Below are 67,019 nucleotides of genomic sequence, written 5' to 3' on the forward strand. Positions count from 1 at the left end.
TCCCAGAGGAAAACTGAGGCCCCCAAATTAGTAGATGTTAGCAGAACAACTAGCATGTACAAAAGATTGGCAGCAAGAGACGGCCAGAGTGAAGCAAGTTTGGGTCCTGGCTCTGCCACTTTCTAGTCACATTGCTGGGGTCCCTGGGAGGTATTTAATCACAACCATCTGCCCTTGGGAGTTCTGAGCTTTGGAATGGATCTGGACAACAGAGAAAGATCCAAATATTAGTTTTCTTGCTGCTATAGATAAACTGGAGTCCTAGTGATGCAGTGGTTAAGAGTTATACCTGCTAACCAAAAGGTCGGCAGTTCGAATCCACCAGTCTCTCCTTGGAAACCCTATAAGACAGTTCTACTGTCCTGTAGCGTTGCTACAAGGCGGAATCAACTTGACAGCAAAGGGCTTTGTTTTGGCTTTATAGATACACTGGGAGGCTCAGCTCAGAACTATGAGGCTTTGTCATGTCAGAGGTGCTTGGAAGTGCTTCTCCCCACCTGTGGGCAGACACCGAAGTCACAGAAATGGCTCCTTCTGCCCCCAATCACCATCACCATCAAGTCCCTCAAGTGGGGGCAGAGGAGCAGGTCTCATTTTAGAGAAGGAGAAAAGAGTTCCTCCCACACATGACTCTTAAACGACTAACTTCACATCGAGAAGTCAGGGGTAACTGCCCTGCTTTGTGCAGATGAAGTAGGTCACACATGCTCTGTAAACTGTGAAGGGGTTTGTAAACACTGCTTTCACTTGTTATTTCTACAGGGGAGGAAGTTGAAGCACAGGAAGGCTGGGTGACGTACACAAGGTCCATGAACTAATTTGGGGCAGAACTGGGACTAAAACCTAGGTCTCCAAACCCTTGATTATTTGTCCCATAACACTGATCGGGGATGGAGATGGAAGTGCAGGTCAGATACTACGTGCACAACCTTTGTAAGGGAACCTGTGACAGAAGCTAAAAGAGAGACATGAGCTGTTGGCTGGGGAAGTGGAGGAGGGAGAGATTTATTCTGGTTGGAGGGATCAGATGTTTGCATTGGGTCTTGTAGGGTATATGGGAGATTACAAGAAAGAACATTCCAAGTGGAGCGAACAGCATGAGAAAAAGCCTGGAGAAAGAAGCCTAAATCATAGAGGGTACATGGAGTGGGAGATAAGGCTGGAAGGTCTTGAATGTCATCTTAGAGAGTTTGAAGTTTCTTCCATAAGCAATCCAAAAAAAGGAAAACCCAAACCTATTGCCTTCAAATCAATTCCGACTCATAGTGACCCTATAGGACAGAGCAGAACAGCCCCCATAGGGTTTCCAAGGAGTGGCTGGTGGATTCAAACTGCCAACCTTTCAGTTAGCAGCTGTGGCTCTTAAGCACTGCGCCACCAGGTTGTTAAAGTTTTGTAATAAAGAGAGAGACATGGATGTGTTCTGTACTAAAAGGAAATAGCTGGTAAATCTATTGTTGAGAACTGGACCCTGTGAGAGGAGACAGAATATGCATGACCAGCTATGCGCAGGGTAGGGCATCAGGCTGCTCTGGACCCTGTGAGAGGAGACAGAATATGCATGACCAGCTATGCGCAGGGTAGGGCATCAGGCTGCTCTGGAAGAGCTAGAGACATATTTTTCCCAAATTTCTCAGGGCTGAAGAGCTCTCAGTCTTGGGGGGGATATGCAAAGCAGCTAAAATCCAGAGATAGGAGATGTATGATGAAAATACGCTCTTGTGAGTGAGGCAGGCAGGCAGGCAGGGCACCAACAGTGCTAGAAAGAGCAAGTCAGAAACAACACTCAATCCAGGCCCTGCAGTCTGTCCAAGCTTCTGTCCAGACTTCCTCCAACTGTCCTTCTGTATTTATAAACAGGTCAAAAGTCAGAGGTAGGAGGGTCCTGGGGGGGTGGTCATCGAACCACCTCCTGATAAGCAGCTGGGTCCTTGATACCCAGAAAAGCTCTAGCCACTCACACATAGCGTGCTTTGTCCCAGCACTTCTCTTGGTTTTTCTTGAATGCCGAGATATGATCATGACTTGGCAAAGGCAGGGATTATCTTTGACGGGAGGAAGCAGAATCCTTAAAACTCAGGAAAGCAAATTACCCGACTGCACATGTGCCTAAATCTTTTGTTCTTATGGGATCAGCGTAGTTTTGTCCCATTTGGTGCATCTTCCAGTTAACGAGCTGGGCTCTGAGTTTTCATTGGCTTGGACCCTGGCTGACTGAGGAAATTTCTGGTTCCAGATGGAGGGGTAAATCCTCTACCTCTCCACTTAAGGGCCCCTTTAATCTTGGGCTTTCAACACTTTACGGATGTCATTCCATGAATAAAGGGAGAGTCATGGCATGTTGGGAGGAAGAGCTTATAACCTGTTACCCGCTGATTTACCACATTCTTAATGGTGGATGAATTTTCAAAGGTCATGCAAAAAAAAAAAAAAAAAAAAACAAAGCAAAACATTAGCTCTGCCTCCTTCTTTAGGGACGTTCTGGAGGCAGTTAGGTGGGACGTTCTGGAGGAAGTTAAGTGGTACAGCCTAGGGCAGCCTGGGCTCTTACATTCTTGACTGCACTTTGCTAAGTGGTACCTCCATGTGCACTGTACCAGGAGCAATCTTTCAATCCAAGGGGTCTAGTTAAACACTCCAGTTATGATGGGCTTCCAGAGACCAACCTGTTATCAGGGACGGACGAGCCAGATGATGGTTCTTAACCCGAGCTGTACATTATAACCACTAGAGAGCTTTTAAAAGCACCTATCACACACAATCAGAATCTGGGGAGGGATGGTCCCGGTATTTTTTAACCTCCCAAATGACTCCAGCGTGAAATCTGAGCTAAGAACCACTGATCTAGAAAAAATAGGACCCCAGAGCCTGGCTTCCACAGTCCTGGAGATGAAAGTTTCTCTTGTGCTGGTCCCTCTTAATGCCTCCCTCCTCTGGTTCTTAGTGATGCCATCAGCACCATACTGGGTCCTGGCCACGGACTATGAGAACTATGCCCTCGTGTACTCCTGTACCACATTCATCTGGCTTTTTCACATGGATCATGTTTGGATCTTGGGACGAAACCCTTTTCTCCCTCCAGAAACAGTGACCTATCTAAAAGATATCCTGACTTCTAACGACATCGCCATCGATAAAATGACCATCACAGACCAGGTGAACTGCCCCGAGTTTCTGTAATGAGGCTCTGAAGGAAGGCTGGGTCCACTCCATGTTACTTCTTTTGCTTTGCTTTTCCCCACCCCACCCAGCCCCCCATGAAAGCCAACCAACCATCCATGACCCATTTCAAATACCAGAAGAGAAGGTGGACAGAAGCCATTGGAGGGGAACTCAAAAAAAGTTGGCCCAAACACTTAGCTGTGTATCACCTTGTTACCTTAGTAGCCTAACAATAAACTTGCTGACATGCTGTGCTCACAGCAGATTCTGAATTGATTATTGTGGGTTTTTAATTATAAGCTTATGCTTGGGAATCCTGAAGCAGTTGTGCTGAAAAAAATGAAGCACTGTACTGTCCTCGTTTAAAGGTAACAGTCTTGTTCCTGTTGAAGCCAAAGGCATATTCTGGGCGACCTGAATCCAGGTACCCCTATCCTGCAGTAGACGCTTTTGTGGGGGAAGCATTGGTTTGGGGTTTTTAAGCCTCCCACAGGCAGTTTCCTTGAAGCTTTCCCTTTCTCACCAGAGGGTCATCGGAGTAAGACTGGAGACTGGGACCATCTCGGGGTCTGTGTTAGGAAGAAGAGCATCTATGAGAGGGAAATATGGGGATTTTTTTTTTTTTAAAGAAAATCATTTTTGTGTGTGTATCTTTCTTTCAAATGATATTTACTAAAGTTGAACTGCAATTCCAGGCATTAAAAAAGAATCTCTGTCCTCTCAGAAGCTGAAAGTCTGGTTAGGGAGACAGACAAGTAAAATATGCAACTACAATCCAAAATTATGAGTGCAAAGGTAGGGGAACATGGAGGGTGCCACCGGATCCCCAGCTAATCTCAGCCCTCCAGACACAGGTGACCACAGTGTTGTACTGCCATACCTGTGGGGGCTCCAACTTCAGGGAGCCAGGAGCCACCTTGGGTGACTATTAAAATCACAAAGACCTCAGAATTCTCACCCGCAGTTCCACTTAGCCCACACAGCATTGACAATATATGAATGTTTTAGGAGATGAACACAAAATTAAGCCTCTTGATTAGCTTTCTGCCTTTTTTTTTTTTTAACATGAAGGCAAAATATTAGTGTCCTTGTGTACTCGAGGCTCTTTAATGCTTTATGTTAAAAGTTATAAAAATTTCAAGGATCTTAATTTGTACAATTTTCATTTAACTAAATAAATATGACCTCAAAATGTAGCTTGCAATTCAAAATTCCAAAAGACTTAAAACCTTTGGGCAAAAAGGCAGTAATAAGGAAGTAGGTTATGAAGAAGACCCTCACTTGTTCTACCCCCAACTCTGGCCACCACACCAGACACACAGGGCACTTTTCTGAAGTCCTGTGGTAGGAAATAAGTTAATATTGTTGTTTGTTGTTAGCTGCCACTGAGTTGGCTCCAACTCATGGCGACCTCATGTATAACCAACGGAAACATCGCCTGGTCCTGCACCATCTTCAGGGCCGCTGGTATGTTTGAGTCCATTGTTGTGGCTATTGCATCAATCCATCTCATTGAGGGTTTCCCTCCTTTTCACTGGCCCTCTGGTTTATCGACCACAATGTCGTTTGCTAGCGATTAGTCTTTACTGATGACGTGTCTGTATCAGACAATATTCTGCTGTGACCCATAAGGTTTTCATTGGCTGATTTTTTGGAAGTAGATCACCAGACCTTTCTTCCCAGTCTGTTTTAGTCTAAAAGCCCCGCTGAAACCTGTCTCCCGTGGGTGACGCTACTGGTATTTGCAATACCAGTGACACAGCTCCTAGCATCGTAGCAACACACAAGCCAACACAGGACAGAAAGTAATATAATCACTTTCCTCTAACAGCTATCTGATAACATGTCAAACAAGGGAAGTGCAGCACCTGTACAGAGACTCAGTTTTTTAATGTGAATTAACTACTGAGTGGGCAGCGAGATGGATGGAAGGAAAAGGAACCTATGAAGCTGGCAGCCTTTCGGGAGTGACCAAACCTGAGAGAAATGTTTAGAAACCCAGATAGCAGCACGGGGGTGCCACATATCTGGAGGAAAAACCAGCAAAGAAGCCAGAAGGGGAAAAAGAGGAAGGGAAGCTGGCAGTAAATATCTAAATAGAGACGACAGTATAATAAATCCCCACCTACCCATCATCAGCCCCAATGGTCACCAACATTTCACTGATCTTGCTTCAACTATCACCTCACCCCCAACTTTGTTCTTCAAGTATTTTAAAGCAAATTCCAGATATGCCATCCTATTACTCACCCATAGCCACCTAATTATAAACCATCCTATTACTCACCCATAGCCACCTAATTATAAATCTCCAGTAAATACACACTTTAAACAAAGAAATGCCAATTAAGTTTTATATCCTGAACATGCTTAAAAACTGTAATCTCTATATAAAGATTATATAATCCAGATGAAAGGGAAGATGTATACACAAAAATGTTCATTGAAGGCTTATTTGTAGCCCCCAAACTGGGAAGAGCTAAACTATCTAACAACAGAAAAATGGGATCATGCACTATGGAGCAGCCACTTGATGTAATGTTGTGCATGTGAAGTCATGAAGATTACACAGCCACACAGGAGCTGGTGCCTGCCCAGCCATACTCACTGCTGCCCACGGCCTTGCTGTTTTGAAGAGCTAGAGTTGAGCACATGACTCCATCTCCACAGCAACACTTGACTGGACCAGGCTGTGTCCACCTGAGCCAGGACAGCCAATCCACAGGCTGAAAAAAACCTTGGATTTTTGTGGCTTGGCTGAAAAAGATAAATTGGGCCCATCTAATCAAGATTTGACTTTGAAAGACAGAGAGAAAGGATAATGGAAAACTCTGGAACTATAAGGTCAGGTACTTTGGGGTGGTGGTACAACTGAAGTTATGAGAGCACAGAGCAGAAATGCAGAGTTAAGCAGAGATCCCGTCAAGGCTCCTGAGAGAGCAGCTTCAGTAGCAATGGCTTTCCATGTCCTAGCTCCAATTCCTTCAGAGCCCAGTTATCTTAGGTTCCCTGTCCTTGGATTTCTGTAAAATTCCTAAGTTATACACACACACACAAACTTTTTTCTGAGGTAATTTAACTTCACTGAATGAAAGTTCCTTGGAACCAGAATAGCCCTTGAAAAAAAAAAAGCATTTGCAATATTATGTTGAATGAAAAAAAGCAAACTACAGCGTTGTAACAATGCTGTCTGTATAGATACACAAAACGATAGCGTAAAATCAAGGACTAAAAGTGAACAGAGAAGATGAAATCAATTAATGTGTTAGTGTGGTAGAACTGTGATTTTTTTCTTTCTTTCTTTCTTTTTGCTATTGCTGTTTGTAGTGTAGACCCTAAAACTTCAGACCCCGAAGTTCACCTTGAATCTCTGGCAAGTTTAGCACCAAGCTCCAAAGAAATGTGCCTTTTCTTCCAACAACTACCTCAGATTTGAGAAGTTTCTGGACTATTCTCCCATCCCACCACATCCTCAATACATCTGAGATGATGGCAAGATTTGTGGATATCGGACATGTTGCAGTTTTAAAAAAAAAAAACTTCTTTATTAAAACAATCTATCTACTACCAACAAAGTCCTCTGTATACTTCTAGGATACATAAAAGGAAGATAACATAAAGGGAGTAATTCAGAAAGTTTTTAGTTTCACAGTTGTCCAAGCACTCTTTTATAACAGACTTCCCCTCACCAAAAAAGCAATCATTTTTACCTTGATATAAAAAACCCATTGCCGTTGAGTCAATTCCGACTCATAGCGACCCTATAAAACAGAGTAGAACCGCCCCATAGAGTTTCCAAGGAGCACCTGGCAGATTGGAACTACTGACCTCTTGGTTAGCAGCTGTAGCACTTAACCACTACGCCACGCCACCAGGGTTTCCCACCTTGGTAGAGTTATGAAAAACTACTAAAAACTTTGATATTTATTAAATATGGTCAACCTTTATGCTGAAATCAATATTTTGGCTAAATGCCAAGTATGAAATCAAAATCGACTCATCAAGAGTTACCCAATGTTTTCCAGCAGAATAAGGCAGTCTGAACTCACTGGTAATGCGAAGGAGTGGTGTGGCAGAAAGAGCACTGGAGTGGGGGCCAGCACTTGTCCCAGCCCACCACTATTAAGCCACTTAGTCCAGCAGACCTCTTCCCTGTATAGGCGTGTCTCTTCCCTGCACACTGAAAGAGGTGAACTAGAAAAAGGTATGTCTAAGGATTCTTCCAGGTCAAACATTTATCATTTTATTTGTAATTAATTGTGGCTGAAACCATGGACTCAAACAGACCAATGATCATGAAGATGGCAACAGGACCAGGCAATGTTTCATTCTGTTATACATAAGGTCGACATGAGCTGGAGCCAACTAACAACGATAACAATGTAATTAATAAAGCAAAACTGCAAAAAAGAAGAGGGTTCACCGGTACTTTTATAGGGGAAAAAAGCCATAACTTAAAAGAGCAACCCTTTACATTATTTTGTATCTTCTTCTAAACCTTATCAATGTACATAAACACTTGGCACCATTTTAAAATAACAATACCTGTATTTTGTAGTACACATTATTTTGATGTATGTGTTTTTCCACGAGGAATCATACATTTTACTTGTATAAACATTGTGTTCTGTAAATACACTGGAAATGCTACATTTTTCTCTCCAGAGTTTTCTGAGGCTGCTAATTATAATTAAAATATAAAATGTCACCCCTGAGCCAACTCCCCATTATCTCCAGTACATCTAGAGACCCATGTGGGGCAAGAGCTTGTTGAATTATATAGTAACTCTCTCAATGAGCAGGGTTAGGAGACTTGAGTCCAGGGCCATTGGAGGCCAAGGCTTCATACCCATGGTTAAACAGGCAAACCTTTATCCCAAGTCTCTTAGCGTAAGAGTGCTGAAACCCCAACGATGGCTCTGGACACCTGGAGAGGGGCAGGTGCTCAGGTGCTCAGCGCCTGATTCCCACACATTCTCCTAGCCTGGCATTCCAGTCCCCCAGTGTTCTTCCCAGCCTAGCCTTCTTGCCTCTTCTCCCTCTGCTCCTCAGGCACCCAGTCTGCTGGTTCTCAATCATATCAGTTCCTTGGGAAGACATGCCAGAATGAGGAGAGAGTAGGCAAAGAAGAGCAAAGACCGCAAAAAATTCCCCTGAAGCGATTCAGATTTCCTCCCATGCCTCCACTGAGAAGCACTGCTTTGTCAAAGAGAACTGACTACTTATCACCCTGTGTTGCCCACTTCTATACCTTGGCACATACCCTTCCTCTTGCCAAAATGTCCCCTGTCAAATCCAAATCACCAAGTGTAAAGCAGTACTTCTAGCAGCAATTTGGTAACATCTAGTAAAGTCACAGATGCACACAACCTTTGCCCTAGCAATTCTCTTCTCAGCTAAATATCCCAGAAAACCTCCTGTGCATGAACACAGGGAGACGTGTACCAAAATGTTCACTGCAGTGCTGTTCCAAAGACTAAAGAACTAGAAACAACCTAAATGTCCATTAGTAGAATTAATTTAAAAATTGCTATATATATACATACACACATGTACATGCATACATATACATGCACATATAAAGACAGATAGGAAAAAAGAAAAACCAAGCCTGTTGCCATCAAGTCAATTCTGACTCAGAGCGACCTTATAGGACCGAGCAGAACTGTCCCATAGGGTTTCCAAAGAGCAGCTGGTAGACTGGAACTTCCAACTTTTTGATTAGCAGCCATATGCTTAACCGCTGCACCACCAGGGGCCCATATACATACATACACGCACATAGATGGATATGTATGTATATAGTGCGATACTGCACACCCGTGAAAATGAATTAGGCCTACAAATACCAACATACATAATCTATAAAATATGTTGAGCGAAAAAAGCAATATGCAAAAGGATACCTACAGTATGGTACTATATATAATGACAAGCTATTTCAGGATACATACATATGTAATGAAAGTATAATGAAATCTAGGAAATGATAAACACAAAATTCAAGGTACTTGTTCCCTCCAGAGGGTGGAGGGAGGGAGCTGCAAACGGGCAGGGGTACCTAACTGACTTTCGTTGCATTGGTAATTGTATTAGCTTCTTGTTGCTGCTGTAATAAACTACCACAAAATTGTTGCCTTAAAATGACAGAAATGTATTCTCTCACAGTTCTCAATGCCAGAAATGTGAAAGCAGCATCCATGGGTCAAAATAAAGGTGTAAACACAAAAAAGACCAGACTTACTGGTCTGACAGACTGGAGAAACTCCCAGAGTATGGTCCCCGATACCCTTTCTTTTAACCCAGTACTGAGGTCACTCCTGAGGTTCACCCTTCAGCCAAAGATTAGATAGGCCCATAAAACAAACAATAATACACGTAGCTCAACCATGTATACGAGACTAAATGGGCACACCAGCCCAGGGGCAAGGACGAGACGGCAGGAAGGGACAGGAAAGCTGGACGAGTGGAAATGGGGAACCCGAAGTCAAGAAGCGGAGAGCGTTGACATGTCAGAGGGCTGGCGATCAATGTCACAAAACAATGTGTATTGTTCAACGAGAAACTAATTGGCTTTGTAAACCTTCATCTAAAACACAATAAAATAAATAAATAAAAGAAAATAAAATCCTTAGAAACAAACAAAATGAAGGTGTCAACAAGCCCATGCTCCCTCTGGAGGCTCGAGGGGAGAATCTGTTCCTTGCCTCTTCCAGCTGCTAGTGGCTGCCAGCATTCCTTGCTTTGTGGTTACATCACTCCGACCTTCAAAGCCAGCACCTTCAAATCTCTCTCTGCTTTGTCTCCATATGGGCCTTTGTGTGTGTGTGTGTGTGTGTGTGTGTGTGTGTAATCTCTCTCTACTTCCCTCTTATACAGAGACACGTAATTGCATTTAGGGCCCACCCAGATAATCCAGGATGATCTCCCCACCTCAAGATCTTTAACTCAAACACATCTGCAAAGACCTTGTTTCCAAATCTACCACTTACCGGCTTCAGGGAATGGGATTTAATATCTTTGACGGGCCAGTTTTCAGCCTACCACAGTAACGTTTTATTCTTAGACTGAATGGTGAGTAATGGCAGACAGAATGATGTCCTTTACACTGAGTCACAATTACCTGTGCGTACACTTTACATCAGACACAGACCATGAACTTCTTATGGAAAGAGAGATCTCCAGGAGCCTGGAGAGCAGTGTAATAAGAGTAACTCAGAGAGAAGGCTAGAATACTAGGAGGCAAGCTCTAAGAGTAGGTATGAATTTGTCACTTCAGAGGTGGGGCAATTCTAGATAAAACAAGATCCAGGGCATGACCCTTATAACCTGACTTGTCATTTTTAGGACTTTTTTGTGAGTCCCTTTTCAGATGTTAAATTATGGTATTTAAAGAGTGGCCTCTCCTCCAAAAATTCATATTAAATAAGAGACCTTTAGAACAAAAAACCAAAGTTCAAAACCCACTGGAACAGTGATGGCTGAACAACATGATGAACGTAATTAATGCCATTGAACTGCACATGTGAAAACTGTAGAAATGACAAATGTTTTGTTGTCTATATATTTATAACATACACGCATACGTGTACACACACACACACACACACACACACACACACACACACACAGCGGACTGAATGCTAAGTTTGGGCATTGTGGAGAAGTCAGTGGAAAAAAATCCCAGTCATGTCACAGAGGCAGCCTCCAGTTCTACCTGCTTTTAATCCAAGCCTTCATCTCCCACCCTTCCCCAGTAACAGCTGCTGCTAGGGCTCTCTGTGAGTAAGCTCTGTCCCAGGAGTGACAAATGGGTTTGGTTAGCTTCCTGGCTGGCATGGGCAGGGCTGGAGGAAGTGGGTGTTTGTTCTTTGCCTGTAGCCTGGTCCCAAGCAGGACTGGTGAGACCCACTGCATGCACCAGAGTCAGAGGACTCCTGCGTCCTCCCTCACCAAATGAGGGAGTGGCTGGTAATGACCAGGACCAACCCTACTGGAAGATGCGATGGAAAGCTACAAAATCTACAGGCTGACAGCAGTGGCATTTTGCGTAAGTGCATTTTGTCAACAAAGTGTTCTATGCATGGGAAACAATCTAGATGGGCCATTTTTATACCTACAGATTACTACTAAGAATAATTCTTTACTTTGGCAGGCTTAGATGCTGAGGCTGGTGACATTTCATTCATCAAGTCTCAGCTCAAGCATCTCTACAGGCATTTACCTAAAAGTGACTGCCCCGTTTACCTTCTATTCTATCACCCTTTTAACTTTTTCTTTTTTTAAAACCGTTTTTCACAGTCTACAATTATCTTGTTAACTCATTAGCCTATGTATTTATTGTCCATTTCTCTCCTGGAAATGTAGGCTCTCTGAGAACAGGAACCCTGTTTTTTGGGTACACTCATATCTTCAGAGCCTATGACAATGTCTGGCACATAGTAAACACTCAAATATTTATTGAATGAAGGAGTAAATGAATGAACAAGTAAATAAATTAATGCAGAAGCTGAAAAAATGTCTCAAGACCCAGACACAATCACGTATATAAGTGAAAATAGAACCCAAGTATGTCTTATATTCACATGCTTCAACACACTCAGCTAAGATCGATTCCCAATTCGCTTTTTCTGACATGTCCCCACAACTTGCCACTAAAATATCATTCCCCTCATACGCACATTCATTTTCCAAATGGGAAAACTGAAGCCCAGTGAAGTGAAGTGACTTGAACAAAACTATGTGGCTCGTTAGAAATATAGTTAAGACTTGAAGTTGTACCGTAACTTCTATGAGAGAAGTAATTTACTCAGAGGATGATTTCGGGGTTTTGCCTCATTTTGTTCCTTTCCCCCCACAGATACAACAACACACCTCCTATGAGAAGTGTCTTTTGCCTTCATGAGCAAAAACTATGGTTCAAAGACAGTGTTCGGTTTGGCAGATCAATAACCACTAGTTAGGGGGTTATAACCAAAAAGTAATTATTCAGGAGGCAGACCTGGCTAGGCTTGATGACACACCCTGTCATTAGTTAGAGATGAGTGAGAGGAGAGCAGCCTGCTCACCAGGTTTCCAAGTACATGAGATGGTCAACATCTGAGTCCTGGACTCAGACTCGGGTTATTCTTAGCACAAGGGAGATTGTTTTATATGGTTAAGGGGCAACTCTACCAAGAAGCAGAGGGACTGGATGACCTCATGTGACCTTTCCAGTTCTTGAGGTACCTGGATAAGGACAACACAGGAAGCATGAAGAATAAACCAAAAACAAAACGCAAACATGTTGCTGTCAAGTCGATTCCGACTCATAGTGACCCTATAGGACAGAGTAGAACTGCCCCATAGGGCTTCCAAGGAGCACCTGGTGGATTTGAACTGCCAACATTTTGCTTAGCAGCTGTAGCTCTTAACCACTACGCCACCAGAGTTTCCACATGAAAAATAGGAGCTTCTAATACCTACTTCCTCCCTTCCCCACCCCACGAGGCTATGCTGCCTCCTTGTGATTTGAGGGGCAAACGTTGACTGCACCGACTTAATACACCCATTGAGACTCATTACTATTTTCTTAATAAGTGCAAATATTTTATCTGTGTCTGGTTCTCTCTGTCCCTTTATAAGTTATAGAAAGTGTAACCTAGTTCACTGATTCATCTTTTCTTCCCCTTGAAAAATGTCACCTTTTGGAAGCACTGTATTAAATTATCCCTTTCGTGAACAAATGAATTTTTCTTTTTTAATTTTTTTTTATACCATATGTTTTCATTAATGGAAGGCATGCTGAATCAAGAAGCATTTCTGAAAATTTGTTATGAAATATGGATTCTGTCCCTTTGGACTTGGGGTGTAGGATTATATGGGGCATATACGTCACTCTGGACTTTAGGGGTAAAATTGTGTGGGACACATATGTTCCTCTGGAATCGGGCATAGGGTTAGTGGGACACATATGTCCCTCTGGACTCTACACCACCTTCTAGATCCCTTGACAGGTACATATAACGCATGGCGCCAAAAAATGCAGTACTTGCACGAACATGGGATCATCACAAGAAACGCAACTTCCAAATAATACACAGGAACCCGGAAATATACAAGGCTTATCTCGCTGTACAAAAGCCAGAAGAGACAAATGTTTTGCACAATCACATCTCACGGTGCAACAACTCATACAATATGCTGTAAAATCAGTAATTTGCGGCACATGCCTGCTGCTTCTGTTTCAGTTATACAGGTCCCGCCTGTGGCAGCACATACTGTCAATGTAACAGGAAACAACAACAAAAAAATCAAACCCATTACCATCAAGTCAATTCCAACTCATAGTGGCCCTATAGGACAGAGCTGAACTGCCCCATAGGGTTTCCAAGGAGCAGCTGGTGGATTCAAACTGCTCTTACCCACAGAGCCAATGTAATAGTAGCTTTCCAATAAACCTGAGAGGTGGAAAATATAGGTGCGAGAGCGTATATTCCATTACTAATGAAAGGGTTAAACTAGAAAAGTACCTTATCTGTCATTGAAAAGAGAAATTTTTTCATTTCAAACAAAAGCCCTGAGGTGCCATACCCTCTCCTAAGTAAATCTGCTGCCCACTGACAGCAAAATAATTACCCACAGCAAGGGCAGACTCTATGAGGAAACCCTGTGGCACCATGGTTAAGAGCTATGGCTGCTAACCAAAAGGTCGGCAGTTCAGATTTACCCAGCGCTCCTTGGAAACTATGGCGCAGTTCTACTCTGTCCCATAGGGTCACTATGAGTCGGAATCGACTTGACGGCAATGGGTTTGGTTTTTCTGGTCCTATGAGGATGAGTGACTTACCAAAGAATAGCCTACCTCAGAGAATCTTTTCCTAGCTCTCAAAACGAACCTCTTCTTTAAGTGGTATCATGTATTAATTTATGTTTATGAATTCCTGTGTGGCGCAGATGGTTAAGTGCTGGACTATTATCCAAAAGGTTGGTGGTTCAAACCCACCCAGAGGCACCTTGGAAGTAAGGCCTGGCGATCTGCTTCTGAAAGGTCGCAGGCTTGAAAACCCTATGGAGTGCAGTTCTACTCTGCACACTTGGCGTCGCCATGAGTTAGAATCAACTCAATGGCAACTAACAACAACATTAATTTATGCTTAGTACTGTAACAAGCACTACCAGCACCATCCTAAAGAAAAGCACCTCCCTTTAAAGTCACAAAGAGCAACCAGTGGATGGCTTCCTAAGAGACAATTTTTCAGCATAAAATTATGGTACCTTAAGTGTTAAGCACAAAACTGAAAGAAAACAAAAAGGCAATTTAAGACAAAGAATTATTTCAGAACAATACAAGAGCAACTTTCTAAATATAGAATCCAAAGAACATCCCAGAAAACACCGGGTTAAGCAAACACTGCATCCACCAAACTCAATACGATCAAGAAACACTATGGCAGTTCTCTGCCTGAGGGACCAAGACTGGTAACCTATGTGATGCTTTCAGTTACCTGCTCTGAGGACCAGTTTGACTCATTGTTTGAATTATGCCTAAGGACTCCACAGTTCACATATTCCCTTTGGCAGGAAGGTAGCTAGTTCTCATTCTTAGAATTACTGCCTCCAAAGATACACCCACTGTGTCAACTCTAGACTACGGAACTAAGTTACCTCGTTGACTCTTAGCTATTGGTTTACCAGCCCGGCTCTCCCATTAGATAGTGAGTATCTTAAGGGCAGGAACCTGTCTTATTCATATTGTCTCCTCAGCTTTTAGTCCTCAGGAATAAAGTTAACATACTGTTGGGTGTGGAACGTTGTTTAAAATTCAATCCCCTTTTGAAAACTTTTTCAATCTGTTCTATTATTTTGTTCCCATCTTTTTAGAATTTTAAGAGCTTCTAGTAACATTTTAAGGAGCCCTGGTGGTGCGGTGGTAGAGTCTGGCTGCTAACCAAAAGATCAGCAGCTCAAATCGACCAGGTGCTCCTTCGAAACCCTATGGGGCAGTTCTCTGTCCTATAGGGTTGTTATGAGTCAGAATCGACTCGGCAATGGATTAGTAACATTTTGGCCACAGGTACCTAAGACTTTGTAATTCAAATAAGCTCATAATAGATTTGTAACAGTTATGAATAATGGTACTGTTTTGTTCCCTTGTGGCTGTCATTTTTCTTTTATTTTTTATTAATCAAGATCTCAAGTTCCTAGAATAACATACTGGTCTCTGAAATACTTATTGTAAATACTGTAAATTTTAAATTCTAATCTGTACCAAACATTTTGGATGACTGAAAGCAAGTTATTTCAAGCATTTCCAATTGGGATCCACTCACTGATAACAGTCTTCCGAGTCTCCCTATAATCTCAACACTTCACCCACGGCAGTGTGGCATCAGCTGCCTGCTAACCGCTCCATCCCCACCTCAGTCAGACCTTGCTGCTCAGCAACCGTCCTGGGGGGCTGCAAACACTACCTCTTGGAAGCAGGGTGCCTTAGAGTCCACACCTAATATCTGTGAAAATCTAGCAACTGCATCGAAAAAAAAGCAAAATTAAAATGTCAAAAATTAGGCCAAAAAAGAAAAAACACAGGATACACAAATGCCATAAGGCAATCGATTTTAGGTACACTGATATTAGCGGAATTGACCTGGAGCTGCCTCAAGTTGCTCACAGCCTAAAGAGAAAGACAAACAAGGCAACCAACCACTACAATGTAGGATTCAGAGACCACATAGAATTAGGACGCTGCAATGTTTTTAATAATGGTTAGCACAGGGCATCATGGGAGCAGAGAGTAGGGTCACCTGATCCTGCCATGGAAGAGTCAGGGAGGGCTTCATTCAGGAGTAAATCCCAAGCTGCATTTGGAACGAGATGGAGTAAGCCAGGAATGGAAAGGGGAAAGGAGGCAGCCCAGGCAGAAGAAAGACTGTCACGCAAGAGGAACTCAATTCAACAGCATATGGGGTCCAGGGTCCTGTGGAAGAGTGGTGGTAGCCAAGGCTCAGATCACTGACAGCCTTGTAAACCATAAAAAGTTCTGATTTTAATCTGAAGGTAAGGAAGGTTATTGAAGGATTTAAGTCTAGGAAGTCATTTAATCTGCATTTAAAAATAAAATCAGAATACCAATTTATTAATTCACAGTCAAAAAATGTTCCTGCAGAGAAGGTCAAGGTTGGAGTCCTCTGGGAAGCAAATGTTCTGCCTTCAGGCTGGCTACAGGGGATACCAGAATTTGGTGAGGAAGGAGATGGTTAAGCTCAGGCAGCAGGCTAAGGCAACCTCATTCATTTCACAATGGGGATACACCTACCATCTGCCCAGACTCCTTCCCCCTGGGAAGGGCACTGTCCTGAGCTGAAAACATTGCATGACCACTCTGTCAGCAGAGGAGGATGGAGAGGGGGTGGGTGAGTCTGGAGGTGAGAGACCAGAGAGGTGGCCATTGTAGTAACACCATACTGAGCAATGAGGCATGAACTAAGGAAGTGGCAATGGGGACGGAATGGAGATTTTTAGGAGACAGAATCACATGGACTTAATTCCTCAACAAAATAAAGGGCATTTATATAAAGCCAACAGCCAACACCATCCTAAATGGAGAGAGCCTGAAAGCATTCCCCTCAAGAAGAGGAACCAGACAAGAATGCCCTTTATCACTACTCTTATTCAACATCGTGCTGGAGGTTCAAGCCAGAGCAATTAGGCTAGAAAAAGAAATAAAGGGCATCTAAATTCATAAGGAAGAAGTAAAAGTATCTCTATTTGCAGATAATATGATCTTATACACATAAAGCCCTAAAGAATCCATAAGAAAACTATTGGAACTAATAGAATTCAGCAAAGTCTCAGGATACAAGATAAACATACAAAAATCAGTTGGATGACATTCTTTAATGAGATGGAGAAACAAATCACCAACTTCATATGGAAGGGAAAGAGGCCCTGGATAAATAAGGCATTACTGAAAAAGAAGAACAAAGTGGGAGACCTTACTTTACCTGATTTTAGAACCTATTATACCGCCACAGTAGTCTAAACAGGCTGGTACTGGTACAAAAACAGACACGTGGACCAATGGAACAGAATTGAGAATCCAGACATAAATCCATCCACATATGAGCAGTTGATATTTGACAAAGGCCCCAAAACAGTTAAATGGGGAAAAGACAGTCTTCTTAACAAATGGTGCTGGCATAACTGGACATCCATCTGCAAAAAAATGAAACAAGACCCATACCTCACTCCATGCACAAAAACTAACTCAAAATGGATCAAAGACCTAAATATGAAAACTAAAACGATAAAGATCATGGAATCTGCATTTCTCTAATGGGACAATGTTAGGAGCCCTAATACATGGCATAAACAGTATACAAAACATTATAAAGAATGTAGAAGAAAAACTAGATAACCGGGAGCTCCTAAAAATCAAACACCTATGCTCATCCAAAGACTTCACCAAAAGAGTAAAAAGACTACCTACAGACTGGGAAAAAGTTTTTAGCTATGACATCTCTGATCAGCGCCTGATCTCTAAAATCTACATGATTTGCAAAAACTCAACTGCAAAAAGACGAATAACCCAATTAAAAACTAGCCAAAAGATATGAATAGACACTTCACTAAAGAAGATATTCAGGTAGCTAACAGATACATGAGGAAATGTTCACGATCATTAGCCATTAGAGAAATGCAGATCAAAACTACAATGAGATTTCATCTCACTCCAACAAGGCTGGCATTAATCCAAAAAACACAAAAGAATAAATATTGGAGAGGCTGTGTAGAGACTGGAACACTTCTACACTGCTGGGGAATGTCAAATGGTACAACCACTAACTTTTTTTTTTTTTTTTTAAAAGTTAGAAATAGAACTACCATACGATCCAGCAATCCCACTCCTTGGAATAAATCCTAGAGAAATAAGAGCCTTTACACAAACAGATATATGCACACCCATGTTTATTGCAGCACTGTGTACAATAGCAAAAAGATGGAAGCAACCAAGGTGCCCATCAACGGATGAATGGATAAATAAATTATGTATATTCATACAATGGAATACTACGCATCGATAAAGAACAGTGAGGAATCTGTGAAACATTTCATAACATGGAGGAACCTGGAAGGCATTACGCTGAGTGAAATTAGTCAGTTGCAAAAGGACAAATATTATATAAGACCACTATTATAAGAACTTGAGAAATAGTTTAAACTGAGAAGAAAACATTCTTTTGTGGTTACGAGAGGGGGGAGGGAGAGAGTGTGGGTGGGAGAGGGGCATTCACTAGTTAGATAGTAGATAAGAACTAATTTAGGTGAAGGGAAAGACAGCACACAATACAGGGGAGGTCAGCACAATTGGAGTAAACCAAAAGCAAAGAAGTTTCCTGAATAAACTGAATGCTTCGAAGGCTAGCGTAGCAGGGGCAGGGGTGTGGGGACATCTAAGTCAATTGGCATAATAAAATCTATTAAGAAAACATTCTGCATCCCACTTTGAAGAGTGGCGTCTGGGGTCTTAAACGCTAGCAAGCAGCCATCTAAGATGCATCAATTGGTCTCAGCCCACCTGGTTCAAAGGAGAATGAAGAACACCAAGAACACAAGGCGATTACGAGCCCAAGAGGACTGCCCTGACAGGGAACACAACAGAGAACCCCTGAGGGAGCAGGAGAGCAGTGGGATGCAGACCCCAAATTCTCATAAGACCAGACTTAATGGTCTGACTGAGACTGGAAGGACCCCGATGGTCATGGCCCCCAGACCTTCTGTTGGCCCAGGACAGGAACCATTCCTGAAGCCAACTCTTCAGACATGGATTGGACTGGACAATGGGTTGGAGATGGATGCTGGTGAGGAGTGAGCTCCTTGGATCAGGTGGACACTTGAGACTATGTTGGCATCTCCTGCCTGGAGGGGAGATGAGAGGGTGGAGGGGGTTAGAAGCTGGCAAAACAGACATGAAGAAAGAGAGTGGAGGGAGAGAGCAGGCTGTCTCATTAGGGGGAGAGTAATTGGGAGTGTGTAGCAAGGTGTATACGGGTTTTTGTGTGACAGACTGACTTGATTTGTAAACTTTCACTTAAAGCACAATAAAAATTATGTTAAAAAAAAATCAGTTGGATTCCTCCTCTACACCAACAGAAAGAACATTGAAGAGGAAATCATCAAATCAACACCATTTACAAAAGCCCCCAAGAAGATAAAATGCTTAGGAATAAATCTAACCAGAGACGTAAAAGACCTATACGAAGAAAATTACGAGACACTACTGCAAGAAACCAAAAGAGACCTATATAAGTCGAAAGACATACCTTGCTCATGGATAGGAAGACGCAACATTGCGAAAATGCCTATTCTACCCAAAGTGATCTATAAATACAATGTAATCCGAATCCATATTTCAAAGGCATTTTTTAATGAGATGGAGCAAATTACCAACTTCATATGGAAATGGAAGAGGCCCCGGATAAGTAAAGCATTACTGAAAAAGAAGAACAAAGTGGGAGGCCTCACACTACCTGATTTTAGAACCTTTTATACTGCCACAGTCGTCAAAATAGCCTGGTACTGGTATGACAGATACATAGACCAATGGAACAGAATTGAGAATCCAGATGTAAATTCATCCACCTATGAGGAGCTGTTATTTGACAAAGGCCCAAAGTCCATTAAATGGGGAAAAGACAGTCTCTTTAACAAATTGTGCTGGCATAACTGGATATCCATCTGCAAAAAAATGAAACAAGACCCATACCTCACACCATGCACAAAAACTAATTCAAAATGGATCAAAGACCTAAATATGAAATCTAAAATGATAAAGATCATGGAAGAAAAAATAGAGACAATGCTAGGAGCCCTAATACATAGCATAAACAGTATACAAAACATTACTAACAATACACAAACACCAGAAGAGAAACTAAATAACTGGGAACTTCTAAAAATCAAACACTTATGCTTATCCAAAGACTTCAGCAAAAGATTAAAAAGACAACCTAGAGACTGGGAAAAAATTTTTGGCTACAACAAATCCGATCACTCTATTCTCTAAAATCTACAAGATGCTGCAAAACCTCAACAACAAAAAGACAAATAACCCAACTAAAAAATGGGCAAAGGATATGAACAGGCACTTCAAAGAAGACATTTAGGCAGCTAATGGGTACATGAGGAAATGTTCACAATCATTAGCCATTAGAGAAATGCAAATCAAAACTACAGTGAGATAACATCTCACCCCAACAAGGCTGGCATTAATCAAAAATAATAATAATTGCTGGAGAGGTTGTGGAGAGACTGGAACACTTATACAGGGCTGGTGGGAATGTGAAATGGTACAACCACCTTGGAAATAGATTTGGTGCTTCCTTAAAAAGCTAGAAATAGAACTACCATATGATCTAGCAATCCCAGTCTTTGGAATATTTCCTAGAGCTCTCACACAAATAGATATATGCACACCCATCCATGTTCACTGCAGCACTGTTTACAATAGCAAAAAGATGGAAACAACCAAGGTGCCCATCAATTGATGAATGGATAAACAAATTATGGTACACTCACACAACGGAACACTGAAACAATAAAGAACAACTATGCATTGGTGAAACATCTCATAACATGGAGGAATCTGGAAGGCATTACGCTGAGTGAAATTCGTCGCAAAAGGATAACTATTGTGTGAGACCACTATTTTAAGAACTCAAGAAAAGGTTTAAATACTGAAGAAACTTTCTTTGATGGTTATGAGGGTGGAGAGGAAGGGAGAGGGGTATTCACTAATTAGATAGTAGACAAGAATTGTTTTATGTGAAGGGAAGGACAACACACAATATAGAGAAAGTCAGCACAACCAGACTAAACCAAAAGCCAAGAAGTTTCCTGAACACAACCAAACACTTCAGTGGACATAGTAGCAGGGGCGGTAGTCTGGGGACCATGTTTTCAGAGGATAGCTGGGTGAATTGGCATAACAAAGTGTATTAAGAAAACATTCTGCATCCCACTTTGGTGAGCCGCGTCTTGGGTCTTAAAAGCTAGCAAGCGGTCATCTAAGATGCCGCAACTGGTCTCAACCCACCTGGAGCAAAGGAGAATGAAGATCACCAAAGACACTTGGAAAGTATGAGCCCAAGAGACAGAAAGGGCCACATAAACTAGAGACTCCAGCAGCCTGAGACCAGAAGAGCTAGATGGTGCCTGGCTACCACCAATGACTGCCCTGACAGGGAACACAACAGAGAATCCCTGATGGAACAGGAGAAAAGTGGGATGCAGACCTCAAATTCTAGTAAAAAGACCAGACCTAATGGTCTGACTGAAACTGGAGGGACCCCAGAGGTCATGACCCCCTGTTAGCCCAAAACTAAAACCATTCTTGAAGCCAACTCTTCAGACACAGATTAGACTGGTCTATAAGACATAAATGATACTGGTGAGGAGTGTGCTTCTTAGCTCAAGTAGACACATGAGATTATGTGGGCAGCTCCTGTCTGGAGGTGAGATAAGAAGGCGGAGGGGGACAGGAGCTGGCTGAACGGACAAGGGAAATACATCTGAGAAAAGGAATGTGCTGTCACATTGTAGGGAGAGCAACTGAGGTCATATAACAATGTGTGTGTAAGTTTTTGTATGAGAAACTGACTTGAATTGCTAACTTTCACTTAAAGCACAATTGAAAAAAAAAAAAAAAGAATCATGCAGACTTGCAGACTTAGAGATGTGGGAATTGATGGGGAAGTAGGACTCCGGGCTGGCTGGCTGCCCCCAGCCAAAAAAGGGGAGAAGAGGAGTGAAGGCATTACTTGTGCGGGGAGACGGTAAGTTTTATGATCTGGCTCCTACTACATTTTGAGAATTTTACCCTTGCCACTCCCTAACATAAACCCGTTACACCAAAGGTGCCATTCCCTCTCAGGCCTCAGCCCATTTGTACATACCACTCCCGGTGATATGAAAGAAGCCCTTCCCCCTGCCCTGCTCTACCAGAATGACTCCAACTTACTGGCTCACCAATCCTGTCCAGCCTTCTCTGACCCTTCCCTTCCCACCCACCCATTTCCCTGTGTCTATGTTTCCAACTTATAAATACTGTATGCCCATTAAGGCATTTACCATCTAGCCTGGTAATTGTTTTATTTTTCTTGATTAAACTACAAGCTTACCTTGAGGACAAGGATCATGTTTTACTCATCTTTGTACATACAGCAAACTGCTTGGCACAGTGAATGCTTAATAAACACATCTTAAATGAGAAAAAATGAGTCAAAGTCCCTGATGAAGATTAGGGATTGCCAGGAGCTTACTAGATGGCAGCAACCAAAAGGAGCAGACAGGGATACATAGCTAACCGATTTAAGTCTCACAGAGGAGGAGTTTTTACCTTGCAGGGTGGATAGGAATGGAGGGAGCGACGACCAAGGAAGCAGCCTTGAGAATCAAGGAGAAAGCCCAACCCCTTTCGGTCATGTGCTCCTTGATGCATGGGCACAATGCCAGCCACCACTTATGAAAGCTGCATGGAAGAGAAAAGCCAGAATTCTATTAACGTGAGGACAGGAGTCAACATTCTGGGCAAGCATTTGGGGTCTCAGAAAGGCTGATACTCAGCAGGTATGTACCAGTACAATAGTACCACTTGGTAGGTAGCCACACTTCTGACCTCCAGAGCATTCCCCATTTCTTGACAGCCCCTGTGTTCCCCCCATGATCCTAATAACTAAAAGGGTACACCTGGTACAGCACATGAGCCTGCACCGCATGGACCATTTCCCTTTCTGCTTAGTTAGGGCCAGCCCACATCATGCTGGTTTTTTAAATACTTGGAATATGGCTCCTGAGTATAGGCAGTTTGTGAGAAATGGGGAAGGAGGGCCCAGAAGACATTGCTGAGGAGGAAAAGCACTGAGATACCTGAAGTTGACAGTAAGGAAAGAGGCTGCATGTGCAGGGAGGCTGAGGGTGACAAAGATGGCAGCCTGGTAAGGGCAGCTGGCCTTGGTGTAAGGACTTCTCCACCACTCCACTTGATTGCCCAGAAATCTGGATGGGTTGGCCAAGGGAGAGGCACCACTAGCCTACTGGGCTCCAGAAAGCAGCTGTCCCAGATGGGAAGGGCTTGGCTGGATACCAGAGCCTGGAAAGATTGGAAGTGAAGTTCAACGTCTGTGATAGGGAAGCAGCTATCCATGACGATAATGATGACCTTGAGACACTGCCAAAAAAAAATTATGCTAATTTCTGCTTAGACTTATTTTAGTATTGACTTAATTTTATTATACCCTAATCTTTTAAGAAGTATAATCTCACATACAATAAATATGCTAACTTCATTAACCAGAAATTTGTATTCCTGCCCACTCCTTATAAACTGTCTTATTTCCATGGGTTTGGTTTTTTGGTTTTTTCTACAGAAAGAAAAACATGAAACAAAAGCAGTTAATGTTCATGTGAGTTTCTCTTTGACCCTGAAAAAGTTTTAGGGGATTTATCCTACAACCTTAATTCATAGTTCCCTGTATGAAGGCATCTAGCAAGATCAAAGTGAATTTCAGCCGTAGTCACTCCTAAAGCTCCAGGATCCTGTACTGCAGTTGTGCCAATTACAGAGGCAAATATGCTTTGGACTATCTTCTGAAATGTGGCAATGGAATTGCCTCTGACAAGCACAGCTTAGCAGTGTATTTAAGAACGTCGCAAGTATTAGGCATGTGGTAGATCTTCATAAAAATTAGTGTTGGCTAGGGGCCTGTCTTAGACAGAGTTGGGTTTCCAAGTTAGTAAACCATTAATCACAGGTAGTCAGGAAGAACACTCTAGTTGGTTACCTGAAACACATTATAGGTGTCATGGTTTAAAAAAAAAAAAAAACTGGGGACAAAGCCAGTTTTTACTTTGGCTTCATTTTTAATTCAATTCAGTTCAGGACACTGGCTAGAAAAATCCATATATGAGAAACAGTGAGAGACAAACTCTTCTGTGCCCTAGCATGTTCTTGATAGGAGATATGAAAGGAGTATTGGGAGCCTTCCGTATTTTCTGTTTTCTGTTTCCTAGATGAGAACATATTGCACAGAAACCACCAGCCCACGCAGCACTGCTGCTGGTTTTCCTAGCCTGAGCTCTTCTCTGCAGGCTTCCTTACCAAAGCTTTCCCTGGCTTTAAGTCCACCGGGGAGAAAACAAGGCCCCAATTCTCTTGTGAAAGCTCTGTGGTTCCTACTGAGGCTCTCTCACCCCCTCAAGCCTTAGCCACAGGAGGACACCGAGGGTCTTGACTCCTATTCAGACCACAGGTCCATTGATTAAGAACACCTGACTGACAAAACAGCAATACTGCCCTCACAGAGCATACAACTAACGCTGGAAAAGAGATCTAATCAAAACTAGATCTCTGCATGTGTCTAATAAAAAATAATTTTTTTTACAAAGAGTCCTGAAAAAAAAAAAAAAAGGGTCCTGAACCAGAAATGAAAATACCTGCTAGTTTGTTTTATGAAACCAGGCAATCGATGGTACCTAGAAAAGTCCCTGGCATATAACAAGCCCTCAGTAAAGATTTCTGACAGACTGATGACAGGACAACATCCTCCTTTTCAATGTCTTCTCTACGTTATTCAGCAGTCTCTCTTATTTCTGTGAGTCCGAGTGGACTCAAAGGCAACAGGTTTTTTAAAATTATAGCTAATACCTCATTCTGCCATTTAGAACAAGGTGTACCATCAGATTGTTTTCCGAAAATATGATTTTTAAGGACACCATTACCTGCAGGAAATTTTTCCGGACAGTTTATTCATTTATTCACTGATTCGACCAACACTTATGGAGGCCTTCTATGGACGTTATGCTGTTGGGAGGTAAGGGGAGAAAGGCATCTGTCTGCTCCTAAAGAGGCACAGTGGGAGAGACAGACACTTAGAGAATCATGATACTGTGCCATAGAGGAACACAAACACTCCCATGGGCTCCCAGTGAAGGAAGGCCAAGACTCTCTGCCGGAATGGAGTTCTGAAGGAGGTGACCTTTGAACCCAGGTAATTCCAGGGCAAGAAGGCGGGAACCGGCATTTCAGACAGAAGTTTAGTATAGGCATGAAACAATGAAGGAACAGGGAGTGCTCTGGCACCATGAGAAGGTTAGTGTGACTGGTGTGAAGAGCATGGCGCGTAAGGAGGTGGATGTGAAAAGAGAGGGAGCCTAGAAACCGACCGAGCCAGACTGTGAAGGCCTGAGATACTTGGACTTTATCTTATGCACTAGCAGCCACTGGAGATTGAGCTCCTTGAGCAAAAAACTCAAAGGCGGAAGAGGCTAAATGTTTGATTTGCGTCTAACACTCAAAAAAACCCCATGACCATCAAGTCGATTCCAACTCATAGTGACCCTATAAGACAGAGTAGAACTGCCCCATAGGGTTTCCAAAGAAAGGCTGGTGGATTCAAACTGCTGGCCTTTTGGTTGGCAGCCACAGCTCTCATCCACTGCGCTGCCAGGGCTCCATGTCTAACACAGTGCCTGGCAAAATGGAGGTGAATTTATAAACTGCAGATCATTACCTAACAAAATTTGTTATTTTCTTTTAAATATGAACAGAAGTAAAAAAAAACAAAAAACAAAAAAACTGGAGGCACACAGACTAATCTGGAGACTTACAACAGTTAAATAAAAATTATATATTTGAGAAGTTTCAAACGAAGACAAATTCAAGGTAGCATAAATACAATGTTAAACTAAAAAGTTTCCCTACTGTAAACAATGACTTCATGCCAGTATCACATGTATTCTGAACCAAATTTTATACTCCTTATTCCAATATGGGACCTGGTGGCGCAGTGGTTAAGAGCCTGGCTGCTAACTAACCAAAAGGTCAGCAGTTCAAATCCACCAGCCACTCCTTAGAAACCCTATGGGGCAGTTCTACTTTGTCCTATAGGGTCACTATGAGTCACATTTGACTCAAGAGCTATGAGTTTGGTTTAGCCCAATATGAGTTCATAGAATAACAAAATGTGTTATAATCTAGCAAAATTAATAGAATAAAATTACATTACATGGCACTTTTACTTACTTCTTGCAAAAAATTATTAACCAGATCAGTTGACGTGGAAAATTTACAGTCATGAAAAACTGAGTTATTTCTGGGAGCCACAAGATAAGTCAGTAGCTTAGCAAAGAACATAATTAATGTTTCTTATCCCCATTCCAAAGCTCTTAACCCAGCCTAGCCTGTCTTCTTTTTCCTTTCCAGTTTTTGTCTGATAGGTTTTGAAAAAGTAAGTACTTCTCTAGATTCCTTGAGTTTGACACTAGGCTTTAAAGGGTCACAAACATCAAGGAACTAAGGAAACCTTCCATGCCTGATAAGTGTGCATATGCTCTGCAAGGCTTCACAGAAAGGGTATTTTGGCATCTTTGGAGGCTGTCCTGGATTGAATTATGTCCTCCCAAAAATGTGTGTATCAACTTGGTTACCCCATGTGTGGTTGTCTTCCATTTTGTGGTTGTTAATTTTATGTTGAGAGGATTAGGGTGGGCTTGTAAAAAAAAAAAAAAAATTTTTTTTTTTTTTTTAACACCACACTTACTCAGGTCATCTTCCTGATCCAAGGTAAAGGGAGTTTCCCTGGAGCGTGGCCTGAGATAAAAGGAAAAGGAAGCAAGCAGAGAGTCGGGGACCTCATATCACCAAGACAGCAGCACCAGGAGCAGTACACATCCTTTGGACTTGGGGTCCCCGTACCTGAGAAGCTCCTCAACCATGGGAAGGCTGAGGACAAGGACCTTCCTCCAGGTGACACCCTGAATTTGGACTTTTAGCCACCTATACTGTGAAAAAATAAACTTTCTTCGTTAAAGCCATCCACCTGTGGTATTTCGGTTATGGTAGCACTAGATAACTAAGACAGAGGCTTTTGAGGTGAGTCTAAGGGACCTTCTGATAGATGTCTCTGGAGAAAAGGGTAATAGTGGAGAGTCACAATTGTGATTCAAACCATTTTTTTAAATTAATTTTTATTAAGCTTCAAGTGAACATTTACAAATCCAATCCGTCTGTCACACGTAAGTTTACATACATCTTACTCCCTTCTCCCACTTGCTCTCCCCCTATTGAGTCAGCCCTTTCAGTCTCTTGTTTCGTGACAATTTTGCCAGCTTCCCTCTCTCTCTATCTTCCCATCCCCCCTCCAGACAAGAGTTGCCAACACACTCTCAAGTGTCCGCCTGATTTAATTAGCTCACTCTTCATCAGCATCTCTCTCCCTCCCACTGACCAGTCCCTTTCATGTCTGATGAGTTGTCTTCGGGAATGGTTCCTGTCCTGTGCCAACAGAAGGTCTGGGGAGCATTGCCGCCGGGATTCCTCCAGTCGCAGTCAGACCCTTAAGTATGGTCTTTTTATGAGAATTTGGGGTCTGCATCCCACTGATCTCCTGCTCCCTCAGGAGTTCTCTGTTGTGCTCCCTGACAGGGCAGTCATCGATTGTGGCCAGGCACCAACTAGTTCTTCTGGTCTCAGGATGATGTAGGTCTCTGGTTCATGTGGCCCTTTCTGTCTCTTGGGCTCTTAGTTTCAAATCATTTTTTAAACAGAAAATGATTTCTCTTTGTCCTTGTCTTTCTCTCACTTAAAAAAAAATACATATATTTGTATTTCGTTCAAAGAATCTTGCTGTTCCTATCATGAATTTCTTCCACGTGCTACAGAACAGGTAATTTGCCTGTCTTGTGTAGGTATTACCTGAAAAGGAAAAGAAGAGTGTGCTATATTTGGTTAAGTGAAGAGCTGCTGCTGACTCAGTGGTCATTAAGTCACAACCTTTGGGTATTTTTCCAGAGGGGAGGGCTGAAGCACTATCCATTTCCCTGCTCCGTGAGCCCTAGTTGATGACTTTGACAGGTTGGATGGGGCAAGCCATGGAAGCCATTTGTAGTTTTGGAACTCTGTTCTTGGTGGGAGGCCAAGTGGTATTGGGCTCAGTAGCCTGTTCCAACGAACAGAGCGCCAACTGGCTCAGCCACCTACGGGGGTACATTAAAAGTGTCTTCTCTCCTCTTAATATGTTCCATTAGGTCAGACCACCATGATGCAGTCTTCAAAAAGACAGTACAAATCACTGTCAGATAATCCTTCAACATATGTATTTTAAGATACATGATTTGCCTTGAGCTTACTTCCAGAAACTAAAGCCAGAATGGAAGATTCCATTCACAATCCATCTCTTAGAAGCCAAAACCTCTACATATACGGAATGTAGCACAAATAGAACCAGATCCAGTGCTTGGGCTATTTGGTCCCGATGACTTCCTACAAGAACATATCTCAGCAGAGGAATAGGCGAGCTCTGTACAGGCACTGGAACCCTGGTGGTGGTGTGGTTAAGAACTACGTCTGCTAACTGAAAGGTCAGCAGTTCAAATTCACTAGGTGCTCCCTGGAAACTCTATGGGGCAGTTCTACGCTGTCCCATAGGGTCACTATGACTTGGAATTGACCATAGGTTTGGTTTCGGTCTGGTAGAGGCATTTGGAAATCTCCGAACCACACTGAGGAATAAAATGGTTCAGCTATTCTAAAACACAAGGTGAGGCTGGACTGGCACTCACAATCTTCTGGCCAAATATTTCATTGTTTTTTTCTTTTTTAATATTAAGGAAGTCCTCTTCATCTCCATTTACTTTTAGTGGGGTTGGCAGTGGTAGAGATAGTACAAGAAGCAAAAGTTTAACTTTTTATTTTTATTAAGGGAAACAAAATTTTTCAGGCTTCTTCAAAGAACTCTTCCTCACCTTGTGTTTCAACGTTTTTGGTTTTATTAACTATAGTAAAACACATTGTCATACTGTGGTAGCCCTTTTCATTAGAGGCTCTCAAAGCAGGGCAATGCTTAATTAAGGGCCCAGTCACAGTTAGGTTCAGGGCGGTGACGGCTGGGCCCAAGCATGAACAAAACAAATCTGCCCTATAATTTAAAACATGAAGGGAAGTTTTGCATATTCCCTTGAAAACAGGATTACCACTGCTGACCTGGGCTTCTCATGGAAGGGCAAGAGAAGTAACGCAGCTGCTGGAACCTGGGGGCAAGGGGACTCAGGAAGGGAGGCGGCCATCCTGCTTCCTCTTCAATTGAGAGCCCTCTCTCTGCCCCTGGGGCTGGGCAGGACTGTCAAGGTGTGATGTCAGATGCATGGGGCAGTTCTGGACTAGAAGAGAGGGAGGGAGGGGAAGAGAGGACATGTGACTAGGAAGAGAGGTGGGACCAGGAGAGGGAGATGCTTCCGGTGGCTGTTGGACAGGGAAATTCCTCCCGAGCACGTTCAGCTCTGTGACTGGTATAGCCTTTTTCCTTCTCCTTGCTGCTCGGAAACCCTGGTGGCGCAGTGGTTAAGGGCTATGGCTGCTAACCAAAATGTCCGCAGTTCGAATCCACCAGGTGCTCCTTGGAAACTCTATGGGGCAGTTCTACTCTGTCTTATAGGGTCGCTATGAGTCGGAATCGACTTGACAGCACTGGGTTCCTTGCTGCTCACTTCCCCCTTGGTATCTTCAGTCAGCATTCATTCCCTTATTTGAGGCCCTGTTCTGTGCCAGGAACTCAACTATCAGCTGGAGCTGGACAATGAGAACAGGACAGTTGTTCTGAGGTTGTTCCTGATGAGCAGAGTCCTAAGAACACAAAATGGAGTGCTGCTCCCCAAGTCACAGAGCTTGTGTTACAGGAGATGAGATCTGGGGCCAGAGAGAAGAGGTGTAGGGTAGGGTGGAGCCCTTTCCCCCAATCCACATCCTCTCTTCCCAGGGCACCACCACCACACACACACTGGTGGACCAAGGTTGTTAGGAACCAGGGGTCAGCTCAATCTAAACTTTGAGTCAGAGCTGTCCAAAAATCTACTCTGGGGAATGGTGAGCTCCTGGCCACTGGGGTTCTTTAAGAAGAGACTGAATTGCTACCTGGTAAGACTGTTTAACAAGGCCCCTTCCAGGGCTAGTGGTCTGTGAATCCATACAGGGGTTTAGCCAGCTGTAAGTGGCAGTTCTGGGTCCCCCAGCCAGTTCTGCTCTGGCCTGTCTGAAGGATGATGCAAAAGTCTGATTAGGAAAAGTTGGCAGAAAAGCCTGGTGATAAGAGAAGTGGAGGCTGGAGGTGGGACCGAGGGGGGGGCAACTTGCTCAATAGCTGACATCTTCACTTTTTCCATCTGTACAATTCCTGGTACTGGCACTGCGTGGAAAGGCAGGGTGGCTGGAGTGGACACCGCCATCTCTGCTGACTGCAGCTTGGCTCTGGACTTTAGACACAGCATAGTTCTGAGACCGTTCCCAGGGCTTCAAACTTCTGCCCTTCCCTTATCTCCATAGAACCCAGTACTACTCCTCACAACAGCCATAGTACCCCCAACTGGGCGCCCACATATTCTCACACCCCAGAGCTTCAAGCTTTCTCTTCTCTTACCAAAGTCCTCTCTCAGATCTTTCATCTATACCCAGGCACAAAATAACTGGGGTGGGGGGAGGGTAACATGTGTGAGGTGTTTTTTTTTCATTTTGGGCTTCTCACAAAGATCTAGACAGTCCCTAAAGCTCCTGGCCTATCTCAGCCAGTGCTGGGCAGATAGTTACCTTAAGTGAATTTCCTTAGCAGTTTTTTGGGGGAGACAAATTATAAACCCCAATTCTAGAAACTTCTGCCAGCAATAACATCCACAAGATCACCCACAGAGAGGAAATGTGGTAAGATGGGGGAAACACTAGACTAGAAGTCACAAGTCTCAAATTCTGTTACCATTCACATGCTGTGGGTGCGCTGTGTGGCAGTGGTGGGTCACTTCCCCTCTTCTGTGGATTGACTTGTGTCTTCCTGAAAGTAATAGGTGTTGTAAGCCCTAATTTCTATACCTGTGGATGTCATCCCATTTGGGAGTAGGGCTTCCTGTGTTATGTCAATGAGGCTCTATCAGTGTGGGGTGGGCCTTAAATCCAATCACTTTGATACATTAAAAGTGCAGATTAGGCACGGAAGCAAGGAAGCACAGGTGGGGAAGACACCACATGAAGATCGTCCAGAAACCAAAGCTGAAAAGAGCCAAGAAAAGAGCGGACAGAGAGAAAGCCCTCCCCTAGAGCTGGCGCTCTGAATTCGGACTTCTAGCCTCCTAAACTGTGAGAAAATAAATTTGTATGTTAAAGCCACCCACTTGTGGTACTTCTGCTACAGAAGCACTTAGATAACGAAGACACCCTCCGGTTTTCGGCTTTTCCAATGGTTTAAAAAATAAATAAATAAAGGTTAATCCAATGCCAACATTCGATGGTATCATAAAAGTCAATGTTCTATGATTTCATAACAGGTCCCTAAGTCCACTTGAGCGCCGATATTCCATGATTTCATAATAGGGAGTTGAACTTTTTATGCAGGTTATATGGAAAGAGGTGACATATATTATTTCCCTGAAAGTCGCCTCACATCTTTGGGGAGTGATGTCACCTCTGAGTCTTAGTTTGCTAACCTATAAAATAGAAATAACAATACCAACCTCATAAGGTTGTGGGAGTGAGGGTGCCTGGAGAGCTGTAAACCTGTACAGAACCAAGTCCTAAACCTCTCAGAATATTCTGGAAGAGACCTTCGGCTCCCAGAGCCGCGCCGGGGAGGAGCGAGCAGAGTGAGGAGAACCGAGGGCCGGAGTGGGCGGGCCGAGGACGTTGGCTTTGTTCTCGCCCCGCCCCGCCGCCCTCTTCCTAGATATCGCGAGAGGGCGGGCCTGCTAGGCTTCGGCGTCGGCTTTGCTCCCGCGCCGGGGCGCTACGCCGGCCTCTCTCCGCGGGCCGCGCGTTAGGTGCCGGCGGCCGAGGGCGCGCGAAGGGCCGCCAGCCGCGCGGCGTCGCCTGTGGCGTCGGGTCGTTGTGTGGTAACAAGGACGCCGGTAGCCATCTCCGCAACAGCAGGTGCGACCGCTTCAGCCCCGAGCGGGCTCCGCGGCTGCCTGGCGGGTCTCTTCTCGCGTCCGGCCCTTCCCTTCCGCGACCCGGCGCCAGACAGCGACACTGAGTCGACAGCCGGAACGACGGGCTATGGCGGCCTCGACGGCCTCGCACCGGCCCATCAAAGGCATCCTGAAGAACAAGAGCTCTGCGACTTCCTCTGTGGTGGCCTCAGCCCAGCAGCCCGGCGGGAATGTCGATGAAGAGCTGAGGTGAGAACCGGGAGGCACAGCCTCGGCCCCGGGTGGGTCCGGGGAAGCGCCTCGCCCCTGACCCGGGTGGCCTCGCCCGCCGGCCGCCGTTACCGACCCCGCGCGCCGGCGGCTCCGTCTCCTCCTCCGGCCGGGCCGCGGGGGGGAGTGATGTTAACGAAGGCAGGAGCGGTGACGTTTGTCGTGTTTTTTCTTTATATGCAGATGTTATATTTTTCAAAAGAAAAAAAACTTACGGTCTTTGAACTTTCAGGAGTTGGTAACGTTGAAGAATGAAATTGAAGTTTCAAAGCTTCACCTGTTCAGCTTTTATTTCTCAATTCTCATATCCTAGCTATCTAAAATTCTTAAGTGATTAAAGCGTATTTTCTTGGGTTGGGAACCCCATCAGATGTACAGTCAAGCTGATGAGACCCTTCAAAGAAAGAGACCACTTGCCCATTTTTCTTATTGCCTTTCTTCCATAGTAATTCCTTTTTACGTGAACATTATGAAAATAACTGTGCCACACTCATCTCTTGGGTTCTGATTGTCATTATCACTGCACTAAGAGAAACCAAAAATTTCCAAGTCCTGGTTTTATATTTAACAGAAGGCTACTTATGGCTAATTATTTTTGCATCTGCAGCCAGTGTTTTGGGCGTTTGCTAGGCTTTGTTTCTCTTCAAAAACATATTTAAGCTCAGAACAGTTCAGAGAGGAGCAACTTAAAATGAGCCAGTGATATTTTAGTTGGTCTTACATACAGCTAACACCTGTAAAATGGTGCTGAACGGAAGCATTGTGTGTGTGAGTAAATATTTGGAAGCAGTCCAGCATCCATTAAAAAGGACTGGTGAAATATTCATTGTATTACATTTGTGTAATAGAACAATCTACTAGCCTAAAAAAAAAAAATGAGGTGAATGTTTATGCACAGATGAGGAAAGATTTCTAAGGTGCAATCATCTATGAAAGAAAGTTGCAGTACAGTGTATATGGTATTAAAACATACCACTGGGTTAGAAGTGGCAAAGGGGGCTTGGATGTTATAAGATACTAAAAATATACGGGCTCTGCATTCTGGAATGAATGCATTTAAATTATGGTGTTGGCGAAGAACATTGAATGTACCATGGACTGCCAAAAGAACAAACTAATCTGTCTTGGAAGAAGTACAGCTAGAATGCTCCTTAGAAGCGAAGGTGGTGAGACTTCATCTCACTTACTTTGGACGTGTTATCAGGAGGAACCAGTCCCTGGAGAAGGACATCATGCTTGGTAAGGCAGTGGAGTCAGTGAAAAAGAGGAAGACCTCAACGCAATGGATGGACACAGTGGCTACAACAGTGGACGCAAACATAGCAACAATTGTGAGGATGGTGCAGGACTGGGCAGTGTTTCGTTCTTTTGTACATGGGGTCACTATGAGTTGGAGTCAACTTGATGACACCTAACTACAACAACAAGCATTCTGGAAATAAGACAAGAAAAGTTACCATTGAAATTTATAAACTCATGAAGCTAAAATAAGGATGTTCATGAAATCTGAGAATTTTGGAATTAGGGAAACACCTGTGTAAGGATCAAAGTTAAAACCATAAAAGAAACTACTACTTGGTGGTGGTAAATTTATGGGGATTTGTGTAACCTTGAAGAAACCCTTAAGTAGGATCACAGCTTGGAATGACAGCCTTTTTGAGTCGGAAGGGGTCAGTGTAATTTGCCAACGTCCATTTGGGGGAAGCCACTTCAAATGGGGATGAGGGTGATGGTTGTGGGTCATGGGATTAAGAAAAAATCTCACCAGAACATAGCTGTAGAAGGAAAACCAAGATAATTTAGAAACAAAATACACAAAAGAAGTATAGAGGGCTCTACGGCAGCTCCAGGGTCTTCAGCAACAGGAATATGGTTTGTACTGTGCGGCCTTTATGTTATTTAGCTCTTCTCCAGTGTGTGCTTTTTGTCCCACTGCCAAGTGACTTTTCCTCTTTCTCTGCATCCTTAACTTCTTATTCTCAACATTAACCTGCTGTAACTTTTCATGGTTCCACTCTATGGTTGGGTTGTCTCTGTAAGTAGCTGGGTCTTTTGGCCTCAAGAGCCACCGTACTATACAGACTCACCTACATAGGGCAGTTCCTTCTGTAGAAGCTGCTAGGAGGGCAGATTCACTTAAAAGGGACCTTTTGCAAGGTGGGCAGCTTTGATTGACTTGTCTAGTTGAAAGAGTTATAGTCCTAACTTTGTAGCTTCAGAGGGAGCTACCAAACCCTCATTCATTTATGTTCGTGATGATTAATTCATGATGTTTGGTTCCAAGTGATAAAAGGGGGTGGGCTTTTTCATCAAGTATGTTATGTGATTGTAAGGCAAAGAAAATAATTCAATTAGTAATACGATGTACACTATTATTAATAAGTTACAGCTCACCCAAACATTAGTAAATTTAAGAGAGCCTCTTTGAACAGAAACAATGAAAGTAGAGTTGAATTGAAACTGTTTATAATATTTAATTTTAATTACAACTTGTATTTCCCCCTTTCATATAAAAATGACTGGAAATAAATAGCTCTTGCAATTACAATTCACTTAAAATTTGGAAACTAGTAAAGGTAACATAATATTGGTCTGACTTGAAATGTTGGAACAGAATACAGGGTACAGGAATCTCATGTTAAAGTGAAAATGACTGGAGGGTAGTAAAATTACCTTTTATTGATGCCTTTGTCATGTAAAATGCTGTGGTGGTTTTCTTTTTCTGCACCTCCACAATTGTGAGGGGATGTTATTTAACAAAAAGAGATGTTTTAAGGGATTTTTTTTTTTTTTTTTAGGACAGAAGTTGAGTTGTCTATTCTAGTGGTCCCTAAATTTTTTGATTGTGCATCTTTTTAGTAGGAAAAAAAATTCACTCATACTTGAAATATGTGTTTTTGGTCTATATATGTATATATATAAAAAATACATATATGTATATTATTGTTTTTCTGTAGTATCTCAAAGCTCAATATAAACTTAAAGTGAAGTTCACGTAAAGCCATATTTCAAATCTTGAGCAATTTCCAGTATTTCCTTTCTTAACCAAGTTCTTACCAGAACTGATCAAACCATCATTGATTTGTTTGCCTTTTATCAGATGTTTCAGTGCTGTTATTTTTTTATTGTTCTATTTATACTTACCTTGATAGTATTTTCTTCAGTGAGTGGTTTCTTCAGGTACCATTTGTCCTTTTTTTTAGGGTTAGTTTAATTAAAACTAGATAGATTCCAGTGTTACGTTGTTAACTGCCATCGAGTCTGCACCTGACTCATGGCGACCCCATGTGCAACGGAACAAAGTGCTGCCCAGTCCTGTGCCATCCCGATGATTGGTTGCAGATCAGACCATTGTGATCCGTAGGGCTTTCACTGGCTGACTTTTGGAAGTGGATAGCCAGGCCTTTTTTCCTAGTCTGAAAGCTCCACTGAAACCTTTTCAGCAGCATAGCAACATGCAAGCCTTCACTGACAGACGGGTGGTGGCTGTGCTTGAGGAGCAGTGGTCAGGAACCAAACTCGAGTCTCCCACGTGGAAGGCAAAAATTCTACCACTGAACCACAAATACCCCCAGATAGAATCCGTAAATCCACGTAATTAGATGTAGATAAACCTGAATACACTGTTCAATTAGTTTGAAAACAACACTGTCAACATCCATGATTGTGGCATTCTCATTCTTCTTTCAGGATACCTTGAATATAGTTCATAATTCGTTAAGGTCTAACGTAACAGTTATCTAGTGAGTACACCTATTCCTCATTCCTACTCTTCAATTATTGACTATCTCATTATCTGACATTTAACATTCACAACAGTGGTAAGTCTACTATCCTATTATTCTGTGCATTAATGACCCCACGGACTTGCACATCCTCGCAGCACAGCTTATCCAGGGTGCATGGAGGGAGAAGCGGGACTGCTCCCAGGGTATTTAACCCTGGCTCTCTCCCAGCATGCTCCACCCTCTGTCCCACACACAGGTATCAGGAGTGGGGTGCAGGCTGTGTTTGCCTCTGTGGAGCCGCCCCTGGCTGAGGCCACAGCGTACCTACCGCCTATCTTATGAGAATAGCGCTGGAGCCAGATTGTCTGGGTTCAGATCCTGTTGCCCATCAAAGCTCTGTGACTTTAGGTGCATTATATATTATATCTGTGCCTTAGTTTAAATATTAAATGAGTTAATGAGTGTTAAATCCAGTACCTCACTCACAAATGTTAGTTTTATTTATTTATTTATTTTTTAGTTTTTTAAAAAACAACTTTATTGAGGTATAGTTAACATACAGTAAACTTAACATACTGGGATTGGTGAACATGCTGTGTGAGTTCAGTTCTTTGAAATTTGTTGAGATTTGCCAGTATATGATCTACTTAGTTATGTGTGGGCTTGAAACGAATGTACATTTTGCAGTTGTTGGGTACAGTGTTCTATATGTGTCCAGTTAGATTTAGTTTGTTCAAATGTAATATATCCTTAATGATTTTCTTTTAGCTGTCCTGTCTATTACTGAGAGAGATGTTAAAATTTCACAGTGATTGTTGATTTGTCTACTTCTCTTAATGGTTTTGTCAGTTTTATTTTTATAGAAATAAATATACATAATACTGGTCAGCACAGCTTGACCAAGGCAAGGTCATGGAAGCTTTGTAGACACATCCAGACTCCCTGATGGACTGAATTACTGGGCTGAGGGCTGGGGACCATGGTCTCAGGGCACATCTAGCTCAATTGGCAAAATGTAGTTTATAAAGAAAATGTTCTACATTCTACTTTGGCTGAGTAGCTTCTGGGACCTTAAAAGCTTGTGAACAGGTGTCTAAGATATTCCAGGGGTCACACCCCGTCTGGAGCAAGGGAGAATAAAGAAAATCAAAGACACAAGGGAAAGATTAGTCCAAAGGACTAATGGACCACAACTACCGCAGCCGCCACCAGACTGAGCCCAGCACAAATAGATGATGGTGCCTGGCTACCACCACTGACTGCTCTGACAGGGATCACAATAGAGGGCCCCCAGACAGAGCTGGAGAAAAATGTAAAACAAAATTCTAATTGACAAGAAAAGACCAGACTTACTGGTCTGACAGAGACTGGAGAAACCCCAAGAGTGTGGACACCCTTTTAACTCAGTACCGAAGCCACCCCTGAGGCTCAACCTTCAGCCAAAGATTAAAAAGATGCCCACAAAACGAAACTAAATGGGCACAAACTAATTTGCCCTGTAAAGCTTCATCTAAAAGTACAATTAAAAAAAAATCAGTGAATCATGAATGGCACATATGACTGTCAACTTACATGTGAATAAACATTACTTCATTTAAAAAAACACAAAAAGAAATATAGAAATCTAATATTCCCCACATCATAATGGGTGGTTTTACACAATATGCTTTGGCGTCCACTAATCTGTTCAATTCAAATCCTCTAGTAAGTAGTCTTAGGCAATGCGGGGAACTTGTGCTTAAAAAAAAAAAAAATTGTGCTTGAATTAATTTCTTTTAGTATAATTAAAGATGTAAGCATGCTCCAAGTTTATCTTCTTCTGCCTATGAAGGGATGTGGAATATAATCAAAGGCTTATTGAGTAAAATGAAAAGTTTATCTTCTAATAACTTTTTGCTTGCTTGCAGTTGCTTTTATTAAGTCTTAATTGTTTTTTAATTTAATTGTTCAGTAATGGTGTCAAACATAAAAGTTTTGTTCTCTATCAGCTTCTGTAACTTTAATACGCACTTAAAGAAGCATTCCTTAAAATATGCAATTAGAGTTTATCACTCTGAAGCAGAATCCTGCTCCCCACTCCAAGCTTGGCCAAGCAATAAGGTAGGGCTTTTTTTTTTTTTTGAAATGGCATCATATGAGCTAGCAAAGTGAAAGTAAGAAGTGACTTTTTCAGGACCAGATTTAGGCTGTAGGAAAACCAATCACCCAAGGGGAAAGGGAAACCAAAACCAGCAGGCACTTTTACCCCCACAGATCTACGAAGTAGGTGGTAGTACCCCCATTTTTGTGTGGAGATAAGCAGAGAAGGTCTTAAAGTTTAAGGTGGCATTGGGTTTGAAGCTCAAGTTCACTCCTTGGATTTTGTTACTCCAGAACTAATGTTAATTCCACCGAAACCTTAAAACCCAAAACCCATTGCTGTTGATTCGATTCTGACTCACAGCAACTGTATAGAACAGAGTAGAACTGCCCCCACAGAGTTTCCAGGGAGTGCCTGGTGGATTCGAAGTGCCAACATTTTGGTTAGCAGCCGTAGCACTTAACCACCATACCACCAGGGTTTCCACTAAAACTTTTAGAGATGGCTAATTTTCTGTATCTAGTGTCCTTTGCCAGCTGTTTCTTCTACTTCGCTATTTCCCACCTAAGAATTCCTGGCATTCTTTGGAGCCTGTTTTAGGTCCTTATTTAAATTATTTTTGCAAGGTATTATTTTTCTTGAATCCAAATAATTCTTAGAATTTCTTTTTCTCTTTCTATGGTGTTGAGGAAGTGGAGTGAGGCTTCAAATCTCCAAAACTTTTAATTCTGTTGATGGAAAGTAAATTAAATGAACAGACTGGAAAAAATTTGGGTTATATAGTGTGGTTTATCTATATAAATGTAAAGAACTCACACAAATTTATAAGAGAAGGCTTCCAATAAATGGGCAAAGGATGTAGACATCTATTCACACAAGGAAAGTAAAATAACGAGCATTTTTAAATGTTATTTATTAATGAGCAAAACACCTTTTAATACCATTTTATACCTGCTGAGAAGGCAGTGGTGATTCAGTAGAGTTCTTGCCTTCCATGCAAGATACTGGTTTGATTCCTGGCCAGTGCATCTTAAGCACAGCCACCATCCATCTGTCAGTGGAGGCTTGTGTATTGCTATGATACTAAACAGGTTTTAGCAGAGCTTTCAGACTAAGATAGACTAGGAAGAATGGCCTGGCAATCTATTTCCAAATATCAGCCAATGAAAAAACCCTTTGGATCACAACAGCCAAATTTTGTTGTGCATAGGGCCGCCATGAGTGGGGGCTGACTCAACAGCAGCTAACAACAACAACATACCTGTTGAAGTGGAAGGCACACACACATTCAAATTCCCAGTCATGGCAAAGTATTGGTAATTATTCCGGACAGTACAAATAGTCCTCTCTTTGAAAAAAGCTATATGGCAACATGAGTTAATTATGAAGCTCTTTATAAACTTTAACTTAGTATCATTGAATAGAATATGCACAAATATGTTCATTTCTGCCTTATTTTAGAATAGGAAAACCTTGGATTCAATCTAAATAGCTAACATTGATTGAGTAGTTTATTATCGAATATTATGCAGTCATTAAAAACGTAAACACTAGCTGATAGGAATGTAAAATCGTGAAGTCACTGTGGAAAACATTTTGTCAGTTTCTCAAAAAGTTGAACATAGAACTACCATATGACCTAGCAATTCCACTCCTCACTGTATGCCTAAAATAATGGAAAGCAGGAACTTAAACAGATATTGTACACCGTTGTTCATTGCAGCATTATTTGTGTTAGCCAGAAAGTGGAAACAACCCAAGTGCTCATGAACAGATGAGTGAATAAAGTGTGGTATAAACATACGATGAAGTAGTATTCAGCCATAAAGTGAATGAGTTTCTGGTACATGCTACAACATAGATGAACTTTGAAAAGATTACGCTGAGTGAAATAAGTCAGCTGCAAAAGGACAAATATTGTATGATCTCACTTTTATGAAATATCTAGAATAGGCAAATGTGTAGAGACCAAAGAAGATTAGCAGTTAGCAGGGACTCGGGAGAGTGGGAATGGGAAGTTAGTACTTTAAAAAGTACTGAGTTTCTGTTTGGGGTGATAAAGTTTCGGAAATAAATGATGATGATGGATCCACAGCACTGAATGTAATTAATGTCACTGAATCGCACACTTAAAAAATGGTTAAAATGGCAAATTTTATTCAGGTAGCCCTCGACTTAAGACGTTTCCAGGTTATGACAATCGGCACTCACGGCTGTCCTTTTTTTCGTACATCTTATCATCAGTAATATGTTGCTGTGTTACCGTTCTCATATGTTCACTTGCAGATGTTCAGTTTTGTGACTTACTGTTCACAACACTGCCGGGTTTATAGAGGTACTGATAACAAAAGGGGATAATAACGAAAAAAAAAATGACTTAACGTTAGAACAACTTACAATGGCGTCATCAGAATGCAACCCCTGCCATAAGTTGGAGACTACCTGTATATATTTTACTACAATTAAAAAATTTTTTAAAGGTAAACGACTATAGAACAGCAGCTTATTATAAAATAAGTATGCTGATAGCTGTTATATTTTCATATATATTTTATACAATGGAAAGAATATGCAGAAATGAAAATTTTTAATTGCTTAGGGTGCTGGGATTATGATTATTGGATTTATTCTTCCAATTTTTTGAAAACATCATTTCTTCTTGTGTTCTATAGTTCTTTTTCTTCTGTCATTATTTTGCAAAATAGTTACAGGATGTTAGGTTCCTTCCAAAGAGACAGCCTTTTAAACTCCAGAGGTCCACCTTCATTCTTTTTCTCTCCTAGAGCTATGGCTGCTAACCAAAAGGTCAGCAGTCTGAATCCACCAGCTGCTCCTTGGAAACCCTACGGGGCAGTTCTGCTCTGTCATATAGGGTCACTATGAGTCAGAATTGACTTGACGGCATCGGGTTTTTTTGTAAGCAGTTTTTTTAATGATGATAGATTGTCATTTTAAATTCAGTATTGTTAACATCATTTAGGAAGTAACTTTTTTGTTTTATTTTGAGGTTAGGAAGTACCCAGCAAGGTCACTGATGAGTGTTTATTTTATTTTATTATAATGTTATATTCTGTAAAAATAACATGGTAGCCTCAGACCTCCTTGTCTAACTTTACAAAGTGGGAGAAGAATCGTTACCAGCATAAACAGCCCAAGGCTGATTGCTGTGAGGTGGAGGTCAGACGTATCTGCACCCTCCAACCTTTTAACCAACTCTGATAAAAAAAAAAAAATTATAAAAAAAAAATTTTTTTATAATGACACCAGTCGTCCATTACTGCCAAGGCACTCTCTACTCCTTTGATGGGTTTGATAATTTGTTGCGATGGCCACACAGAACTCACAGACTATACTTACAGTTATGGGGTTTATTAGGGAAGTAACAGGTTACAATTCAGCATTAGGAATGACTAAGGATACAGTTCTTCAATCAAAACAGCCTCTTCTCAGCCACGCCAGCAGGTAGGCCTCCTTCTGGCCCTCACCCTCTCAGCCTAGCCTCTGCCCTGCTCAGGCAAGGGATGCAAAACCCTTTAGCTCCACCAGTGTCTAGGGGGCACTCCACCCTGCCTGTAAACTTCAGCTTGAAGGCACTCAGCTTTCTTATTCCATGGGTCAGCACACCCACTGTAACTGCGTTGCTCCACGGGCCAGGAAGCTCACTGCTCTGTCTTGCATCGGTCTCCTGGTTTTGCTGCTGACAGTTCTCTGCCACCACTTCTCACCGTCTTGCGCCATCTCCAGTGTTACAACTCTCTCTCTCTCACACACCCTCTTGTCTCTCTCATGGGTTTAGGAGGTTCACAGTGCAGGGACCCCAGGTCCAAAGGACATGATCCGCTCCTATCTCTTCTTCTTGGTGGCAGTGAGGTCCCCCTTTCTCACTCTGGGATGGCTCATTTTAAGCCTAGCAGGGTGGCAAAACTGACCAGTTCCCTCATTAAGGTTCCATATGCCTTACATGCATGGTCTAACCCCACAAGGGTGCCGTGTACCTTATTTGTATTATTATTAGCAAACTGTCCGATCCCTTTGGTGGGCCACAAGCACCTTATTTGCATAGTCCCACCCAATCTTTTGGTAGGAGTTACAAGACCATGGGTAGAAAACAGGCTTTGAACTGGTTCTGCCCTGTTCAGTCATGGCCAACGAGGTATCACTGGAACAGACCTGAATTTTTTAAACTTGGGTGATTTACCGTGGTACCCTGAATGGGAAAAATTACGGGTGGAAGGCCAGCTAGAAACTTAATCTCCCTCTTAGAAAACAGGGGCAGCATATACGTTGCATAGCAACCAAATCTCTTGCCCTCGGATTTTGAGCACATTTGGAAACACCGCTGCCCTGCTTAAAGATGGTTGTGTCCCACTCAAAGAAGGCAGCCAACCACAATGCATTGGATGTGTGTTGCTCTTTACTGTCTTATCAATAATCCAATCAGCAGGCTCCTGAAAGGGCTTACTACGCCTCTTCTGAGTCTCCCATTCCAGGGCTTCGACCGTAATTTTTCCTATTCTAGGTTCCGTGGTGAATCACTCAAATTGTAAAACTTTGAGTCTGGCCATAACTGAACCGATTCAAAGCCCTGTTGGAAAGACCATATAAAAGTGATCCACTGTTGACTGCTGTGACTGGGATTCCAACAGAGGGTCCTAGACAGAGCAGGGGAAAAATTGGAGAACAAAAAATCAAATTACAAAAAAAGACCAGATTTACTGGTCTGACAAGACTGGAGGAACCCCCAAGACTATGGCCCTGAGACACCCTTCTGACCTGGAACTGAAGCCATTCCTGGAGACCACCTCCCAGCCAAACAATAAACAAGCCTGCAAAGTAAACAGTAACACCCAAGAGGAATGTATTCCATAAAACAATTGTAGATGAAAAGGGCAATATCTGCCCAAAAGCAAAGATGAGAAGGCAGATGGGGGGAGGGGGGTAGACAATCAGGACTAAAGGAAGTGGGGAAACTAGGGCAGAAATGGGGAGAGTGCTGACACATTGTGGGGAATGAAACCAAGATCACGAAATACTTTTTGTACAAACTGTCGAGTGGGAAACAGATTTGCTCCGTAAGCGTTCATGTAATGCACACACAAAAAGAGATCCATCGTACTGTATTTGCATACAGAAAAAAGTGTGTTAAATATAAATGTAAAGCTTAAGAAATTATTGTAAAGCAAACACCCACATAACCACTACCCTGGTCAAGAAAGAGAACTATTTCTGTCACCTCAGAAATGTGTCTGCCTTTTGTAGTTGGAGTCTTCTCCTTCCTCCTGATAGAAACTTGACTTTTATGGTAATCACCAGGGAACACATCCCTAAATACTTTAGTTTTCCCTGCCTTTGGACTTTATCGAAGTGGAGATATGCTAATTTTCTTAAAAAAAAAAAAAGTTGCCATATTCCAACTCTTGGCAGCCCCATGTGTGTCAGATTGTGCTCCATAGGGTTTTCAGGGGCTGTTTTTTGGTGGAAGTAGATCGCCAGGCCTTTCTTCTAAGGCAGTTCTGGGCAGACTCAAACCTCCAGCCTTTTGGTTAGCAGCTGGGTATGTTAATCATTGGTACCACCCAGGGACTTATAGCTTTACCATGTCTTTAATAAGAAATCTTAATAGGACTATCTATTAATACAGGTTTTGTGAAACTTTTACCTAATGCTTATCTATCCTGGCCCAGACTTAACACTGGCTATCATTTCTGATGCATTTTTTATAAGGCGGGAACATTTAATTATGGTATCTTGGGTCCCCTTTTGTTTATTAATTGGATTGCTTTCTTCACAAAATTAATCTGCTTCTCTTAAGGCTTATTTCCTTTTCTTTCATTATCGTGCTGATCGGAAGCTTCTTGATCATTTCTGTCAGTTTCTTAAATCTTTAGGAACGTATCTCTTCACAGAGTTTCCTTTATAGAATATGACCATGAGCAGACGTAATCATTTGCCTTCTAAATGTACGGAAATTTGTATATAGTAGAGCTATTAATAGCAAATGAAGTTTCTAAAACTGTATGTTTAGTCAGAAATAGAAAACTGATTACTTTTTAGAAATCCTCATTCTGCGATAGATTTTAAGTATTTCAAAGCACTTCGAGTTTCTAGTCTTGTAGGACAAAGGTAGAAGGAATTCAGTACAAAAGCAATTTAAACTTTTTTCAGAATGGCTTATCTGAACCCATTCCCTATGTGCTGAAATCTGGTTTCAGGACTTCTAACCTGAAAAATGAGATTTTTAAATGACAAAAACTGCTTGTATTTGTATGGTGTTTTTATAATATGGTTTCGCGGGCATCATTTCAGTTGATTCTCTCAACAACCCTATAAGGTGATAAGGACTGTTAATAACACTCTATTTTATTATAATTTCCCTGTAGAATAAAAACAGACCAAGAGGGGATGTTTGTTGGACTTTGATGTTATAGCCACAGGACTAGTGAAAATAACTGGAACTTGAACCTTAAGCATCTATCTTTCAATTAAGGTCTTTTCTTTCCCTCCACAAGACCAACTATTACTGTAATACACAGTCAGAAGCTAGGCGTCTGAAGAAATCAGTATTGTAAAACAAAGTATTTAAACCCAGTCTAGGTCAATCAAGTGCCTTTTTTTTTTACTCCAGTGACTTTTTAATTTGATTAGTTGAAACATCAGGTGAATTGAGTGGACATCCAAATGAATTCCATGCTGAGTTATTTAAAAACAAAATCTAGTTCCTGTCCTTAAAGGTAATGACTCATACATCTTAATTTTTAGTTTTCGTGGTAAAGAGACATTAGGCAACTTCTGTGCAACTTTGGGGAAAAGTGAGAGTTGTAGTCTTGGTCACTTGTGCAATGGCTGTCAGGGCCAGCCTTCTACCTTTGCCTCTTGAGAAAACAAAGGCTAAGTGCCTGGTCTGCAATGGGGACTCTCTGGGTCCATCAGGGTAGAAAGCAGGAGAACATAAAGTCAGGTTTCGCTGCTGTGAGTGGGCAGGTGTAATGTTTAAGGTGACTCATCAAACCCTTTTGAATGCATGGAGAAGGGAATATGACATTAAAAACTGAGTTTGTCATTCTTCGAGGGCATTTCAGGATCTGGGTATCGATAGATATAAGAAAATTGGAAAGATCTACAGTAAAACCTCACCAATTTGGACCAAATGCAGAAAAAAAAACAGTAAAACCTCACCAATTTGGACCAAATGCAGAATACAGTGTAAAATCTGCATTATTTTTTCTTTTTAAAGCAGTTTTATTTTCAAGTATACAGCAAAGATACAGCCTGTTTTTTTTTTTTAACTCGAAGAGAGATGATCATTATTGTTTTGTGTCCGTATTTTTGAACTTGCATAATACTGTAGTTCACATCAGTGCATTGTGATTTTTAGCAGTGTTGAGTCTCCCAGAAAGTCTCCCTATGTATCTGAATTCAACTCTTACTTTATAGATTAAAAAACTGAGCTATACTTTTATTTGCAGCCTAATTATTTAGTGGATCTGAATTTAAATGAGGTTTTCCTTGAAGTTTGATAATCTGATTCTTTTGATTGCCATAGTTATCCTGAAGAAATTAGGCCAAGAAAATATCTGTGTTGTGTTATCAAACGAAAAATTCCTGACTACTGAGATCCAACAATGTGTAAATTTTCCATTTTTGCTGTTATTAATTCTGTAGGGTGAGGTGAAGACTAAGCATGACAGAGTGTTTTGAATGCCTGATGTAGATTCTAAATACTGTGTTTTTAATAGTGGGAAGTAAATATTCTATATTTACTGGCAGTTTATGATAATTGCTTATGGCTTTAACTCTGAATTAGTTTCTGTTCCAAGAAAGTGTATGTAAAAATAATGTTTATCAGTCAAATAGAAGTTGAAATGTGGAATTTGGTTGTTTGTAAATTTTAGATTTGCAAAGTTGTAGTCTTTTACTGCATTGGGGACATTTTTTTTTTTCTCTCTTTAATTTTAGTAAAAAATCCCAGAAGTGGGATGAAATGAACATCCTGGCAACATACCATCCAGCAGACAAAGACTACGGTCTAATGAAAATAGATGAACCTAGCACTCCTTACCATAGGTAATGTTATGTCGACATTCGACTTTTTGACTTGTTTTCATTTTACATTTGAGCTCAGCTTCTGGATAACAGCTGATTTGAATTTGTGTTTGATTTTATGTTTGGTACTGGAGCAGTAGTTAATAACCCAACTACATATTTTTGTATAACAGTATAAATAATGTATAATTTTAAAATTATGGAATGCATTTTGTGCATTATAATTACAACAGTGAACATTTATTTGTTGCACCTCAGTGGTCCCTGGCTGCTAATGACACTGAGAGTAGTTTCCTCTCCCTTAAAATAATCTGTTTCTGGAAAGGAAGATGAGATTTAGGCTTGTTTGCTTCCCAGGTAGAAATCAAGGGCTTTTGCAATCTATTTGCAGAAAGGGATAACTGCACAGGTGGTTTTGTTAACACAGTGGAAGGCAAGTGATCATTACTATTGTTTCATGTCCTTATTTTTGAATTTACATAATAGTTTAGTTCAGGTAATTGCATTGTGATTTTTGGCAGCTTTTAAAATGGATTGTGAGATGATAGTGTGTAACAGTAATCAGTATGAAGACAAAAATAAAATGACAAAAATTATGAGAAATGGTGATTTTAAATAAGTAGAAATATTTAAATTATTCCCTAACTTGTATTGGAGAAAATAAAAATTTCCAGGGCTAAACTAATTTTGTCATTGAAGTAACACAATATAAACCTAGTAATTACTGCTAAAAATAGGGCTAAATTTTATACTTTAAATCTGTGGAAGAAAACTTTGAAAGTTCACTTGAGATTACTTGAAATAGCGAAAACAGTAAAAATTAGAATAAACATGAAGATGTTAAAGACGATGACAAAGGTAGAAAGATAATGGAAATAGGTGCAGGTACTAAAGCCCGATAGTAGTCAAGTTCAAGGGAAGAAATAAACACATCGTTTATTTAAAAAAAAAAAAAAAAATTATATCTTTATTTTTCCCCTAAGTACAGGCATGTAACTTTAAAACATATCCTAAAACTTTTATTGTATCATAAGCCAAATCAGGACTTTCTTCCTTTGCAATAGATGTAGTAGCCATCACTTATTTATTTGTGTTGATTGGGGATAATTATTCTAGAAGAATCTAAAAAAAAAAAAAAAATGTAGCCATTATTTTTAGAGTGTTGATATTTAAAATATAATAAATTTGGATGGTAGATAATTTGATAGTGCTTTTTTTTTTTCCCTTCACTTTACCTAGATCCTTCCTCTGAGAGTTGCTGAAAAGTGATTTGATCTTTAAGTAATTGAGGCTAGTGCTTGCATGTATGCGCAAATATATCTGCCCAGCTTTTATCAATTCAGGACTTGATTTTTATTAGTTCCTTTTCTGGCTTTTTTTTTTTTTTTTAATTTTATGTAATAGAAGATGATGTTTTTAATATAAAGATCATGTTACACTACCCAAAAAACTCAACTTTTAGTATAAAGTCATTGCTTGTATAGATATACACACAGACACACACAGTTCATCTGTAAATTTTATAACCTAGTATTTTCTATAGAACAATTTGCAACTTGACACATTGTTTATATTACCTACTCGATTTAATTCAATCCAATAATGTAAATGAGTTTGCTTCAACTTGCCTTGGGAAAAAGACCATCATCTAAACTAGTGCACTTAATTTATTTCCCTAATTAACCAGGGAAGTTCTACATCAGCAGTTTTTTAAATATATACCTGAGTTCTGCTTTTTGTGTACCTTTCAGTGGCTTGAGAATGTCCATTTTTGCAGTGAGGTGGGGAGCAAGATTTTCATTAGTGGATAGACTTGGAAAGCTAAAAAGCTTTTAAATTTCCTGAATTACATATTTAGGATCTAATTTTTGTTATTTTATCTAGTCCTATGTCTGCATAGACAATTTTTCTCTGCCTTCAGGCTAATATACAAATATTCTAAAACCAGACAGGGTTGTGTGCTTTGTCTTCGTTCGTTTTTTTCTTTTTTTAAATTATTTGTTCCCTTCCATGAGGTGGAATAATTTAAGCTTGGTAGTATTTTTTTTTTTTAGATGATTCAGGTTTCCAGTAATTTTATGGTTATCAGTTAGATGCTTTTCTTGATTGGTGCTATGCTTTTGAATATTTGCATTGAAGAGAAACACATTAAACTTCAAAGATGACAACAGAGCTATAAAAATGTTTGTATTTTAACTACGGCAGTAGAGTGATATTTCTCTGTCTTGTTTTTCTGGTGGCAAAATTGTGTTTCGGGTATCATTAATGATAATATGCTTGTCATCCTAGTATGATCGGTGATGATGAAGATGCGTTGAGTGACTCCGAAGCCACTGAAGCCATGAATCCTGATGTCTTAGCTAAGAAGTAAGTACTGAGGACTGTAAAGCCTTTTCACTTGCGCTGTTTTTAATCGTTCACACTTAAAGATATTTTACTTTGCTTTACTTGTGCAATAAGAAACATGCTAAGCTTATCTGGATTTTTATACCAACTTTATCATCTTATTCATTAAAGTCAAGGTACGCAGGTGGCAGGAAGGTTAGAGTACTTTAACCTGAGATACCAAGGTGTGTCACTTCCCTGTGGGTTTTTAATATCCTGCCACCTGGGTTTTAAAGATGGAAGTGAGAAAATAAGTAAATTGATAAAACAAACGTTATCTTCCTTTGCTAGTCGTTGATTTCTAGCATCATTCCCACCCTCTTGCTTTTCATTTTCCTCATCAGGTCACAGCTAGCGTTAGTAATGATCTTCAGGTGCTTTTATGAGACTCAATGGTTGAATACACTGCTTTACTAATGTACCACAACGTTGACTTCTGTGTAAATGACTCTTCTGTAGATTAGCTGCTGTTGAAGGCTCGGAGCCAAAATACCGGATTCAGGAGCAAGAAAGCAGCGGGGAAGAGGAGGATGACCTCTCGCCTGAAGAACGAGGTAGTTTGTTTCCTTCAGGGCTTTCATCATTACCCTGATCATTTTTGCCAAGAGAAACCCCTTCTTTGGAAGGTTGGCAAATGGTTGGCCTTTTGGGGAAGTGCAAGGGTTGGGGGGAGAATGGGGAGCAGTATTTTTATAATTCAGATTTTGTTTGTTGTATAATGGTTTTTCCCCCTGGTTTTAAGAATTTGGGTAAATATTACCATCCTTAAAGGAGTTATAAATGCTCCTTCATTGGCACTTTTTAGTGCCTAGTACAGAGCAGATCAGGGACGATTATTCAATAAGCAAGGTAAGCACCAGCGTACTTGTGCTTACTTACTAATCTGTAGTGAACAATTGCACTTTTTTTTCACCACATGAAAGATTCTGCTTCTAGGTGTGGCTGGCATCTGTCTCTCTCCCAGCCCCACAGTAACTTCCTACAGAATCAAAGCTTCTTTTCACGTGTTCAGTCCCTAACGGGTGGATGACCCAGTAAGCAAGGTAAGCATGGGCTTACTTATGCTTATTTAATAATTTGGAGGCAGTGTGATGAAACTCATGTGAAATTGTTCACTACAGATTAGTAAGCACAAGTAAGCCTGTGCTTATCTTGCTTATTAGATAGTCTGCCCTGGTTTTGAGAGCCATTGAGTGTTCGGATGATCTTTAAGTAGGTATAAGAAGTAATTTCCCAATTGCTTGTGCTTTTGCACTATTTGGAACAATGGTGAAACTTATCAAGTGAACCATTTGATAGACGTAGAGTGAAGGTCTTTATTAGGGCCCATTGAATGAAAAGAGCAGGAGTGTCATAGGGAAGGAGAGAAAGATAGCCCTCTCTCTAATAGGAATGAAAGAGGGTCTCATAGCCTGTATAGCACGTATACACACGGTTAGGCATTGTTACCCACGTCATGGTTTCTCTGGTTTTACATACACAGTGGTTACCTGTGGGTGTAGAGGTGGAAGGGAAGATACTTCACCTTGTTGCTTTTTCTCCTTTTGAACTATGTGAATGTAAATCTTCTCAAGGATTTAAAAATTGTTTATATAGTTTATTTTCAACTGTTTTTAAAAAGAAAAACCGTGTCTATGTAGAGGGAAAAGAAAAAAGATGCAAGAAAACACACACACCTAAAAAAAAAAAGAAGGAAAAAAGTACAGCCATAGTGCACTTGAAGCCTTGAAATGTGGGGACTACCCATATGGTTCAGAAGTTCACAAGCTTCAGAACTAAGACTGCTAGTAATTTGCTAGTTAACTGTCAGGATCTTTGTCATGTTTAGCTGCTGAAGTATGATTCACTGTTTTTTCCTATAATCTTCGTATTATAACCTGTACAACAAAAATGACATTATGAGCCTGATTGTCATAGGAGAGAAATTTTACACATAGCAAATGTTTAAGTTGTGTTATATTACTTCTACCCTCAGTGACTACCTATCTTTTTTCCCAAAAAATACCTCAATAAGTTCTTGAAAGACGTTCCAAATAGAAATTGTTTCTGGAGGTTTTTTCCTCATTACTGTCTAAAAGCATGCTTTATTGAGATCAGGGAATTTATTAACCTAAAACCCTTTTTATCTGTTGGTTTTCATTAGGAGATAATTTTTCCTCAAATTGTGGTTCCATGACTCAACCAGTAGGGGGAGCTATGTGTCTAGTCCGATGCCTCTAATTCCCACTGACAGAGTTACTGACTTCTATAGGTATTTGTTGTTGTTTATTGTTGGTAGAAATTCTTAGCAAATCAACCCATTTACAAAATAAGCTCATTAACATGTGCCTAGTCAGTTATAGCCAGACGTTGTATAAAATCATTTGAGTGTTGAAAGTACATATATTTGAGAAAATCATAAAGTTTTATGTTTTTACACTATTTTTAATATAGTGAGTTTTAGCTGTATAATGGAAAACAGTATTAAAATTTCAGCTTAAGTGGTAACCTTTTCTTCCTTATCTAAAGAAACACTTCACCTTTGGTCATTCACTGTCCCGTTACCTTGTTTTGTTTTCTTCAGAGCATTTATGAAAATGTGTTTTATTTATTTGTTAAATTGTTGATTTTCACCGTTAGAATGTAAACTTCAGGAGAGAAGTTATCTCCATGAGAATGTGCCTGGCACGTAGTAGGCACTGAAGGGTTATTTTATGAATGTATAATTTTGGGGAAACCCTAGTGGAGTAGTGGTTAAGGTTGGCAGTTCAAATCCACCAGGTGCTCTTTGGAAACCCTATGGGGCAGTTCTACTCTGTCCTATAGGGTAGTTATAAGTCGGAATCTACTCGATGGCAACGGGTTTGGATGGGTTTTTTTTTTTTTTATAATTTTGGAAGGTACAGTTGTGACCTGGCACTCCTACATAAAAAAAGCTATCTTTTGTCTTATAACAATTAATATTGGCTGTTGAGTCAGACTTAAATTTGTGTTCCAGGTATGTCACTTAGCTAATTTGCTCAATTTCTATGACCCTCAGTTTCTTCATTTCTGGATTTTTAGCTATAAGAGTGTTTGCTTTAGAGCTAAGTGAGATAAAGCATTTTAAAGCACTTCACACTGATCCTGGCGTATGGTAAGTGCTCAGTAAATACTAACTTTCAATAATTTAAAATAATCAGGAGATTCCCTGTTATATTATTTTACAAAAGAGAAAAAGGAAGTACAGAGAGGATGATTCACTTACTGAGTTCACACGCGTGATTGGCAATTATTAAAGCTGGGTCCAAAACTTAAATCTTCTCGTACTCTGTGCATTATGTTGTTCTGCCAAACAAAGATTATAGATAAAGTTGATATAAGTATTCAAAGGCAGTTGAGACCGCTTATATTAGCAGCTTACGATGAAATGAATATATTAAGTATTTTTAAATTTTATAATAAATTTTAACTGTTCCAAAACTATATAATAAGCAAAACCAAGTTCAATATTTCTTAGAACTGGAAAGAAATAACTTTCCTAGACTGTGGAAATATAACTCGCAAAAGAGAAATACTTTTAGTATCAACCCTGGGAATAAGAAACTGCAAGTTAAAATAGCATCTGGTACCTTTCTTTTCTTTCAGATCAATAAAAATTAAAAAGACTGGTAATTTCTCGTTTGATGTAGATGTAGGGAAGTAGGTTACTTACACTGTTGGTGGGTCACGTAAAATGCTTTGGCCTTTCTGGAGGGCACTGTAACAGTGTACACCAAAAGCTTTAAAGGGAAGTATACACCTTTGATCTAGCAATTCCATTTCCCAGGGTTTAGTCCAGTGTTTTTCAAATCCTTAAGCAAATCCTACTCAGTACACACGTACACATACAATTAGAAAAATAAAATTTCACAAAACAATACTCACCTTTACTGTGTGATAACCAAACGCAAACTCATAGATGTCGAGTCAATTCTGACTCTCAGCGACCCTATAGGACAGAGTAGAACTGGCCCATAGAGTTTTCAAGGAGTGACTGGTGAATTCGAACTACTGACCTTTTGGCTAGCAGCCAGACTGTGCTGCCAGAGCTCCACTATATGTGATACATTCCAGTTTATTCTGTTTTCTTTCTTTCTTTCTTTTAATACTGCCTGTACCCCACTGAAGAGTCATCATGCATAGTATGAAAAACATTAGTTTATATTGAAAAATAATAGAAGAAATACACAGGAATGTATGTATATTACATTATGGAAACATTGAAAACAAAAAAGGGGAAATTAGAAATCTTTGACAAAGAATAGGGGATTAAGTTTTAACCAATACTTTATAACTTTTAAAATGATATAAATCTGTTTTGCATATGGGAGAATATTTTCTATGTGGCATGTATTAAGTAAGGGACAAACCCCACCTTCATCTCTAATTGTGTGTAAGGATCAGTGTATGAATCCAAACCCCAGAATGTGGAGATTGATCCAGTCCTACTTCTTTATCCTCATCGCCAGCTGCCCAAGCAGTACTCTCTTTCCAACCCTAATGAAATGTTGTGTCAGACCTCGCCAAACTTTAGGGGGTGGGAGATGAGAATCACCATCAGCTCAAAGCTGATTCCTGTGAAGTAGAGATCAGACATACCTCCACTTTCTAATCTTTTTACAAATTCTGACACTAGCCGTTCTTCCCTTGGTATTCTCCTTCTCTGCTGGGTTCGATAATTCGTTGCAATGGCCAAACAGAACTCACAGACCATACTCATAATTATGGGGTTTATTAGGGAAGTAACAGGCTACAATTCAGGATCAAGATCAATTTGGAAGCAACAGGAATGACTCAGGAGACAGGGTAGAGTTTGTCAGTCAGAACAGCTTTCAGCCTCTCAGCTTCTTGCTGTGCCCACAGGCAGGCAGGCCTTGCTTTCAGGTGTGTCTGCTGGCGGCCCTTACTCTCAGCGTCTGCCCCGCTCAGGCAAGTGTTACAGCTCTTTAGCTCCACCAATAAGTGCCCAGGAAGCATCCTGCCTGCAGGCACTCAGTTCTCTCACTCTCTGCATTGGTGAGTCTACTGCAGCTACCTTTCTCTGTGGGCTGAGAAGCCCACCACAGCTATCTCTTGCCAGTGTCCTGGTTCTCGCCACTCGTGCCGTCTTGTACCATCTCATGCTGTCCCATGCTGTCTGTTTCCGCTATTACAGCACTGTCTCTCCTGAGCATAGGAGGTTCTTAGCACAGGGATCCTGGATCCAAGGGACGTGCTCCACTCCTGGCTCTTCTTCATGATCGTGAGGTCCCCCCTCAACCTCTATGGGATTGGCTCTTTTAAGCTTAGCAGGATAGCAAAACTGACCAATCCCCTCAGTAGGCCACAGACACCTTATTTGCATAGTCACTGTCCAATCCCTACAAGAATTTCACCTTATTTACATAATGGGAGTTACAAGACCATGGCTAAAAACGCCATATAAATGAAATTCACTGCACTGCATATAGCCACCGTGAGCTGGGTCAGAACTAACAAGTTAAAAGGACACAGTCCTTCATACTACCAAATAGGTAGATGTCAGCCACAGGTTTGAGGAGTCCATAGGACACCCCAACCTTCTGACCTGCTGACCAGATTCTGGGCTGTTTTCCTACTACCCCCCTCAGGATGCCAGCCACAAGCTTGAGAGTCCACATGACACACTCACTTCCTGACTTGCTGACTCCTACTGGCCCTTTGGGTTCACACAGAGAGTATACCATACTTAAAACTACAAATTTACTGCAACCAAAAAGATTACAAATGAAAAGACACATAGGGTGAGGTCTGGGAAGCTTCCCAACATGGAGCTTCTATGTCCCAAGGAACACGTTACCCTCCCGAGAGTAGATGTTCTCACCAACCAGGAAACTCTTGCCAGCTAGGAAGCTCATCTGAGCCTTAGGGTTCAGGGCTTTTATCAGCCTCCCCTTGTGGCCATGATAGACTGTATCACGCCTCCTGAGGCTAGTCAACATTGAGCCCCCCAGTAATCCCTCTTGGTCTGGACAGCCCCCACTCATTAGCCTCAGTGTGGTCCTGCTCTCAGGAACTGAGAACAAAGGCCAAATTGCTTTCTGCACCTCACAGTCCAGATATGTGATTGTCTAAACTGGGACACTTTTAAGAGTTAAAGCGTTGCTATTAATGGTTACATCAGATAATAGGCGTAAACTGAAACAACACTGGGTAAGTTGGGATGCATGGTTGTGGCAACTGTGTATCAAGTGAAAAAAATAGTCTCTCTAGCCATATATGGTTAATTTTTATAAAACATATCTTTGGAAAAAAGCCAAGTCATAAAGTACTGTTAATGGTGATTTTTGAGTAAGGAAATTAGAAGTTTTTATGTTGTTGGTTTTTGGTTTTTAGTTTCTTCTATGAACATGTGTTACTTTGTAATGAGTAAAACTCGCAGCCATCGAGTTGATTCCGTCTCATAGCAACCCTATAGGACAGAGTAGAACTGCCCCCGTAGAGTTTCCAAGGAGTGCCCGGTGGATTCGAACTGCCGACCCTTTGGTAAGCAGCCGTAGCACTAACCACTATGCCACCAGGGTTTCCAATGAGTAAAAGTACCTTTTTATTAAATTTATCAGTGGTATTGGAAGCAATTAGAACCATTATTTTTGTCATTTTTGTAATATTGCTTTTACATCATCTGACTACCCGAATGGCATCACAAAAAATTTGGTCATGAGGGTTTGGCCTTTTTATTGTTTTTTCTCTTACTTTCCTCCACAATAAGGTACTCTCAAAGAGCAAAACAAATCACCAGAGTAATTTATAAGTAGAGAAGAGGAGAGATGCTGGACCAGATCTTGGTCATGTGAGGCAAATGTTTATGGGAAGATGATATGGATGACTCAGAACTTTCCTTCTCTCCCAACTCAAAGAGAGGCTGAAAAGGGATTGCTAGTGACATGAACTGTAAATACCTGTTTTTAAAATAGAAGTGTAGATGATGATTAAAAAAAAAAAAAAGCTTAGAGGGAATTAGAGGACATTGAGAAAGTACTCTGAATAACCTTTAGTCTTGAAAAAAAGATCTGCTCACTTACAAAGTGAAATCTTGATGCTAATTAGTGTGTATCAAAATGAAGTGACAGTGTACTGAGTTTTTCTAAAAATAAATTCAAAGGGTTGATGTTTATGTTGAGAGATGTCTATGCTTTCTTGACATTAAAATATTTTATGAATACTTTAATAAACAATGGTGAATGCATTTTAATGCTTTTAATTGAGAAAATAAACAGTTGACAATTTTATGTGGACCCTCTTTTTTTTTTTTTTTTTTTTAGAAATTGAAAGATTGTGTAATTATTTCTTAAACAGTTGCTCTTTAAAGTGATGTTTACTAATAATACGTGGTCAGTTTGTGGAATTTCTGCCAGCTTTATGTTTCTGTGGTGAAGACTATAAATGAAATAATAATCTAGAATCCCTTCGCCATTCCTTTATTACAGGTTTTTCTTAAAATTACTCTGGGAATTTTTAGCTCCTAAAAATTCTGGAAATCCTGAGGTTATGTTTTTAGCTGGCAGTGTTTTTTAAATTGTGGTAGTTTCTTAATGGATAATAAGGATTTTTTTAAAGGAATTTTTAAAATAAAGAAGTAGAAAACTGGGAAAAATGAGAAGTATCCCATAGTTCCTTGGCCCAGAATTAACTGCCATTAATTGTCTTATTTTTTGTGTATATGTGTTTGTATGGTGTGTGTGTATGCACATGGGCACAGGGCTTCTGTTTCTGTGTGCCATCTAGTTGATTCTGACTCATAGCAACCCAGTGTGACAGCAGAACTACCCCATTGTTTCCTCGTCTTTACTGGAGCAGGTCACGAGATCGTTTCTCCCATGGAGCCTCTGGCTAGATTCAAACCCTCACCTTTCAGTTAACACCCAAGTGCTTAACCATTACACCACCACAGCTCCTTTCAGAGCTTATACATAATCGTATATATGTTATTATAGCTTACTTTTTTCCTATTCAGCCTTTTCTGGATAATTTTTCCATATCTTTAAATATTCCTCACGAATATAATTTCTACTGTCTCTATCTTATTCCTGTTCTTTCATAGATATGTGTTTGAACCATCTCAAGCAGGTGTTGGCAGACTTTTCCTGTAAAGGGTCAGATAGTAAATATTTTGGGTTTTGCCTGCCATGCAGTCTCTTAAAATTACTCAACTTTGCTATTGAGCATGAAAGCAGTGTTAGACATTACAAAAATGAATGAGCATGACTATGTTCTAATAAAACTGTATTTACAAAACAGGCTTGGGGTATAGTCTAGTTTGCCACTTCTTGAGCTAAAGACTTCCTAAGCCTGCTATTACTCTGTCTCATAGAAAAAAAGCGACAGTTTGAAATGAAAAGGAAGCTTCACTACAACGAAGGACTGAATATTAAATTAGCTAGACAATTAATTTCAAAGGACCTACATGATGATGAGGACGATGAAGATGAAGAGATGCTGGAGGCTACGGATGGAGAAAGGATGAATACGGAAGAATCAAATCAAGGTTAGATGTTTTGAAAATATCACTAAGACTTTTGTAATCCTTTGTGCCTGAAATAATATACTGTTTTGCTTTAAACTTGTGAAGGACTTCAGAAGATTTTGCTGTGATTCATTTTTTGACTGTGCCAAAAGTTTCTAAAATTTCAGCCCTTGTAGCCAGTTTCCAAATAATAAAGCTTTTATGCCCAAAGATGATTTAAGATCATATGGCTCTATTTTAGTGATTTACTTGGCTTTAGGCGATGATGTAGTCTATATTTTGTTTGGAGTGTTCAGGGTCATATTTTATTTGTCATAATATTTAATCTAAATTTTATGTTAATCTAAATTAAAGTTCGAACTTTTTAAAAAGAAACATTTTTAATATGAAAGATTTGTTTTGACATCCCTTGAGTTACAAAGTATGTCATATCTTTCCAGTGTTGGTTCTTTTGACTGTTGGATGAACAAGTTATTTGATTGATCTTTTTTTTTTTTAAATAGTCTTTGCAGCCTAGCAAATCTTGATCAGATTCATAGGAAATAGATTTTGTTTATTTATTTTTCATGAATTATTACTCTGGTATTCAGTGAAGGGTAATCTTCTGTGCCACTAATGCAAATTTTTGTACCCATTACCTACTCTTTGTGCTTGCAAAGTGATGTTTTTTAGTGGAGGTATAACTTAACTCTTTAATTTGTTGTGCCTAGGATGATTAGGAAAGTAGTCATTACGCTGTTTGGGTGAACACAGTATGAAATCTCAGCGATTCTGTGACAGGTCCTGAAGAGTCACTGTCTCACTATAATTTCATGGTCCCAGTGGTTTTTTTATTCCATGTTATGCTTTAGCCTTTTGTACCGTTTCACGCACCATTTTCATTTCCAGTGTATATACCATATATTTTGGGGAAACTTCATCTTAAGTAGTTGTTACATGTCTTCTTTCTCCCTCTTTTTAAGTCTTTTATTCTTTGTTAGTTGACTTATCTCCTAATTGCCCTAGGGTCTTTGTTTTCCGTTTTACTGATGTTTTGGTGGCTTCTTTATACATTCAAAGTGAATGTTAACTTTGGTTAAAACTTTTCATCAGATTCTACTCAGACTTCTCCGTATCCATTCCTAGTGACTGTAGCAGAATGCTAGGAGTACTCCTCATTTGCCACTGGAAATTTGTGCTAGCACCACTGTGCCAGAGATTTAAAGGGATTTCTTTAATTTTTTTTAAGAGCCATGGCTTTTGAACAACAACTCTGGCCTTTTACCCATCTTTGCTTATAAAATATTATATTTCACGGATTTTGTATATAAAATATATTTTTTCATTTGTTTTAAGTGTAACAGATGTTTAAAATTTTCATTAGCTTCATGCTTGATTTTTTTCATTGGAGATAAAACACTCCTTATGTAGGCTATATCCTCTTTAACATCATGAAGTCCACAAGGATAGGGAAGACTAAAGAGTCTTAGGGAAGTCAGAGCCTTCCCAACCCTCCTTCCCTTTTGGGACTTTTATCTTACCACTCTTGAAATCTCCAGGAACCCATTACCTTTTTTTTTTTTTTACTGTTACCAAATTTTAGTTTCTTTTTTTAAATTTTGATTGTGCTTTAAGTGAAAGTTTACAAATCAAGTCAGTTTCTCATACAAAAATTTATGTACACCTTGCTATAACTCCTAGTTGCTCTCCCCCTAATAAGACAGCACACTCCTTCCCTCCACTATCTATTTTCGTGTCCATTCGGCCAGCTTCTGACCCCTTCATCTCCCCTCCAGACGGGAGCTGCCCACATGTTCTCATGTGTCTACTTGTTCCAAGAAGCTCACTCCTCACCAGTGTCATTTTCTATACTATAGTCCAGTCCAATCCCTTTCTGAAGAGCTGGCTTGGGAATGGTTCCTGTCTTGGGCTAACAGACGGTCTGGGGACCGTGACCTCCAGGGTCCTTCTAGTCTCAGTCAGACCATTAAGCCTGGTCTTTCTATCAGAATTTGAGGAACCCGTTACTTTTTGAGCATTAAAGTTCTCCTCCCTCTCCCCATCCCTACCTCCTTATTCCTATTTTTATAAAAAGGAGAGTGGCATGCTTGGACTCGGAAGAGATAGAGTTTTGAGATAATAAATGTAAATCTGGTTTTTATTGCTTGGTACATTTTACTTGTAATAAAATCTTAGCTGTCTGCCTATGATTTATTCACAGACAGGTTCAGTCTGGAACCTGTTTCTTCCGGCACCAAGGGGCTCCTTCTGTTCTGCACTTTAGGATACTTAGGAGCTGTACAGTTCTTTCATGTTAGCATATGTGAAGTATAACCTTGTTTGCATTTTAAATCTTTATCATTCATGCCAACGGTAGGGAACTTTAGCTCAGGTAGTTCCAAAGTTGGCAATGCACAGCAAGTAAATTACATTGACTTTATTTTGTCTTTGCAGGGTCTACTACTACGAGTGACCAGCAGCAGAACAAATCATAGTTCATAGAAGGGATTTGTTCAGCACCGCAGTTGTCAGATACAAACGCTGTTACTATAATACACTGCTTCTTGTTCTCTACAATTCATGACTTAAGTACTGAAATGTATACCAGTTATAATATATTGCCAAGAATTAAATGGTAACCTTAGAGACTGATTAGACTGAAAATGCCTAATTGCTACATATATTCTTGTGCCTAGTACTTCACCACAAAAAAAGCATAATGTCATTAGCCCAAAACGACATTACTTTTATAAGAACACTGGTTAATTTGTATATTATATAGCTTTTTATGCTTTAGAGGTTAAACTATCTTTTGATGGGGAGGGGAACTAATTTATTTTCTTCTAGATGTGGTTCTCTTATAAAAAGGTTTTTTTGTTTTTAATCAAAAGCCAATTGAAATAACAGATTGTATAGGCCAGTATTCAGGCTGAAAAGTATTTTAACACTTGTCTTCAACTTGATTTGTCTGTTTAATTGAAAAAGATTCTAAGTTACTGTTGCATTTTCTTGGCCTACTACCTTTAAAATTCTTGAGTTTCTTTGTGTTTACAAAGAAAGGATTGAACCTTTTCTCATCAAAACTAGCTTTTTTTCCACAAATAAATTATTGGGTGAAACTTGCACGTAAGTCTGCTCTGTTGTTTGTATACTAGTTGGGCAGATTTCAGATCCATTGGGTTTTTTTTTTTTCTTTAAAAAACAAATATAATTCTAAAATAGCTGTCACAGTATTCCCTTCATGTACCTTCTTTACCTTCTTGCTGTGTTTCTCATTCCCTCGCACACTCACAATTCTCTATGAAGTATCCTAAAGATTGTCAGTACATTGGGAACTCTTTCTTCTCCTATGTATTCTGTCATTTGCTGCAACAATGAAATTCTTATTTTGACCATCAATGCCTATTGGTTCCAATATGTAGAGAAAATAAATTGAGTAGCAGCAGTGCTATAGACAGAAATACAATTCAGCTGCTGAATGTCTACACCTCCCTGGTTTACAGCTTGCTAATTTTATTGCTGTTATTAGTTAATTGTTTGACGTAACTAGATCTTAGAAAACAACTGAGGTTTTTGCATGATGAGAGAATTGTGTGTACCCGGTGCTATGATTATAGTTCCTGAATGTACACGGAAGCAAGCTAGAACATGTCTTAATAGAAAAACTTTGAATAGTCCCTGCCTTAAGGGAATATGATAATGTATGCTGTAACAAATGAACTTTATTCTTTTAACACATTAAGAATTATTTGAATTTTTTCCTGAAATCAGGTGCAGTTCCTGTGTATCTTGGTTTGGTGATGGTTTTATTTCCAGTCAGTTATTTGTATTTTAATTTTTATTTGTACCAAAAGAATCCACTATATGAATAGACTTTTTAAATTATGTATATTATATATATGAAATGGCTTTTACTGAGCAGCTTATCTTCCACTTGCAAGTTTATGAAAATAGCAGTATGTCAAAATAAATAAAAAGTGGGGGAATTTTTTGCTATTAGAAAAATGTGCTTATTATTTTGAATGTCTTTTTTTTTTTTTTAATGGGCTCCAAAGTACCTCTGAACTACAGGTGCAGTATTTTAACTAAAACATACTAGCTAGTAAACCGCTGATTTGTAAAGGCAACAGTGCTGATCTCTGCTTTCTGAACTTAGGGTGTTATCTGTGGAGCCCCTCATGGAAGATCTGGAAATAAAGCCTGTGTACCTGCCTACATGTGCATGTGCTCACAGACCTCTGTGTTTTTGGTTTTCCCGTTTTGAGGTCTTAGAAAGTATACAGATTCTCTTTATTTGTAGAAATAGCTGCTTTACAGTGAGGAAAAGGTAAGACCCTTAAACAACCGATTCTTGTGTTTTCTATAAACTATTTCTTGAAAGTTCAATCACAAGGAAACTCTCGTCCCTGGCTTCAGAAAGTAGATGTTATCTAGAGGAGTGAGATACACCGAATAGCACGCTCTGTTGGACTGTAGGTAATCAGTCAAATGGAATCAAGTAAAAATGTTTTCAAGTCATCACACTGCCTGGTTGACATGGGATTGGACTGTGCAGAAAATGCGCCTTTATGATCCAAATTAGGTTTTCCTTTGCAGAAAGTTACCTGTAACTATTCAGTTCTAGCCAAAGTAGATTTTACTTCCAACTTTTACCAGTATCACCTTCTCTGCTTAAGTCTTTTGATGTCATCTTGCCTGTTTATTCATTTTTCAGTCTTGAAATTCAGCAGGGGTGGCTCTTTAATATCCATTTAAGTATAAACAACTTCTAAGTTGACGATTAAAGTGAAGTGCAATTTTCCCTAGACTTTTGTTTTACTTAGATTTTTTTCCCTTTAAATAATAAAACACAATACTATGAAATTGCTTGTGTGTAGATTGTGTTTTCTTGCTGCCCAGCTATATTCCTTTGGCCAGGTGTTCTGGATACCAGGAGTGGATCTCAGACTACATTGTGGCAGAGTGGTTTCTTTGCTTAGTTGTAGTGGGAATAATAACAATACCTGAATCAACTCAACGGCACTGGGTTTCTGGGTACCATTTGTTAAGAACCTGTTATTTATTCTTGCCCAGCATTGTGCTAGTTTCCTTATATCTCAGCCTCAAAACAACTATGCAAAGTAGGTATCACTAGCACCTTTTCAGTGAGGAAATGCCCTTGGCCAGGTTACTTGGTGTCAGTGTTTCATAGATGGTAAATGACAGGATGGAAATCCAGAACGAACAGTTTCACGCTCTTTGTCCCTATTTTCTAAGACACAGAAGGTTTTCTCGTTGTAGAAATGGTACCACCGTACAGATGGCATTTCTTAGGGTCATGGAGACACATCTTGTGCTTCGGCAGTAACACTTCTCAGATGTTCAGTTGGCGTTTCCATATGTCGGTCTGTTTTAATCTGAAAGACGGAAACCAATTTGATTGGGGTTTATAGGACATTTGGGAAAAATCAAAAGCACAGATATTCAGTGTCTGGAAATGTCTGTGTGATTAGGTTGTGTTTTACAAGTTTGTTTCTAAGCAAGATGTTTCACACTCAGAACATGATTTTTAATAGAATTTGTGTTATAAAGTAAGTACCAAGTTAGCCTATAAAAACTAACGTACCTCAACCAGCATTTCCCAGGTGATCCATGAAACTGTCACCCTACAGAGATGTCCCATGAAAAGGGTTCCATGAGCAAATAAGCTTTGTACATGCTACACTTTATCCTCTACTCCCTGGGAGACGTGTAACAACGCACATTATATTAAAAGGTCTGAGAAGTCCTGCTTAAAGGAACCTGTTTAACTTGGTTTAACCTAGCATTTTTCACACTTGTTTCACTGTAACTGTCATTACTTTTCCCACAGGTAACATCCCAAATAGGAGTCGGGGAATAGACTGTTGTTGTTAGTTGCAGTCAGGTTAATTCAGATTCATGGTAAACGTGTGTGTGTGCAGAGTAGAGCTGCCCCATAGGGTTTTCAAGGCTGTGACCTTTTGGAAGCAGATCACCAGGCCTGTCTTCTGAGTCACCTCTGGGTGGGTTTGAACTGCCAACCTTTCGGCTAGGAGTCGAGTGATCTCTGATATGAAAGTTGAACTTCCTCCTAAAGGAGGACGAGAACAGCTCACCAATGAAAGAGGGAATGCATGGTAGCAATAGCTGCACAGCCTTCATGAATTCTATATAATATGTCAAGCATGCAGCTTTTATTTTTGGTAATTCATGCAAGCAACTAGACTGTATCCAGGACAGATGAGGGTGTGCTTGCTGTGGTTGATGTGAGTTACGAGCTGCTCTCCAAAACGTCTGTCCAGCCCACCAACCCTTGCATAGCTGATTGACAAGCACATCTGCTCATCGGGAGAGCAGAGCAGAGAGCAAGTGTCTGTGATCTGTGGCTCACACTCCCAAGCCTTGGTTAGCTGCCCCAGCAAAGTGTTCTTTTTTTTTTTTTGTCTCTGATGCTTTAAATTTGGATTTGACTCATCCCGTTTTTTATTTGAGGAATTATTGGGGGGAGGTAATGCTGAGAGTAGGTAAGTCGAGGGTGGTTTTGGCAACTGTTCAGTCATGATTTTATTTCAACTGCCCAACCTGAAATTTTTTTCTAGTAGTCTGCCAGGTGAGTGTGCAGTGTTCTACTACCAATGGGAATTAGTGGAATTGGAAGGGAGCTCCTAGGAATTGTTCCCCTCTGTTTAAGTCTTTCTGGGAAGATGATGGTGTTGACCAGAAATGGAAAAGGATTGTGTAGGCTGATCTTTGAATCTTATTATCATCTGACCTCACTGTTTAAGCAGAGGGGTTGTAAACTTTGCATTATGCCTTATTCTAGTAAAATGGTTTGTTCTAAGAAAACCCAAAAAACCTTAACCAACAATAGAGCTAATAAACATTGGAAGACGGAAGGTACTTGTTCAATTACACTCCTTGGTCTCTCAAGTATCTCTTGTATAAGCAATTACTTAAAAACAATACACTTTCTTTTCCTCTGCCTTATGTAAAAGTGACACCCAACTGAAAAGTAAGCGCACACTTTCTCTATCGTAGGGCACTGTGCCTGGCTAGTTGGGAGATATGGATATAAGATTCTTTCCCTGCCTTTAAAGATTATAACACATGGTGTGTCTACAGAGCAGAGAGCACAGCTTTGGGAGAACAAGGAAGGAATTCAAAATATGCTTATCGTCTAGTCCTTCTGAGGAGGTCTTTCTGGTAAGACAAACTGGGAAAGACGGGCTGATTATAATTACCAAGCTTTTGCTACTTAATAAATTCTTATGCATTTCCCTTAAAACCAAATCAAGAACTCTTCAGTCACCTACCAGGAGCCCTGGTGGCTCAGTGATTAAAGTGCTCAACTGCCAACCGAAAGGTTAGCAGTTCGAACCCAACCAGCCACTCTGGGAGAAAGACGTGACAGTCTGCTTCCTTCAAGATAACAGCCTTGGAAACCCTATGGGGCAGTTCTACTCTGTCCTACAGGGTCCCTATGAGTCGGAATTGATCGACAGCAATGAGGTAGTTACCTACCACAAAATGGTTGCTAAGCAAGATAAAAAAATAGATACACAGAAATCAGAAGTGGCCAGTGATTTTTTTTTAAGCACATAGAGATTAATCCAGAATGTTGAATTTCAGAAATTGAATTTGAAGCAGGTTGTGGATTGTTGTCAGTTAAGCCATTGCTGCCATTTTAGGACGGGGGCAGGGAGAATAATGAGTTCTGTTTTGAACTTGTATTTGAGATTCCCTTGAGACTTCAGGAACTGATTCCTCATAGTCAGGTCTGGGTCTCAGAGACACATGCCTTGGTTTAAGATACATTCAGAGTTATCAGCAGGTAGACTGTATTGAAGATGGGGGAGTAACTGAGACACTGGGAGAATGTGTCAGATGGGCTAGCTGAGCAGAGAATAAAGGGGACAAGAAGCATCCAGAGAGGTACCAGGAAAGCCAAGACAGCGTGGTTTCATGGAAACCAAGGGAAGGAATGTTCCAGGAGGAGGCTGTCAACAACAGAGCTGCGAAGAGGGCAAACGTGAGGAAGGAAGGCTTCATCAGGTTTAGGTCACCTAGATGGTTAGTGACCTTGCTGAGAATGACTTCGTTGGCCTTGTAAGGGTGGAATCCATATTGCAGAGGGTTGAGAAATGAATGGAACGTGAGGAAACAACACTGCATGTGTAGGCAGCTTGTACCAGAAGTTTAGTTGTAAAAGAAGATGGAGGTGGAATGTCTGCTGGGGTGGGGCAATGATTTGTGTGTTTTAGAACTTATTTAGTATAACTTATGAGATGGGAAGAGAAAATTCATCTCCTGTATATAGGTTTGAGTGCACACATTACTACATAGTGTTTAAAAATTAATCACCAGCAGTAGCAATTAGAAGAGACCTATAAAACTGCCTAATCAATAACCCTGCCTTCCTAATCTTTGAAATAGCTGTCTTATTTCTAATTAAATTATAATGCACACATGATGTTTATTAAGCCTCTCAGCCTGCTCTTTTTCTCAATGCAGTGCCTAAAAAGCACATCATTGCTTTCGATAATGTGGGCTTATGAGATCTAGATTAATATTTTCCATTATTTTCATGTCATTTGCTTCCAAAAGATCATCTATTTTTAAACCATTAATTAGTTTCCAAGCAGATGGCACAACAACTGAGAAGTCTTTTTCAGGATCAGAGGCTTTGGTATATATTAAGTTAGAAGCCCAAATTTGATGGTTCTTTCTTTACACATCCAGATTTTAGTTATAAAAATTATCAACTGACGGCAAAAAAAAAAAAAAAGCTATTGAGGAAAATCTTTAAAACTACTACCTCTTATTTTTTTATTGCATGAAATTTTGGATGGTAAACGTGGCAGGTCTTAGAGAAAAGGAATATTCCAACGCCCCAATACAAAACAGTTGAGCACAGAGCTAGACAGTTGGAAACTAGTTTTGGACTTGAGCAGTCAAAGCATAGCTTCCAAAAAGATACCTGAGAAAAAGCAGATCTTAAGTTTACATTCCTTTGTTCAAACTGAACGTGCACAAAACCAAACTCATAAACTTTCCCCATCAAACAATGTATCATTGTGGAACAGTGTCTTCCTGTCACCCATGCTATGTTCCCAAGTCATCCTGATGCCCTCCTTCCCCTCATCCCCACATCTTATCAGTTACTATGCTCTGTCAATACTACCTCCAGAATGTCTCTTGAATCAATCCTTTTCTAGCTTCTGTAACTACTCTTACTCCAGCCCTTTATTACCCACCTCTCAAGTAGCCTCATTCTTTCAGTCTCTTCTGTCACGCTTGCAAATCTACATCCATCCTATTCCTGGCTGTTAACTACCCTTTTTAAAACAAATTTAATCATGCCTTAAAATATTCTGTTCAAAAGTGCCTGGCTCCCCATAGCTTGTGTAAAAAATCTTAACTGTTTACCCTTAAGTCCTTTCTGCTCTGTCCCTGGCCTGCTTTTCCAGCCATATTTCTTTCCACCCTCTATATATTGGGTTATATGTCTCCTGGGCTTGCATGGAGCTGGATTACTTTTTTATTTCAAGCATAGTCCTTGCTTTCTTCTTTTCTCTCTTAATATCATCCCTGTACCATTCTGGTCTTTTTTGTCTTTTAGGTCAAATCCCACCTGCTTTATTAAGCTTTTTCATATTACGATTGTATTTTCCTCTTTGAATCCCAATTATATTCTTCCATTTTCATATTCTGATCTGTTTTATAATTATTTGTGGTCCTGTCTTCTCTTGGGCTAATCATGCCTTCTTCATAGTTTCTAACACATAGGAAGGTGAACAACAAATGTCTAATTGTTCTTAAGGTATTCTGATTTGTGAAGCATTAGTCTGTAATTCCATTCATAACGATGAAATCCTAGAATCAGTTTACAGTTGGGTGTGGACAGAGGAACCAAGAAGAAAGGTTGCATAAATTCTAGTGCCTTGGA

At 40.6% G+C, this 67,019-nt stretch overlaps 2 protein-coding genes and 1 non-coding gene across 4 annotated transcripts in view; all 3 read left to right on the forward strand.

Annotated features, from left to right (window-relative positions):
- Window positions 1–3,439, forward strand: part of APOD (apolipoprotein D) — an 18,943-nt gene extending 15,504 nt beyond the window's left edge. The window contains exon 5 of one of the 2 annotated variants that reach the window (XM_049879951.1): window positions 2,945–3,439. In XM_049879951.1, the coding sequence (XP_049735908.1) occupies window positions 2,945–3,180 (236 nt within the window). In that variant the 3' untranslated portion in view covers window positions 3,181–3,439. The remainder of the gene's footprint in view (window positions 1–2,944) is intronic. The other variant, XM_049879943.1, reaches the window with a different exon arrangement.
- Window positions 3,440–31,916: 28,477 nt separating this feature from the next.
- On the forward strand, window positions 31,917–60,198 carry PPP1R2 (protein phosphatase 1 regulatory inhibitor subunit 2). Its single transcript, XM_049879964.1, has 6 exons — window positions 31,917–32,352; window positions 46,138–46,245; window positions 48,514–48,591; window positions 49,069–49,163; window positions 56,942–57,115; window positions 59,528–60,198. The coding sequence occupies exons 1-6, from the start codon at window positions 32,231–32,233 to the stop codon at window positions 59,566–59,568; spliced, it is 618 nt and encodes a 205-aa protein (XP_049735921.1). The 5' UTR covers window positions 31,917–32,230; the 3' UTR covers window positions 59,569–60,198.
- LOC126058039 (U6atac minor spliceosomal RNA) lies at window positions 49,958–50,082 on the forward strand. Its single transcript, XR_007513061.1, has one exon. It is a non-coding gene; the product is annotated as a U6atac minor spliceosomal RNA (small nuclear RNA).
- Window positions 60,199–67,019: the final 6,821 nt, after the last annotated feature.

This window comes from Elephas maximus, chromosome 1 (genome assembly GCF_024166365.1).
Source record: "Elephas maximus indicus isolate mEleMax1 chromosome 1, mEleMax1 primary haplotype, whole genome shotgun sequence".
Classification (NCBI taxonomy): Eukaryota; Metazoa; Chordata; class Mammalia; order Proboscidea; family Elephantidae; genus Elephas; species Elephas maximus.

What these genes read in the sequence shown, in the direction of transcription:
- PPP1R2 (XM_049879964.1), top strand. Translation starts at nt 32,231, where the DNA reads ATGGCGGCCTCGACGGCCTCGCACCGGCCCATCAAAGGCATCCTGAAG. An exon ending in CCTAGCACTCCTTACCATAG is followed by an intron (nt 46,246 to 48,513) that starts GTAATGTTATGT and finishes TTGTCATCCTAG; the next exon opens with TATGATCGGTGATGATGAAG. An exon ending in CCTGATGTCTTAGCTAAGAA is followed by an intron (nt 48,592 to 49,068) that starts GTAAGTACTGAG and finishes ACTCTTCTGTAG; the next exon opens with ATTAGCTGCTGTTGAAGGCT.